This window comes from Atractosteus spatula, chromosome 11 (genome assembly GCF_055471065.1).
Source record: "Atractosteus spatula isolate fAtrSpa1 chromosome 11, fAtrSpa1.hap1, whole genome shotgun sequence".
Lineage (NCBI taxonomy): Eukaryota > Metazoa > Chordata > Actinopteri > Semionotiformes > Lepisosteidae > Atractosteus > Atractosteus spatula.
Genome location: NC_142716.1, coordinates 46327810 through 46389504, shown reverse-complemented (window position 1 = coordinate 46389504; position 61695 = coordinate 46327810). Strand labels below are relative to the sequence as shown.

At 38.6% G+C, this 61695-nt stretch overlaps 1 protein-coding gene across 1 annotated transcript; it reads left to right on the top strand.

The window, feature by feature from the left end:
- The first annotated feature begins 3791 nt into the window (after window positions 1–3791).
- Window positions 3792–28998, top strand: hs3st3b1b (heparan sulfate (glucosamine) 3-O-sulfotransferase 3B1b). The gene is made up of 2 exons (XM_088927313.1): window positions 3792–4677; window positions 25842–28998. Exons 1-2 carry the CDS (start codon window positions 4106–4108, stop codon window positions 26458–26460), a joined length of 1191 nt encoding a protein of 396 aa, XP_088783439.1. The 5' UTR covers window positions 3792–4105; the 3' UTR covers window positions 26461–28998.
- Window positions 28999–61695: the final 32697 nt, after the last annotated feature.

The following is a 61695-nucleotide window of genomic DNA, read 5'->3' as shown; positions in this document are numbered from 1 at the left end:
AATAATCGATCAACAGACGGATATCAGGAATTGTACTCCTAACCCGAATGCAAAAATCTCACAATTGTCTGAACAGCGTTGTCCCGTTGAAATAAACCGAAACAAATCTCAACATTGTTGTAGAAAATATATTAAAGAACTACTACAATCGTCCGATTTACGTTTTTGGCTATAAACATGTTGTGAAAATAAAATGAAACATCTTGATTTTGTTCGTGGTATTTATTCGTTCCGTTATGTTTGTTTTCCGGTTAAAACGTATTGGGTTTGTGAACAGGACTAAGATTGCGTTCATTTAGCAAGAGGGAGTGAATGTAGAACCTACAGGAAGACTTAAACGGGCTTTAGTAATTAACACTTAACGCGTGTAAAATATTATTTAAATAATAATATCCCAGTTCCTTGTATCTTATTTATTGGAGAAATAAGATTTGTCGTACTGGGTTGAATGCTTACTTGTACTGCAGGGCATTCCAAGATCTGTTTAGACTTAAACTTGATCAAATACAAAAAAAAAGTTTAAATTCCGTCAAGAACGATTGACTGTTAAGCCTGCCCGTGTGAGACAAACGTTACATTATTTGTATTTTTCATTCAGGTTGATTAATTCCTATACATTGTTAAATTGCTGGGCAGCTGTGGCTGTGACAGAAGCCGTACTTAATTGGTTGGTCTTGAAGGGGGAAAATTTGCACTGCTTAAAAAATAACGAGACAAATAAAGCTTCTTAAATCGCCAGCGAATAAAGTATTTGATGTCTTGCGCGATAGGATGAATAGCAAACATTGCAAATCACAGCGGTAATAATTAAATAACATCAGGAGCGATATTATGTAACACAAACCAGGACAGATTCCCGATGTGTTGTTTTGGAGCTTTTAGAAATAGGTTTCGAAATCTCATTGGAAATTAGGAGAGTAAAAAAAAAGACCGATAGTAATTAAAAAAAAACGGAGCTATAGGGGAGAAAACGCAGACTTCAACAAAACTTAAGTTTCCGTAAATAACACGGGCTGTCATTCCCATACAAAAGTCCCGGAGAGAGAATCATTTCTGAGCTCTGTTGAATCTCAGATCGCTTTAAGATCTGGTCATACTTAAGTATTTACATACATGCCGACCGACAGACGTCCAGCTTACGTTTGTGTGCGGAACGCTTAGTGCTTCAGAGATACAGGCTTCACTAATGGTATTTAAATGGTAATCAAAACTTTCATAGTTCTAGTTGAGAGTGAGCACTGATTATGTCCACCGTGCTCGTCTGCCTCACATCCTTTTCCCACGGATCTCGTTTATTTCAGGTTCAGGGGTGTCTCATAGGCTACACGGACTGCCTGTGCATCTTAAAATATTTGAATAAGATATTTGAAGAAATGTATCATACATATTACTCCAAACGCAATGGGGGCAATGTTCTGATTAAGGTTTTGGACCCTTAATAACAACAGCACTTTTGAAATATTTCGAAATCGCCCAGGTTGAATAAATGCCCGCGCTTCTAACCGGGATGAAAATAAAGCATTTGGTTATTCTTCGGTTGTTTCTTATTTTTTTCTTGTGAGCACAAGCATTTTCTAAGACAAAAAAAAAATGCAAACCTAATTAAATACAATTAGTTAGATATTTATTGATAAACACGCAAATGATCCGTCAGACTATTTGAGAATATCCGGGACATATAAATAATACAGCCTACCCGACGAGTAATTAATTCAAAACCTATAACCTCTTTTCTTCCCAATATGAAAAGTGAGCAAATTGGTTACCACAGGAGACCACTAATTAGCTACTAATGAATAGGGACTTTGTTTACAGAGAGTCTTCTTGGCACAATATCAACGAAATATCTAAATAAACTGTTTTGATTAACTGTCGTCCAGAAACAACGTAATGGTATTTTACACCGACGTCCTACGAAGTAAACTTTATTTTGTCAGATGAAGTCGAACGAAATCTTGAACGTTCCGGTCCCGCTTGCAGAAAAACAGGTAGCAGGTAGCAGGAAAACAAACGAGCTTATCGAGGTAGAGACCAATTAAGAGAAAATAGTTTTAATAACAGCGTCTTCCACCCTAGTTATCGGGTGTGACAGTTTTGAAACTTAAATTTTCTAATTAAACTAATTATAATTTTCAGCATTGACGTAAAAGTGTTGCGTTAGGTTATAGCGATAATATTGCATTGTGATTATTTTAAAAGAATAATACACATTATTTTTTGTTAATAACCGGTTATTCTTTCTCGACATACGTTTTTATTATTATAAATTATCTTATACACTGTGTTCTCGTTTAGTTTCTGTTTTTATGTCATTAGTATCATTAACTCTCTTTGCTTTTTTTAAACTAAGTACGTTGGTTAACTATTATCCTGGGGTAAACGAAGGGCGTGGCCGTTTATGTTTACAGCTTGTTAAAATAAGCGTGGCTGAAAAATAAATGCGAAACCGTTATAGTCTGTTTCCCAGTTATTTTCAGAGCGAGTTTTACTGTTCTCTGTACATATTTCCATGTGAGTGACCCCCCTCACAGAAACACTCAAAGCTATGATCTAGCAAATAAGAAGGTTGATTCGTCGTAAATGTCTTCCCTATTCCTTACTCAGTGAATGGTGATGGATTTAACCTTCGCAATAAACTTAAATGTCTCTCGTTATCACTTTTTTACAGGAAAAAAAATATTATAGTATTTCCCCCATAGGCTATATACACCCAGGACAGCCTATATACAGAAATACATTATAATGCATTGGTTTTGACTCTTAAAACCGTGTGCTATGCACGGGCTTTAACATTCAAATTTGACTCGCTAAACACAAAAGAAACTTTTTAGTAGCTATACATAGATTTCTTCTTCTCATAAATTCTAAGTATTATTTTTAAGGAACAAAAACTCAATACTAGTATTTTGAATGCGTTCACACCGTTAGATGTCACATTTTGAGTAGTAAACAACTTTATTATATACGGTTTAAATATACTCTGCACTATATTCTTCATCTGGGACAAAAGTAGAAATACCAAGTTTGGACTTTTTTAAAAGTGACCCTAAAATGCTACAAATATGCTACACACTTCTAACATTAAGAAAGAAAAGCTTGATTTCAACATCGGCGTTATTAATGTTTCGCTTTCTTAATCGATCAAGTTGACCATATTAATCAGAACATCTATTTACATACAGTAATATAGAGCATGAGACAAGTAACTTTAAAAAAGCATGTACATGAAAATGGGGTGTATATATCTCTGCCCAACGAAAGTGATTGTATCGATTATACAATATTTCATAGTTGTTTATATTCCTTTTATATGGTAATTGATCCGCAAACTCCTCGTCGAGTGACTGGATAAAAGCTGAAAGTTGCGCGTCTGCATTAGTAATGTATCGTCGTGAAAGATTGGGCTGGAAAGCGTCCCCTGAGATGCGTCGCCTGTGCGTTTGTATGTGCTAAATCATGCTTGAAAACAGAGAGGAAGAAATTCACACCGGGTGGACATTCTTGTCAGGTTTCCCACCAAAAGAAAGATTTGTAACACTTCAGAATCTCTGAATCTGGTTATAGAAGAAGAATCCGGTTTAATAGTTCTTTAGCCAATGGGAGCGTTCCATCCCCTCCACTATCCTAAGGTCCCACGCTAATCCCCGCCTCGCTTCTCTTTTCATAGGTCATTTTATATCAACAAATGGCTAATTATTTCTCTGGGCTTCTGTGATAGGGCGGCTGACTTGTCAGTCATGCGCACAGGGCTCTGTATAAGGATCAAGTATTCTGCAAGGGGCTTGGTTCTCGCAGTAGGTAGTAGGTCGGGAGAGCGAGATGCGCCGAGAGAAAGCACAGGTTGTGGCGCGACTTTGAGGTGCACCGCTTGCAAATTAAGAACTATGTCTTTTCTTACATGTGGCAATTATGTCGGAAAACTGGCACAACCCGTGTTGAGGTAGAACCTAAATATATGCTATTTATTTCAACCTAGTTTATTTTTTTTAATTTGTTGTTTTTGCCAGAGGTGTTGTCTGTTACGCGAGGATTTCGTTTTTAGTGCTACCTGGATTTAATTTTGCCAATATGCCTCTTCGGATTATGATTTACACACACAAGGCTTATGGAATATAGCCTGGTTTGTCACAATCTGTATGCGATTTCCTTCAGCCCAGTGAAAAAGAAACTCTTGCTGCTCTGCATCATGCTTTTGCTGTGGGTATATATGTTGTATTCCTGCGTGGGCTACTGTTCCACTATGCCAAGTTTGATGGTGGACTCTTACCGGGGGAAGGACATTCAGACCGCCGCCAAAAGGACAGACAGCGGGGGGACAGATCTCATGTCCAGACTGCTCCCTAGAACCCAGAGCTGGGTGGACTTGGAAACGGACTACGATGAACCTCCGGTCAGGACCGCTTCCAGAGACTTGCTAAATAACGAGATCGAAGTGGACAGAACTGACGACTGGGAAGAGATGAGAAGCGAGCAGAGGTCTCTGGAGCCCAGCGCCCTGTCGAGTTTCTCGAACGGGTCGGGCACCAAGAAGCTGCCCCAGGCGATCATCATCGGGGTGAAGAAGGGAGGCACCCGCGCCCTCCTCGAGTTTCTCCGGGTGCACCCCGACATCAGAGCCGTGGGAGCGGAGCCGCACTTCTTCGACAGGAACTATGACAACGGGCTGGACTGGTACAGGTGAGCGAAAGAATAATGTTTATCTCTCGGCATCGCTGTTCTTGCGTTAAGCGATGAACACATTACACGCATTTTTTTGAAAAAGTCTTTTTTGAAAACCGCGGGGTTCTCCGAGCAAAACTGTTAAAATGTTTTCTCATTTTTTAAAACTGTTTTCACGTCTGATATACATCAGCAGGGCGGTCACATCGTTTAACTTTAGTGCGAATATCCTTGTACAGCAGCATAGCTCTGCGCCGATTTTGTTTAATACTGCACAGCTTTTAATTTTACGAGCATCGACCGATTCATTATTGTCTACTTTCATGAATAAGTCCGCTCGGCGAGCGGCGCAGATGCCAGTACGGACACTAATCCTCGGGCGATATAAACAGGGAATAGGTTTGTTCAGTCCCAACTTGTCATTTTCATAAAGCGGCTCAGCAATCTTCAGGGATTCAGTCTTAAGAAGCTAATTCTAAGGTTTACATTTCCATACAGGACGCAGTCCAGTGCTTGCCACACACTTGGAATAATCAATTGGAGTGTATATTCTTTAATTCAGCTAAAACGCACCGAATATAATTCACAAAATTCCCTCGAGCGGGTCAGAGCCTTAAAAATACTTTAAAAGTCGTACAATAGGCTACATATTCATCATTACTTTTTTTAAATCTGGAAATATCTTCTGCCGTTCTTGCTTATTTTTAGGTGTTTAATACTGAGCCCCCATAAATTATATTTCTGTGGGTAGAAAATTACCCTAACTACGTGTACTCGCTCAAAGATTAGGTTTAATTACACATGGAATTGCATTAACTGTATAAAGGCACGTTCAATCGAATAGATCTTACGATGCTCCTTTGACGGAGAATCTAAAAAGTCTTACATTTTAATTACTTTCTTTCAGTGTTGACAACGCTATCCCCGGGAGTAAACAGCTTCGGCTTAATAAGACAGCGCTTGCATTTTATTTCAGGAAAAGTGCCCGAGGCCATCCTTACATGAATATTACATCATATTCTGCATATAGTGTAAATAATATATTGCCGTCAGAAGGCGAACCAGGCATTATCCTGGCTGTGATGTCTGTTATTATTATTTTAAATGTTGGTACTCCAGGTAGTCTGGTTTGCTGTGCTCCAGATTTACGGTTTGCCGTTGAGCAGTGATCTCTGTTGGATAAAAGCGAACACTGCAGGTGAAGTCGTTTGCTTTCATAAGTATTTTTAAATGTCAGTTACTGCCGCGTTAACAGTAAAAACAACCAAAACTTGTTTTACACATCTTGGCGTTTTTTTTTTGTTCAATAAGATTGAGATAGGCCTGTAAATAGAATTTCATCAGTTGCGCTTTTTTTGCGACTTAATGATTTCTTAAATTCAGCAGTGCCTTGCAAGCCGTAAATCAATGTAATTCTGAAGGTTTTCGTAATGATTAATATTAGCGAAAACGGCGAAAAAGTAAAAACAGAAATTCGACCGGGGCCCTATTGTGTTGCGTTATAATTTAGAGTTCGTCAATTTGACAGATCGAGCACTGTAAATACATTATTAAGTTAGAGAGAGTATGAAACAGTTTATTGTGGCATGGCGCTGTCAGCATATATAGATTATAATGATAATTCGCTATACTTCAATTTAAAAAGGACGTCATTTAAAAAAGTGGGAGACCGACTTGGGGCATCATTCTCATTTGCCTTTTAGAGCTGTAGAAATAACAGAGCCCCATTCTCGCTTGGAAAAAGAATCGTAAATAACATTTAACAGCAGTGAATCTACAAGACAATAGAATCAGAGTGTCTTAAAATGCACTTCTGAGAACTTTCTAAACTTTTGTCTGATAACCTTAAACAGCCCGATTCGCTTTTGTGATAGTATTTGCATTTTAATTAAACTGTAAATTTAGGAAAAAGGCGGAGAGTCTTAAGGTTAACTTACTATTAAAAACCTTCGAAGATTCTAACTGGACTGGAACGTCACAGAAACGTTTCTTTTTCCCTGAAATTTACGTAATTCAACATGGTTTGTTGAAAGGATCGATTGTTTCAAAAGACACGAATTTAATACGAATTTTAACCAAAACTGCGTAATTTGATACAAACTTGTGTATTTTGGTACGTTACAATGGATTAATATTTCTGAAATTATTCATTTCAGTATTCATTTGAAGACGCTTTAAAAAAAGATTAATAAGGAATCGCAGAAAGAACTATAAATTAAATTAATAACGGGGCTCAATACTAAGCTAAGCGATTGTAACGTTAAAAAACGCCAAATACATTACCCGTATCTGCAAATAAGCATCAAACTTTACAATTACGACTAAGGTGGGGATTATATTTTTTATTAAAAATATTTTGATATTTTTTAAAACTGCGTCTCAAATGTGTTTTTTTTTGTGTAACAGACCTAGAACTGACACGATTATTTAAAGGGATAGAACTATAGTTTTTTCTTTAAAGTAAAAGGAAAACTTTTGAAAATATACTTAAAATATACTTCTGCTCTCATACGTATAGGGATACAGAATTCATATACCGGAAAAGTAAGAAATACGTTTTCAAACCTGTCTTCACAGTGATATTGCTGCTTAATTTCAAAGGTTTACAAGAAACAGAAGACCCGATGCTACTTCACAGTGCAGAACAGCTTTCTTTCACGTTGATGAAAACCAGTACAGGGTTGTAGTATGTATTTTGCTGAATTAACGGGTTTCGCCTACTAGACGAAAAATAGAATTAGTGTGCAAGAAGTTCAGACAGAATATGTATACATTTTGAACAGACTGTGATTTTTACTTTTATAAAAAGTAAACTGTTTTGTCTATTTCCCTTTATTACAAAGAAAAAACGTTAGTTTTTTTCTCGGCGTAGAATTTTACAAGGTGCCACATATCCAAGACATGTAGCCATCTGTAATGCAGTTCGTAAATACTCCTTTCATTTTTAATTTACAGCATTACCAAAAATAAATGATTTTATAGGCAACACCTCTCAGGGTTTCTTTCATTGCTGAAAAAGCTGAACATATCAAATCAGCTAAGCAGGCTCATATCTCTCGCTATAATGACCCATTAGGTCCATTCGTTTTATCATTTAATTGATCGTTTTTAATCCGGTAATTTTCTTTATCGGTGTCGCGGATGGCCTGGTCGATAAATCAGAAAATCCGGTAGCGAAGGTCAACACAATACAGAAAATGTTACAGAAAAACAATAGAATGTGAACGATTGCTTGGGGTCCCATTAGTGCCTTTTAACCATGTTTACTGTGAAAACAGGGAGCGGCTGACAGAGTGTCGGTCCCATAGTTTAAGAGGCAAATGAAGGAAACAAGCTCGTATCTGCAAGCTATTTGGAGGTATCTGGACCTGGGATCAGGGGCTGAATCTTTATTTAGGATGCTTCAGTGTGTGCTCAGATCTCTTTATCCACCCAAATCCCGACTACACCCCCCTTCTCGTTATCTAATAAAAGATAATGGAAACGATGTTAATGCCAATAAAATGCGCCTTTGTGGAGGCATTTCTTCAAAGCTAAGCGAACTACCGATCACTCTCTATGGAAATTTAAAGTTGAAGTTCTTCGAAACGGAGTAGAAATGTACGGGGTTTTACACGACCCCTAGAGCAGCACAGAATAGACTAATTACATTTGGGGATTTATCAGACTTTAGAGATAAGTGTATCTTTTACATGGGAGCCAGCAGGAGTAATAACATATGGACATTTGTGTTTAGCAGCAAATATGGCCTTAATTTTGACTTAATCTGAGCCAGGTTAAACTGTAAGTACTAGCTCTTAAAATTAGTTGTAGCCTGTTAGCTCTCCAGTGAAATTTTACTTGGCATGTTTTAATGTACACAAGGTAGCCAGAACCTAAAATTAAAACGTGTCATAAAATCAGCAACTTGGAAAATTTGGTACCCTGCTTCAAACTTTATAGCTTTAAGAATACCACTGTACTAGGGTATGGTGGGTTTAATGATGTGCCTATAGCTGACTGACGGTTTCAGACAGATGGTGTAGCTTGTATGTGTGGATGCCACAGGGGTGCTGAGATGTAGGTGGCGTTTTCTTGGAGGGGGGGTGTGGGTGAAGAGAGTGGGTGGAGGGATGACGAAATGTGGCCAGCGTGCGGGAGGAAAAAGTATTTTAATATCATGCACTTGGTGACCCCCCCCACACAACACATCGTAGACTAGCCATATTCTGTATACCAACAGATCTGGTTTCATCGCCTCACCTGTTTTCCAACTGTGACTGGGCCGCCCCCTTTATTTCGAAGTCAAGTGAGCCACATTGCACAGACTGATATTACTAGGAGTATTAGCGGTCTCATCCTTTTGGGTAATGGCCCTGTGTTCTCTGCTAAGACGAGACGGACTAGTGGCATCCCAGTTGCCAGTCTTGCAGAGCAGTATCAGTCACGGTCTGGTCATGCAGGGAGTAATGGAAATTAAAGTGTCTTGTTTTTGGAAGGACAGCTGTGCTTAGGGAATAATAAGTTTAATTAATGGCCAACTAGTGCACCCTTAGGCGCAGAAGATATTAACGGTTCTTTTCTGAACTTTGTTCACTTATTTTACGTTTGATAATGGACAAACATACTTCAGTGTTTTTGAAATTCAGCTTTCGGTCAAGTTGCAAGACAAACACAGACCTTCAGTCTGGATAATCATTTACGTATTTTGGCAACATTTTACTTAAGCTACAGTTGTATTTACAGTGGGTTTTTGATGTTTAGTGTTTATCAAAGCTAGGTATGAAGTGGGTTGTTACTGAAAAAATGTGAATGTGTGTTGTATGCAAACGTGGTCAAAATATTTTCTCAGTTGTTTTTTTTACGTGCAAATTAAATTATCCTGTTTGGAGGATAATTCCACTTTGAATTTTGCAAAGCAAATAAAATAATGTAAATAAAAATATTTTTTTACTCGCACTGAGATCTAAAAGATCAGCTGTTTGTTTTTTTAAAAGCTTGCAAGCTCTCCAAAGTGTCATGAAAGTAAACGCAGGACAATGAACTGTGAAATGCAGCTGTCTGTAAGGAATGTTTGCGTAGTGGAAAGTTTTGATATATTAAAAAAATAAGAGGAGGAACAGCAGGCTTTCTTCATGAGAGAGGAAGCCATAATTTACCATTAATGCTCCTAACCGTCTTATTAGTGTCAGAACCTTGACCAAGGACAATTCAAGCTGTTTCATAGGACAGGATTATGGAGGACAGTGAACAGATACAGAAATTTTAATTGTGGTTAAAACCAAATAGTTCATTTAAGAGACACTGGAGCACAAATTAAAAGCATTATTCTGCTCTCTGAAAACCTAAAATGCAGTATAAGCATAACTTACTAAAACCCACTTTTCCTCTTTCTGTTGTTTTATTGCACAAGAAAGTTTTCAGCTGTACTGCTTCACATGCCATTATTATTACTGTAGGTACACACACGCAAGGAAATTTCCCCATTCAACAAAGTCATTAACATTCGTCCTTGGAATCTCACCAGCTTTATTTCATGAAACTATACCCAGCAATGGTAACAGATGCATTTCACACCCTTATTATAGTCTGACAGGATTTATTTGTACTAAAAAGCAGGAAGACGATTAATTCAGGCCTATAGACATTTTCAGAGTGTAACTAGCAAGTAGTATTTCTCTGTAGACTGCTGGGTGATTTATTGTTGAAGAAGAAGGAATAAAGAAACTATGAGAAAAGGCCATTTTTTTCTCTAGTTTCTATTGTATCACATTTCAGTATTATCTCCTCCCTGTAGCTATGTCCCTTTAGCAATGCATACTGTATCTTTTTTTCCTCATTAAAAGACTAGGTTTGAGTAAAATCTTCATTTCTACACTTAATGGTTGTAATTAAGAATAACTAGATTTCATTAAGTGGTTAATTTAACCTAAACTATCTGCCTGCAGTTTCTGCTTCAAAAGTACTTTGATATTCAACTTTTGACCTCATGTTTTGCCGTTATGGCCTTCAGCAGCAGGTCTGTTGAACCTGTGCTGTACATAGCTCAGATGTATTCTGGACCTGTTTTCCCACTGTTAATATACAGTTTTCAGAATTTTATTTTACGCCATTGACTTGCCTCCACTTTGCTAGTTGATGTCAGAATGTAGATTTCAGAACCCGAAAAATGGATCTCCTCATGTCTGTCATTGATTTTGACTGTTTTTCCATGGTGACTGCAATCAAATCAAAACATATACAGTCATTAGAAGTATACCCTATAGATTTGCTAACCCACATTCAAAGCTTATACTTTGATATACACTTATTACAGATGTACCCCACATACAGTAAGTAACATAAAGCTCTTCTATAAAAAATCTTCATTGAAAATTGTTTTATCTGGTCATTTGAAGGTTACATTGTTTCCACGACAGAACAGTATTTGAAATAGGAATTTAAGCTATTTGGTTTGGCTTTTGTTCAGATGTATTTTTTATCAGTTGTTGTAATTCAGCATACATGTCAGCTTCTTAATATTCAAATATTAAAATGAAACAGTCCTGAAAGAAAATACAAGAACTTGTTTACACACAGACATTCACACAATAATGTGTTATAATGAATATTCATGTGTACTGTGTTATACTGAATAATACTGTTCAGTAACAAAGAGGAAAAATAGTTTTGGTGCTAGATTGTATGTTTAAGTGTCTGAAGTTGATGGGTGCAACAAAATGGCCATTATTATGCAATACTTATTACTTATGAGTAATTCCTTTCTTGAGGTAGTAGTTATGTAATAGTATATCCTACGTTTACGGTTTGCTGCATTATAATTAGTGTTTAAGTAGGTGTTACAGCACTAATGTTTAATTTGAAGGTGCTAGGACGCTTCACATACAGAGCTCTGTGTGAAGGTCATTTCATTGCCAGTTTAATCAGAGTACGATTGAAGACACAGTTGCATCAGTGTTTTGTAAGCACAAGTTTAAGACTTGCAGTATTTAAGGGTGTCCCCTTTCTGTTTCTTCATTGTGCAACTCAGAGCTTTGCAAACATCCTTTTACTTTTCTAAAAAAGAACAAACAACACTGTTCTGCAAAATTACCTCTGGGTGTGCCACAGTGAGATGCTCTTTATATCTGATTGAAGCAATAGGATTTTTCTTAGGCAAAAATAGCAGCTATTTGACTTAAAATGCAGGATAGTTAAAAAATGCTGCTCAACCAAAAAGGGATAAACTGTGAATTTCCCAGATTGTGAGAAAGTAAAACAAGTTTGGAAAATAAGATTAGGCTTTTAAAATGAAATTAATTTGTCTCTTGAACTGTAGGCTGTGATACTGACTGACATCCATTTACAAGTTCTTATCTTATTGTTCCAGAACTCCAGATGGGATCAAGGATAGAACTAGATGGGGTGATCCTGTTTTTTGACTCTGTCCTGGATAATTGCTCTCTGTATTTCATGACAACTGTCTCTATCCCGTCCATTTCTCCTCCACTGGGAAGACACTCCTTACACCCTGATAAGCAACAGCCTTAGCCATCAGCTTGCACCTCTGTGTAAACAGTAGTATCTAGAGAATGACTGATAACTGGGGACAACTGTTCTGTTGAATCTAATGGGTGGCCAACACTATTCCTGGTGAGCCACAGTCCTGCAGGTCTCTGTAGGTACTGTATCACAGAATCATCAGTCACAGGTTAACTGGAACGAATGTTAACTGTGAACAGTTAAGCCCATTAATTGATCTGCATAATTTAATGGCTTGTGTAGAACACTGGCCAACCCCAGTCACTGAGATTGCCTGGTCTATCTTACAGTACAATTGCAGAAAATGAGGTGCCACTATTAAACTATTCCTCGGTCATCAGACTTTTGCTGTTTTAGTTTTAGCTAGGTCTTTAACAGCCCTGCCTTGAAAGGTCATGGCAGGAGGTACTGTAGGTGACATATAGAGAAGTAAGGGTTCTGTTGGGGTTGACTTGTGTGCCACCTGAAATACAAGTATAACGTTAGTCTTTTGTTGGTCTGTAGCCTATCCATAAATCTATATGTCTTCCTGATAATAGATGAAATTTGCAGTGTTAAGGCACGCCAGAGGAAGCTTTTTGACCTTGAACCTGTAGCCAAAAAGATGGGAGATGGAGACTAATATGGTGAGCTAAATGAGCTGGTTAATGAATATTGGAATATAGCAAATGTGACAGTAAAAGAAGTACAAACATCCTCTCAAGGCAAAACCATAAGAACACAGAAAGGTGACAAAGAAGAGTCATTCAGCCCAGCCTGCCTCATCCATGCTTTAACACTGGATGCAATGAAACCTTGCAAATCATTAACATGGGAGTAAAAAAAAAACTAAACTTAAGAATCAGAGGTTAAAAAACAAATGTAGCCTTTTTTGTAATATACAGTATGCATTTGCTCTGGTGACTCTTACAACTAGGTAGATAAACATATTTTAAAATGCTCTACTAATAAGATTTAACAGCAAGAGGGTTTTACATAGTGATTCCAGTGATTCTCTTTCTTTTGAGCTTTGTAGGTTTTCAAAATTCCAGCATCTGGTGTCCAGTGACAGCATAGGTACAGTTCTGTTGTGCTCACTGTAAAACTCTGGAATGAATTTCTTCCTCGTGTCAAATCTTTAACTGGCGGTGAGAATGCCCATAATGTGTCCATTGATTCACACCTCCCTTGTGCAGCAGGAGAGGCTGCCAAGCATGCTGTCTTCCTCATGTTAGGGTAAACTCTGAGGAACTGGCACCTCTGTTACACACTGTAGCATTTCATCACCCAGGACCACTCGTTTCTGCATCGCTGTGATACACTCGAGAGAGAAGTGGACAGTCTCTTCATTCTCCCTGGCCTTGGCAGCAGGGTGTTTGTGCTTGTTAAAAGTGGAGCTTGGGTGTTTGAATCCTGCATCTGCTCGAAAGACGCATTATGATCTGTGTGTCTGAAAGATGTCTTTGAGCCAGACTCGTTCTCGTAAATTTGAAATGCACCATGTTTGTTTTCTGGCTTCCTTATTACTTCCTTCTGATGTCCCCTCCCTCTCGTAAGAATTGAAGCTCATGTCTGAAATAAAATGGAGCCGGCGTTTGCATTTTGTTGTTTTTTTTCCCTCTGTAAGCAGTGGCAAGGGACTCTTGAATTCAGAGAGCTGGACTTTGTTAACGAAACATGATAGCCTTATTCTGATGCACCAGCTCATAATGAGCATGTCAAGATTTTTCAATAAGGCAAAAAAAAACATTCCAAAAAAGTACTCAATATGCAAATGACTATTTTCATGTCAGCACAACACCACTTTAAAATATAGTCTAACGTTTCAGAATTTGCAACCCTGTGGAGGAAACAGTATTATTTCTGTTTCCTGAATATATTGGAATGCACCACACACCAAGCCCACCTGCACAGGAAAGTGTTAGTCTCATGACAGTGAGTTTGTTCACCTCTTCTGACTCCATCACAGCAGAGAGCAAAGTGCTGTGATCGCCTCCCGTTGACTTCACACAAAAAAGAACTTTCAGAGAGCAGCCAGCCAATTAAAACATTTCTGTTTGAGCAGGAACCACCAGCCAACCAGCTGACCAGCAGCAACTTGACTTTTCTCCTTTGAAACGCAACACAAAACGAAAAAGAAAGACCAGCTTGAAGGCTGACCGGCAGTGTTGGCAAAATAAAAGTCGCCTGCGATCACAAATTAACAGATTATTTTCTCTGTGGTCATTCTTTTCCATGCCCCTACCTCCCCACCCCCTACCTATTCTTGCTTCTCACTGTGTGCCTTCCCCACCGGCAAGCAGAATAGGGTCACATGTCATCTTTCCTCCGTCCAATCACATCGCAAAGTTCTTTGCCAGCTACAAAGCCGAGCAAAACTTCTCACAGCAGGCCTGCCTGCTCGACTGAAGGAGAGACTCTCTCTTTCTGTGCCTAAACTGGCATGGAGGTTGGGGGAGAGGGAGGGGGGATAAGGGCCACTTTCATCACGAATTACTGCCAGCTAATTGTAAAGGGGAGCCTGGGGAGAGGGGAGTGGTCGGGCTACTGTGGTGGCCTGGCCCCCATGGATGGTCATTGAATGCTGGCCACAACAGTTGAGAAAACATGGCCGAGGCGGGCAGGAATCTCCTGCTGGAGATGGGAACAAAAGCGATTGAGCTCGACAGGAACTCGGTGTCAAACGCTCATGTTTCCAGAAAGGCTTTTGGCACACACAGAGAAACTCCAATGATTGTTCTTGGTCATTCATACAGCAACTGAAGAGCGCTTGCTCCTCTTTAATTTTTGTTCTTACTCTCTCCTTGGAGAAATAGATTACTATCCCCTGGCGAAAGTCGATATAGAACAGGGGAGGAAATGAAGAAAAAAATGTTAGAGAATGTAGTTTTGGGAAGTGAGCATGCTGTTTTTGTCACTCTTATCCACAATCCTCACCCCTCCTTCTCCTCCACCACCACTGATCATGGTGAATCAGCTTATTTTTAATGAGGTGATAATTTGGATGTTGGATCATGTCAGGAACAAGATTGAGCCCCTCCCTGCCAAGTTAATGGTCATTCCTTGGTACTGAATGAACACATATTGTCCATTTGAAATAAAATCCCCCTCCAATTTCCTGCAATCCAGCTCTGTCCTTAAAGTATTGTTAATGATTGGCTTTTTATATCAGGCACTAACTTGCAGGAACTACAAATGCCTCTTGGGTTTTATCTGAAAACATTTACACATCTTTAGAAAATGGTGGGGGGGGGGGTCGGCTGTTTCATTGAAGGTGAAATAAAAAATAGAAATGAGGAATTTCTATGGAAAATGTCCTCATTGTTTTTTTTAAAAAACACTAGAGGTTTATGCAGAGCAGATGATTGTGGGAAAAGCATTGTCTCCAGCTCTTTGTAAGGTAATGAGTTCAGATGAGCACAAACCACTTAAGTTCATTGCGGCTGAACTAAAGTACAAGCTAATTACTACAAATTAAGAGCTGATCTGTATTTTAATTTCTACAACGCCACGCTTATAGGTTAGCGGAATCTCTTTTTGGCTGCACTTGTGCCGTCTCAGAAATTCTCAGAAATGTGAAATGCTCAGCAAGCAAATGAGACCAACCTCTCCTTTCAAATGTTTTTTTTTAAAGATGAAACACTGGCTGGTGCACTAGACCTGCAGTTTCTCATTCCTCTTTCCCTAAGAAGAAAGAGTTCTACTATGAATTATGTTCATGAATTTCCAGATGTATCTGACAGGACTTGTCACAGAAGAATGAAAATTGTACAGAAAGGATGAACCAACTGGGAGGGAATTAGGAACACTCTGTAGCTCACACATGTTCACACTTTTAAGATGAAAGCAGTGTGTTTTGATCTCAAACTATGACTTCCTATCTTCTGTAAGAGCTTTACATATAAGCCGACAATCCTTCAGAACATACATAGTACATATATGTGTGTGTATATATATATACTTACCTGTTTGAAAAATATTTCTGCTAGACATTTGTCCAGTTTTCAATTTGAAATATGTAGTTTTCTAAAATGCAATAATACAGAGCTCAGATTATGGCCGACTTTACATTCTTTTCAGAAAACAAAATGGTTAATGCAGACCCCTCCACAACCCTGCTTCAGGATAATTTTCTAGGTCTCTAATATGTGATATCATAATAAGCAACATCTAGGCTATCATCCAAAACTCTGAAATTGCCCGGAGGTTCTAACATGACACGGCTGTCATTCTTCTTTTCCTAAATTAATAGCTTAATTGACATAATTTTTACAACATGGTTTATTGATTGTAATTTACCAGGATTCAAAAAGACAGCTTGTCTGTAGGAATTTGTAAACACATTAATTCCCCCCTAGCCCCAGTCTTACTGTGAATAATTTAGATGTAAAAGCACATTATTCTGAGGAAAAAGAATTCCTACCAAAGCTAGAGAGATGGAAGAAAGACTCTCTGTGCGCTCACATTCTCATCTGTCTTTGGGATTCTTTTAAAGCCTCTGTCATTTTAACAAAGTGGCCAGACTAAACAGGGTGTGAACGTGTATAAATGAGCTTTTGGGGTATAGAACTGGCAAGTGAGTTTACCTACTGTTACCCTGTTTTGGCAGTGAGAAAGAGTCTAATAAGGACAAAATAAAGTTTTATCGCCAATCCCAGGACATAAAAAGTCACGAGATGAGGGCATGTTTTTAGATGTTACACTATAAGTGGATTTCAGACACACTAATACTTCAGACAAAATAATATTAATAATTACACAGAGTGGAAATAAATAAATCCATGTATGTCTGGATTAGATTAAGATGCACATCCTGTAAGATTCATGCTTTTGTTTAATTATTTTTAATAGAAAATATGGAACAAGATCAAGAGTGTCCATATGCTGTTTACATTATCTGATCTTTGGCTTTGCACCTTCTGAGAAAAGCTTTTTGGTTTCCTTTGAGAAAAGCAATGAAGAAAATGTCTCAAACTGAAAAATACGGATTTGAGGGCATCTGCTCGTGTTTGACGACATTTCCAGATGCAGAGTGCTAGGCTGCACGTACCTGTCTGTTTGGAGGACTGCTACCTCTTCCATCAGACTGCTGTCTCTGATACCTGAGCCCTGCAGCCCAGTTGGCTGGGCAAACAACTTAATCCCTGGCAAGGACACAGAGAGTCAGATGGAACCCAAAAAACTTTGATTTGCTGAAAACCGATATTTGCTGATGGGGTTCCCGACACCATTATCTGTGGTGTCTTTGTCATGTTTGTTCTAGGTACCGTCACACACACAGCTGAGAAATGTTACCCACCAGTTCCAACCACACCAAATCACATACAATGAAGTTATTAGTAAGTATCTGTATCTGAAGCCATTGCTGTTACAGAGCACTATAAGGGCGAGACATGAGTGAAGTGGGATTAGCCCCTGACATTCTGGCTCTCTTCCTATTGACTGCTCATCGATAAGGTGGGTCACTAACAGGTTACTAACACCTACTGCAAACAAACTCTGGCTGACATTAATTACCTGGGATTACCAGCACTAGCAGTTTGATAGCATCGCTGTGATAAGGAGGCTGCCGGTTAAGGAGGTTGGACAGCTCCTGAAAGATATATGTGCTATGTTTTTTTAAACAGTCTTCAAGAACACTTAAAGTATTATGGCAAGACAGGTAGTGGAAGTGGATAAATAGGAGAATTAAGAGGAAGAAAGAAGGCAGGGGAAAGGAATGGGAAAGAAAGCAAAATAGAAGAATTATTTCAGCAACTTAGATGCCCAAATTCCAGCTCTTACCTCAAAATGGGCAGCCAAGTCTTAAAAAAGCCCTGTGATTTAATCACTCTTGGTGAATCCTCACAGCTGTTTACCCATTTGGAGGAGGTGTGTTTGAGGAGGCAAACGTTTACTTGTCTGAAATTTTCCTTTAGTTCTGCCAAATCGACTTAAATCGGGTGAAAATGACAGCACTCCCAGAGCCCCTGCAGATGCACAGGATGTAAAGTATTTGTCCCTTGAAACTGGCAACTCTGAAAATGGTTTCTTGCTTCAGCTTTATTTATACCACATGGCCAACCTCCAGTGCTGCCAGATTATTAACACTTGGTAATTTAATTCATCTGGCAATCAGCAAGTGTCTGTGGTCTGATGCAGAAAGCAGTAAGAACTTGTCTCTCCTAATGGGAAAGAACACTGTCAAATGCATAAATTAATTGACTGATCAACACGGATACATAGAGACTCCAGCTCTAAACAGCACATTCCAAAATGCCCTTTTAAGTATACTTAAAGTCTGTAATGCCTCGCCTATCTGAAAAAGCACTGCGTCTTCACACTTTTACAAAGAAGCTACTATTTAATTTTAATCCTTACTAACTGATGTACATGTGCCATAAAACAAAACAACCTTGGGGTAAAACCTGCACTTTTTTAATGGTCTGACACCATTGCTGTGCCCTACAGTAAACCAGAGGGCCTCACCTTATACAGTCTCCAATGAAATTTGCAACAGGAGAAACCACAAGCTTTTGCGCAGCGGTGGTTAATAAGAAGGTAAAAAACGCACTTAGCTGACATTTTGTTTTCTGCAGTCAAGGTTAACTGTAATCTTAGAGCCCCAGGTTCTTATAATTCATGGGTTTATCGTAGCAGACAGGAGTGAGAATTGCAGTGAATTCCTGGGAGTATGTTGGGCTGTGCTGCTGTAGTCAGAAGGGTCTGTTTCTCTGGGGCATAGGCTGTGAACACTTTCTGTTCTTTTTTTAATGATTCCCAAACCAAGACTCTTAGCTGCAGGTTAACATGCTGTGCCTCATCACAGATGAAATGTAGAGTTAACTCTAACTATCTCGTCAGTTCTAACCCCAAATAATGCTGTGACTGTACAGTGGAAGAGTCATTCTGGCCATGCAACTGGCATTGCTTTTTTAAAGCCATAAAACATTCATTTTTTATAGTGAGCCAAATCACAGCTCTTTTGTTAAATGTAATGTCCGCCTCTACTAAGTGGGTGTTTTTCAAAGTCTTGCTTCGATGTCTCAATTGTGTTTTAAAAATACTCATCAGCACTAGAAAGGATGTGACAGCCTGTCATAAGCAGCAATTATGTGCATGTAAGTGCATTAACCTAGCTGTAAATTTCCATTCGATCCCTTCTGGGTAATGGCAACTAGGTGTTGTATTCTGCAGTCTGCATAATTCATTTTGAGGGAAGAGGAATAATCATTTGATCATTTTTTGAAGATATGTACAAAGTGGGGCAAGCAGCCCTATAATGTTATTTGTGAATTTTCTTTAATCCTTTTTCCCCCCATTGGTCTAGATCTTAAAAAGTATATACAGAATGTTAGAGCACTTTAAATATACAAGTGCAGTTGTTTAGTGTTTATATATTAATATGCATATCGTGAACAGAAGTAAAATGTGAAATATGTCTTTTTTTAAAGAGATGAAAAGAGTAAATGGATATGAAACATGCCTTAAAAGGTATTCATGTTTTTTTGCAAGGAACTGCTTGTCTGTTTGTGTGTAATTACAATTATGGGGCCTGTTTCTATAACTCCTGACAGTTCTAGTGAGGAGGTGAGGTTCATAAAGACATGTCTGTCTTTCATGTTCTTTAAGAAACGTGTTGTTACGAACTGTTTCCTGAGTAATGTGGTTTGCCTCAAGGCGGTCATTGATCTGAAGCGTGATTAAGCCGCAATTATTGGAAGTAGGCCGAAGTATATGTGTGTGTGTGTTGAGAGGCAGAGAGGGAAACAGCTTTCATTCAGAGCAGCTATGAATGGTCAACACAGGCCATGTGTTACAGGAAGCTGTCGTGAATCTACTCTTGATGTCTCTTCAGTGGTTATTGAATGATTGCTCATATACGCAGACTTGTACTTTGAAGAAAATTGTGCCTTGGGTGTAATTTACCAACGTGTAAATGATAAAATTACAACCAAATTTCTTTGGAATTTTTCAGGTATTATTTGTTTCTCTTTTAATCTCACGCTATGGCCTGGATTAAATCAAAACTTCAGCAGCAAATTCCCTAACACACCACTTGATTGCAGCTTTCTGAGATCCAGAGGCTTCCCACTGGAAATCCACCTTTAATAATACATTCAGACTTTGATGTTAGAAAGCACGTTGAAGTTTTGCCATGATCTGGGTCTGTGACACAGCTTCATATAGTATGGCTTTGTTTCGCGGGACGCTCATTCTGCTTCACAGTCTGTTGTGTGAATTTTGTAGTATGTTTTTGTTTCTATGAGGTGCAAATGTTGTGTTTTAAAAACAAGCTTTGACGTGTGCTATTTCAGAAGGAGGAAGTAGGAGTTTCGGGGCATGTCTTTGTGCTTGTGCTAAACTTCCCTATCTTTCATGCTTAGAGCTCAGGAGTGGCAAATTAAGAAGTAAAAAAGCTACAATGACAAAAAGAAAAACTAATCCAGCAGGATTTCCGAACATTGGCATCACACAGAGGTTCGAAGAGTTTCAGATGCACGCACTTCAAGAGCACTTTTGCACGTTTGAAGGTGCCCTGTGAGATGCAGACTCTTTGTATCTTATCGTCTTTGTTTTGGCATCTCTTTCAACTTGGGAAATACTTACACGGTAGGCTGCCTTTCCTTGAAACAAGAAGACACGTTTCCTCTCAAATCTCTCTCTGCTGGATAAGGCTACTACAAACAGGGCCTGAAGAAACCACTAATAATATTTAGAGAACGAAGACCTGTCACTTAAAAGGCACTAGGCGAACCGCTTTCAAACCATAACATCTTTAAAGTCTTCACCATAGGATCACAGGAAAAAAAACAAAAGACTTCTGTGAATGTACCTACACTTCAGTCTTCAAAGACAAATGGATCTGTTAGTTAATACATTCCTTTTTCAACGTCTAGAATATGATTGCACAAATGTGAAGTTGCATAATACAGAGATATACTAAGAGAATCTTAATTTGTTATTTTAAAACTGTTTTTCTTATTCTTCTGTAGAGGCAATGTAAACTTAAATGTTATAGTGACTCAATTTGCAATTTTCTTTAATATTTTTCTCCCTCTTGGTCCAGATCTTAAAAATTCTATATGGAATCTTTAAACACTTTAAAGGTACAAGTCGTTCAGTTTAGTGTTCATGTCTTGATATGCATATTGTGAACAGAAATAGATATTGGAATACATCTTATTTCAAAGAGCTGAAAAGGGTAAATATATATATATATATGAAACATGCCTGAAAAGGTGTACATGTTTTTTTGCCAGGAACTCCTTGTCTGTTTGTGTTTTATGCAACTCTTTTCATTTTTCTGGTGTGACACTGTATTTCAAAGATAAAACAATACTTCACCCAGACTTACAGTATGTTTGTGGAGAAACAAAGGTTTGGCCATCTTTAAGGTTTTCTTTTTAAAGGGTGTTCAGCGGGGCTGCTTCACAACAGTGACATTCCTGATTCCCTCTGCAGACACATGGCATAGAACAAACGTGAAGAACTGAAGGAGAACCGACTAGGAAACAGCTGTGATCCTGGCATTAACAGCACACTTTTCTCAAGAGTGCTCTTGATAACTCTCCAGGAATCTGTTTTGCCTGGGAATGTCAAGAAAGTGTTGTACTCAGCTTCAACGAGCACCCTTCATTAGCCTAAACCAGCTATTCGCCCATCAGCCGCAAGACAATGGGTTCAGGAAAGGTCTGTGCAGAGAATGGCAGTTTGCTGATGGAATCCTTTAAATGGGTACCTCATAAATCATACGGGCTTAATAGCCATTGTGTCCTAGGGAGGTACCCCCATTTCTAACACTAGCTGAGGCTTTTTTCGGCTTTAGGGTCTTTATATGCCTTCCCTCTCCTGCAATTAGAACGAATGGATAAAGTCCAAAGGCTGACTTTAACCGAAGAGATCTCAGCGCATGGTGTGTCTGCCACTTGGCCAGTCTCCTGTTGTGGGAGGACAGTTTTTTCAGCCCCCTAGTAAAGCACTTCGCATCAAAGGCAGGAAAGGTGTTTGGAAATTCATCCCATTTTATGGAATTTGGTGTCCCGCTGCCCTGCGTCACCGGATGACTCAGCATTTTTAAAACAAACATGTAACAGAGGCACCTTTCACTGTGCTGCAGCACAGTGAAACTTTAAGGGGGAAAAAAACAAAGAACGGGAATTTAATCATCTCTAATTTTGCATTCGCTTACAGGAATATATATCTAAATGTTCTCCATTCTTTCCCCGGAGTCATAGCCATACTGACTCTGTGATGCTATTCTCTTAATTGGAGTAAATGAATAATTAATGTTGTTTTTCATGCAGGTTTATTAGGCACAAAGAATAAGTGCCAAGTCTACACAACAGCAGCTTTCGTGAGAAGGTCCAACAGGAAAAACATAGAAATGTTTTTTTCCCTTCTCATATACAATAGGATTCTTTCATGCAGTAGTACTGGTTTGACCTTTAAAGCAAAGCTGTTCTAGGCTTGAGTGGGAGATGAGGCTTTCTTAACTCGGACCTTGCCTGCCTGATTCCTGTGCTCCTTTTGATGCAGCAATTAAGGGTGCAATATTGTCATAATTAGACGACTGGCTCTGTCTTGCAAAAGCTGTTGATCTGGAGTTATCTGCCAACGAATTTCCATTAAGCTTATCATTAATTACCTTGGACCGCCTTGGGTATTTTGAACTCGAACCTTGTTGTCAAAAGGGGTTTTCCACAAGGTCTGTGTGGTGCTTGGATGTGCAGCCTGCCCGTTTACAATGTCAGCAGAGGTAATTTGTTAGAAAGAAATCAAACAATTTTATTGATATGAAAGACCAGCAAAACATCGTAAATCATTTCTTGGCATGGATTCACAGTTCAACTAAGTCTTTTTCCAGCACATCGTTCTCAGACTAGTGTTCTTACTGTACAGGGCCTTTCCATTGTTAGGAACTCAGAACTCCAATGGGTGTTGGGAAAAGTGAGTGGAAGCTGCAATAATGTTATCAAATTGCTTTTTTGCTGGCCTTGTAATTTTCATGCATTTTTGTGAAAGAAAATGCATCCTTGTGCTGATTGTTAAATAGGGTCTGATGGCTGTAGAAAGTGGAAGCAGAGTGCATATGAGTAACACAACTGACTTTTGCACTCCATTCTCCTTTATTCATATGATCTTAACTTGGAAAATTAAGTTAACCAATATATGCATACCATGAGGTTTTAAAAGTCAAAGGTGTGAAGTGATAAAGAAATGCAATGCTATTTACAAACACAGCACTAGCTTGTCTTAGATCCAATTCTACAAAGGAACAGAGTTTAACAAATCTAGAATTCATTTTTACATTTTAACCTTAAAGAGCTATTATAATTAGCAGTAGTAATGATTATAATAATATTTGTATATAATGTCCATTTGGTTACAAATCATATATCTGTTATTCAGCTCCAGGGCCCTGGGTTCAGTTCTGGGGTGGAGTGTTTGTTGAGATGGAGTTTTGCACTTTCTTTCAGAGTGCTTCTAATCCACTGTGTGGTTTCTTCCTGCGGACGTGCTGCCTAGGTTTGATTAGCTATTCTAAGCGGTCTCTTCCTCCTTGGCCCTGAAATAAACTAGTATTCTGTCCAGGGTGGACGGACGTCTGTGTACCTACATGCCTTACAGGAGTAAATGATCTACAGTAAAAGCATGAAAAAGGATGGATATTTATGTAGAATACGAACTGAATTGTGAGAAACGGATCTATTATTTTGGCCAATACTAAAACAATACTTTGGTTCTGGCACAGTTGCATTAGTGGCACATAGAGCTACATTAGCATTTCAGTTGCATAGCACAGAGCCTGGCGGTACAGGCCTTGAGGGGCTGGTGACAACAGAATGACAAAGTGTGCTATCTGTTTGCATACTCCACTCTTTCCCCCTGACAAAGCCTGCCGATCGCTCTCACAGAGAAGTGTCAACAGATTAACCAGGCCCAGACAAAAAGCTCTCCTAAAGGCGTAAGGCCGAGAGATTGGATTAGAAAACAGCAGCCACCTGTCATGTGTAGCTTGTCAGAGCAGAATGGCCTCCGTCATTTTCAGTCGGTGTGAACTGAGGGCTTGTTATCTCTGTGCAGAATCTGACCCTGCCATTCTTGGACCAGAAGCAATTGTGTTAATATATATCCTAGAAAGGGTTCAGACCCACATTCATTTGTCATATTAGAGGAATATGACATACAGTCCATGTTCAGGTTCTTTACTGCAGTGTTGCAATTATAATTAATTTAATACAACTGGACCTACAACTGTATTTTGTCATATAAATTAAATATCAATGCTTCTTGACTTTCTTTATTATTTTGAATTATTATTCACATCCCCCCTTCAATTAAACAACAGTTATTTTGTGGGTCTTTACCCATATATTAGGGGTGATGCATGTAACATGTTACACACTAGAGCAGACTGTTAGGCTGTTTGTCCTTAACAGGCTTTACAAAATAGTTGGTTCAATTCAGAGAATTTCCACCTAAATGTGTACCCATTACTTCATTTGAAACAGTTATCAATTACCTACTAGAGTGAAACAATGATCTATTCAGTGAAAACACACATTTGACAATGAATGCTTTTACTTATTTGCATCTCTAGCAAGAAGACTTATTGAGCTTCTGATATATCACAAAGGAGGTTCAGTGTGTGCATTTCTCTGACTGGCTTTTCCTGCTAACAACACAGCTTGCTGAGTCAGCTGGACTTTCCTAAAAGGCACATAAGCCTTTACTGTGCCTTAAGTGGTTAATGGCTGAAGTAGGCCAAGATGGATTTAGGATAAGCCAGCAACTTTCTAGCACTAGAGACAAAACTGTTGTCAGGAGGGAGTCCAACTGGGAGCCCGGGAGGACACAGACAGTGTTCTTTGTGCAGCTTGCATAGTGCATTGCGCTGTAGGTCAGTGTGAACAGCCCCTTGATGGTTCACAGTTATTTTGAGAAGTGACATGATATAATTCCCGTATTTCTTATAGGTAGTTAACTCACATTGAATTAACACAATTTCCGTATACCCTGTATATACATATGTACTATATGTGGTGAAGAAGGCTCCACGGCCGAAACGTTGTGTTCTCTTTCTTCTTTTTTTCAGCATGGAATAAACCTATTACTTGTTCCTTTGCAGCCTACGCATGCTGACGCAGCTACCCACCTGAACTAATTATAATATATACGCTGATTAACTTATCATCAAATCATGTTTTTTAAGTGCTTAAGTTCACGGCTCTGGAATACAAATGTATGCCAAGAATAGCAAAAGGAGATGCTACTCACAATTAGACATTTAGATCCTTTTAAAACATTTTCCAATCTATATTAAATATTAACATTTAAAGTGCTATACGTATGTTTTTATCTCAATTCTCTTGCAGGGTGTGAATCACTGTAATTCCCACAATGTCTGATTTCCCTCTGTCAACAACAGAATAAAGACAAAATATTGCATTTTTTTTCTTCAGATTTACTCCTCAAACCATCTCAATCTCAATTTGCATTATATTGTATTTTGGGGTAATGCAATATGTTAGGTATTATTGTATTGCCACAAATGGAATCCATCTGTTTTTCTGCTGGTGCATTTTGCATTTCAGTATTGAAAAGGGCTTTGAAATGCTAATAACCTGACTCACAACCTGTTTGGTGTTTCTTATCAAAGCCCAATATCCCTAATGCCCTCCCCTTTACACCCTTTCCATCTCTTCTTTCCTCCCCCTCAGGGACCTGATGCCTAAGACCCTGGAGGGCCAGATCACCATGGAGAAGACCCCCAGCTACTTTGTGACCCGGGAGGCTCCGGCTCGGATCTACGCAATGTCCCGGGACACCAAGCTGATCGTGGTGGTGCGGGACCCCGTCACCAGGGCCATCTCCGACTACACCCAGACTTTATCCAAGAAGCCCGACATTCCCACCTTCGAGAGCCTGACCTTTAAAAACAGGACTACGGGTCTGATCGACACCTCCTGGAGTGCCATCCAGATTGGCATCTATGCCAAGCACCTGGAGAACTGGCTGCAGTACTTCCCCATGGGCCAGATCCTCTTCGTGAGCGGGGAGCGGCTGATCAGCGACCCGGCCGGAGAGCTGGGCCGAGTCCAGGACTTCCTGGGCCTCAAGAGGATCATCACGGACAAACACTTCTACTTCAACCAGACCAAGGGCTTCCCCTGCCTGAAGAAGGCTGAAGGCAGCAGCAAACCCCACTGCCTGGGCAAAACGAAAGGCAGGACCCACCCCAATATTGACCCAGAGGTGGTGCAGAGACTTCGGGACTTTTACAGGCCCTTCAACATGAAGTTCTATCAGATGACTGGCCATAACTTTGGATGGGATTGAAAACAACACATCATTTTAATTTGTTTTATATTCTGGCAAAAGATTTGTGGAGATATTGCTATATATATGTAAAATGTACAGAAATCTATTTTATAATAATTTATTTTTAATTTCTAAGCAATTAATTCACTAAGCTGCCTAACCATATTATATATAACATCCAGCCCACTTTCCATGTTGCTCCTACAACATTCCACAATATTTTTCTTTTTCTTCCTTCACAATCCTGATAAACTCCTTTGAGTTAACAGTGCTTCCAAGTGCAGAAGATCTTTAGCGGCTGAAGGAAAAAAAACACACAAAATCAAAGGAGAAGAAAAGCACAATGTATTGTGTTACGGGTATTCAGCATTCACAGACAGTGAAAATCATTTTTGAATGCATTTGCATTTTTTATCATGATGGTACTTAGTTTTTTGATGAAAATTACCCAGATCTTTTTTTGCAGTTTTAAACACTCTTATTTTACCATTTAAGGATGTTGTGTTAATGCTAAAACAAGGTGGTATATTTTAATTGGGTTTGTTCTAGATGCATTTGTAGTGTTTGGGTTCTGTTTGGGTAGTACTGTATGTCAGTCATTTTCATTGGCCCGACCCCAAACGATAGAGAGCACACCTAGCTAAGCCAAAGGGGTCTCAGCTAATGCATAAGCTGATGCATAATATGCATTTTTAGTTAATAAGTAGGTCAATAGACCAATTGCTACTTATAGCGAAATTTCAGTTTGAAGAATAATATTCCCCCCTGTGCTGAACTTCAGGGCCTTTTGCAATCAAACTGTGATTTATCAAAGGGTAAATTGCATTTTGGTGACAGAGCAGCACATGCTGGCATTATGCTAATTGTATAATGCAACTTAACCAGTTGATCCATGCTTTTAGGCTCTTGTCCTAGACACAGCTGAAGCAAGGAAGACCCCCCACCTCCCGTAAACTAGCACCCTTCTAGAAGAACAGTGGGGCACAACTGCGTGTCAGCAAGGCACTTGCACAGAGCTGGTATTCCAGGTCGTGAATCTGCGAGACTGCAACATTAGCATTGTCTCTCCCCCCCCCCCCCCCCCCCAACCGGAGGGTTAAAAACAGATAAATGGAGAAGCAGATTGCAGTCTCCGGATCCTATTGATCAAACGCCCTCTTGCTCCTGAAAACATCTTTGGAGCCTTGTGTATACACTGACTTGGAGGCAGCTTTACAGTCACTGGTGGATTCATATGAGGCCACACAGTAACGAGTGTCATGAAATCAGTGGTGTTCTATGGGAAAGTGGTTGAAGTGATCAGTGGAGAAATTTAGATTTGCAATCATAGGTAATGGATTTTAAAAAAGAAATAGCAAGACAAAAAAGGATAGGGCAAGTGGATTTTTTCCAGAAGCCTCCACTGCTGATTCTGCTGGATTATTTTAGAGTCGAGTTCAGTTTTAGAGCCAGAACAATTTACGGTGCAGGCTTTGTGTTGCTTATCTATTTTCAGACATGTAATGGGGTTTTCTGGTGAAAAGGATAATGTGCTTGTTGCCAAATTTGGAATATTTTGGTCTAAAGAGCTCGGCTCTCCAGTTACGCAAAGCTTGAATTGTTCTGCGTTATGTTTGCCTTTCTACTTGAATACTGTATATGCAAGTGGCAAAAATATTTTGTTATGATACATTCTGCACGCTTAACCTTTTCCATTTGGAGCAGCTGCTGCTAAAGAATTAGTGAAACAACAATCTGCTTCTGTCATGTGTGACACTGTTTTGATAGTATTTGGGAAAATAATTTCACTGCATTCACTTTGAAAAAAGACATCATTTGTATTGCCCAGAATGAATGTAAGTATCATTATTTAGAAAGGACTCTGGATTATTTCACACTGAGGGACAAGCATCACTAAAGCACTGGCAGTTTTGTCATTTTCAAAGGGTATTTTGTTATTTTATGTCTTTCAGTGGACAAATGTGTGCCTCTTTGTGGTCCAGCAGTAAGTGATCCCTTACCTTAAGCTAGGAGGCAGCCCATTTGAGGAAACGATAAAATATTTTCACAGCTGTTTGTAGATTAACGTAAAACCAGTGGGTAGCAACTAAAAAAAACCTCTTTAGTGCAATGGATTTCCTTGTGTTGGAGAGCATGGGTAATTCTCAAGGAAACGGCACAAGGATTTTGCGGTTTAACATACAAATAAGTGCTTTCACTTTACAATAAATGATTGTCGAAGCATCATATTAACACTTTGGAAAAGTGGAATTTCTGAACTCAAGATTGTGAATTGCATTTTGTGTTAAGAGGAAACCTCATGAGACCTCGGGCTTGTGGGTAATGTGTTTACTTTGTTGCATTAATTTATGGTTGAGTTTTATTCAGCCTTTTAGAGTTACAATGTTAGCGATCCCTTTTTTCTGTCTTTCCCATGTAATATGGTATTTAGGATAGCAAATCTGTACATATAAAAAATGAAAAATAAATGTAAATCAAGTATTTTGTGGTATGTACATCAAAAATTAATTTTACACTGTGGAAAACAAAAATAAAGGTTTCTAGAGAATTAAATACTGAACATTCATACTATTTCTTTGTATGATAAATAAAATATATATTTTACCAAAACGTTACTGAGAAGTGCGTTTGTTTATTCATTGTATTTAAAAAATGTTCATGTTATGGCTTCACCTGACATTTCCCAGGATTAATATGTGATGGCTCGCTGAAATCAAACATTTATTCAATCAGTTTCTGATACGTTTTTTGCCTTTTAGTCCTTTTAGTGCACATGGGTAAGTTTGGCTAAGTCTAACAGGATGAAAGTGCTTCACGTTCTGCAGGGGAGACTTTTACATTTCTGTCCAGCAGTAGCATTGACAGCTCACAATACAATACCTGCGTTTGATGTAGCCATCTTTGCTATACTGGCAATAAGTAGCCAAAATGGACCTCATGTTCTGCAACAGAATGTACTGTAGCTTTTTATGGAGAAACAATGGTTTCTGCATACAGTACAGCTTGAATGTCCCATTGTTCTAAAACATGACCCTAACAATACAAAAGAAAGTTATAAGAGAGAGAGATAAGATCTCTAAAACAGATAAGATGTTCTAAAACATGACCCTAACAATACAAAAGAAAGTTGCAGCTTTCACAGAATTTGCTCATTAACTCCTGGAGTGTTTTTATCTCATCTACGCGATATTGTTGTCTTCATTGTAAGACTTACAGTACCTGGAACACGTTTACTGTATTTGATCATAATCTGCTTTTTGGGTGTTGTGATCATTAGAAGGTTAACAAACGATTAGTAGGAATAGTATTGCGCCAGTCATAGTGTGAGTGGCTGGAAAAGTAAAGCAAATAAAGGCGCCACTTGAAACAATTTTTCAAAATCTACTATAAAAACATATGATTTTTGAAAATAAATATTACATAAAAAGAGATGTTAAAAATGTACAGGAACATCAAACCTCAAGCACCAGTAGTTTACACTGAAACGAGACCTTATGACTTTCTGAAAAATACAAAAACCCTATTTTAATGTATTTTTTTTACCTTCCCTGCAGTAGTTTAAGAACAGGTTGCACACTCAACAGCAATTTATGTTGAATGGATTCCAAAAATCCCCACATTTTTTCAAAAGCATCATTGACAGGGCTGTCATATTTGTAGCCTTTTTTGAACTCGCCTAGCAGGTAAAGCTGTCTCATGCTTTGGTTAGTTCTGGTTAATGGATGTATCTGGTTATTTCGCTTAGAGTGAGCAGGTGCCAACTTGGATATTTGCTATTCAGTGAATGAAAATGAGACTTGATTTTAGACAAGTAGAGTATTCCTGGTTAAATATGTTAACCACTCAATGGGGCAGTTTCACTGAAAGCAAGCACGGAAGATACCTCCATGCTGATATCTCAGATTAATGTGTTTCTTGTGCACCTTTCTTTAGAGGTTTAATGCTTATGTTCTGAAAACCAACCATAGTAACTATATCATAATACAATTTTTTATTTTGAATTCATTTAAGTTTTCAATTGAATGGTATTTAATTGGTAACATATAATATTATATTTTGAATGTATACAATTTCTTTTTTGATTCAGAGAAAAAAAGGTGCTCCAGGTAGTTGCCATGATAGTGTGGGAGATAAGGTTGTGGGATTAGCACTGGAAAATAGACTGGGAGGCAGCTTGCTTGAACTGGAAAGAACATGCTGTATTTATATGTACCTCACGCATGTTCTGGAATATATACCTCTTATGCAGAGTACAAAGGGCATAATGATGGACATAAAGTGATAACTGCCCATCCTAGTTCACATATGAGATATTGCAGTCCTTAGAATTTCACCTCTTTTTTTTTGCAGCACTGTATGATACAGTAAATGTGGAAATCAAGTAAGTCGCTTAATGTCACTTTTTAGTTAAAACATTCTGATTAATCTATTTATAAAAATGGAAGAGTAGTTCTAACAACAGTACAGTATATCAAACATTTAAACCAATGAGTGACTTGTGTAATACAAGCAGGTTCTGCAGAGAAAGGCAGTCGAGAAAAGAAAAGCTCTAAACAGTTGTGCTCTATTGCTATGGCCACAGACACATGTAGCTGCACAGACTGAAGTTTTCCACTTGGGCTCCTTGCTATATTTCTGCAGAAGAGACAGGTGCTGAAAACAGTGAAATCCCACCGAGACAGAGGATGTGAAGTGCTTCTTACACCGATATATGCAGCTACACCAGTGGGACTAGGTGATTGTGCCTCCCTCTGGGAGTGAGCAATGGTGTTTTTATTTTCAAGATTTGCTTCGAATGTGATGACTAGCAACAAATATGGGGGACCATATGTTTCGAAAGAAAATTCTGTTTTTTTAAAGACCTTTGATAAATTATAGTATTCTTCCTGTTGCATAAAATTATATTTCAATATATGTATAATTCCATTGAATTTTGTCAAACACACCCTGTATTTTCTGCATTGTGCTTACGTGCACTGTATATTGGCATACTGTATGCTGTTGCTTCTGTTGCTTAACATGTTAGATACTTAGCAATGTCAGTCAAATCAGATCCTGTATCAACAAGCCTGTGTAATTGCTTCTTGGAGAAATTATACTTAAAAAGTGAATAATTAAGCTGTGAAACCTGTGGTCTGGTGCACATATTTAAATCATGTGGGGAAGTTCATTTGACTTATTCTGCTTTCTTTACATTGTGACAGAATATAATAGCTCATAGTACACCTCAATTTCTGAACAAATAGCTTGATTGGATTGCTGTGATGAGTCAAACCAGAACTGCGTGCTAGCACCCTGCTCTAAGTGGGCGGATCAGCAGCAATTAACCAAGAAGGTGGAATGACAATAATTATTGCGTTTTCAGCCAGTGACTTGTTACAATCGCTCTTAGCCTGAGGCTGTTTTGTGCAGTGCTCCTGTTGTTTGCATGGTTTGAGGGAAAAAACACCTGGTGATCGGAGGCACGCAAGTCTCCCTCATTCTCCAGCCCGTTATTATGTGGCAAATTTGATCTTATTAGTTTCACCCAGCAGAGCAAATGCACGATATCCAAAACAGACTTGTCACAATGGATAGAAACATGGCTGACAGACAAGGGGCTTGCATTAATAATGTAGGCAGCACCTACAGCAGCTACTCGCTGCTCTCAAGGCAGAAACCAACACTTGGGGTTCACTCTTGCATTATAACACGCTAGCTGACCACAGATGCCTTAAATAAAGCAGACTGTATGTTTGGAAATGGGTTTCCACAGATAGGCAGTCTGCATTTTTAATCCTTTCTGACCCAGATTTTAAAAACTCGTGATCGTGTGTGGAGTTTGTTCCTCTTTCTCTCGTAAAAGGAGTCAACGGTTCCAGTTTTTATACAACAAACCAATGCTTTCTGGGTTTTATTAAAGAAATAAATGCAGAATGCGTGCTGTTTGGCTCGGTTCACTATGCCCTTTTCCTTGATACTTCATTGCTTGTAAGCAGGAAAAAGACAGATGAAAATGGCGGACTGCTGATTTCCTTCTGGCTTTGAGAATCAAAATAAAATAGAAGAATTCTGTTAATTCAATGTTTATGTGATCTAAACCAACTTTAACTGATGTTCCTGCTCCAGCAACAACAACTTTAATGATTAAATTAATAATTGATGGTTTGAATGTTTTTTAGAGGCTCCAAAGGCAGTTCTAGGCATGTAAGAGGTAAGGAGGGGATTAAGCTCCTCTTACTTTTTCCAGCTACCCACAGGAATGACATTTGCTTTTAGAACAGACACAAGTGTAGACCAGACAAGCATTTAATCAGTGACAATCCTAGGGCAGATTTTGGTTGGAGCCATCTTTTTATAAGCTTGTAATTCATGAATCAAGCAATATTGTCTGACCCCTCCCAGATGTTCACCTGGCCTGGACACAGGCATAAGATCCTTCTCGTGATCATTTCTCAAGATTATGCTAACAGACACAGAAACAGAGAAAAAATCAAAAGAGGGAAATAGTCCTCAGACGTTGAAGCTTAATTACGTAAACCTGAGATTGTATTCTCCTGGTATCTACTACTAGATAATTACTGATCAGGCTTGTGCTAAAACCTGGAGAAGGCTGGCATCATTATTCACTGGGTACCTGTTCTGCAGTCCTTCGAGGGCCCTGTGTTTCTCTTTCTTCAGGCTTCAGTTTTAATTGTCAGTTTATCACATCAATGTGTGTGCCGCACTGCTCAATCGCTCTTTATTTCTGCTGTGGCGTGGAGAGACCTAGCCCCATCGTTTTCTGTCGTTCTGTCGTTTTATAGCTTGTGGCTGTAAGAAATAAAACTGTCCTCCTCCACAAGAATCCAAGAACAAATTCTTAAAGTGTTAATACAATGAGGTCTATTCAGAGATGGGTCTAGAAACAGCATGCATTTAACAAATTAAAATACCTTGGTGTAATGATGTTATTACAATCAGCAACGCTATTAGTATGTGAGGGTCTCTGCAGCATATTTGTGTATAAAAGGATGGAAAACACCTTGAGTGGCCTTATTATAGTGTTCTCAATTTCAGCTGAATTTCAAATCACTACTGCAATTTGGCTAAATATTTGACGTGCCCCAGAAATAACACACAAAACAGAAACCACAGCCTGCTCCAATAGAAGCAGCTATATAACTCTCATAAATTACTAAATTTAATCCCATTTATCTTAAACAAGCAAAGAAAACATAAACCAATATTTTTTTGCAGTGTTTATTGAAGATTAACCCAGGCTTAGTCTGGGAGTTTGAACTCCACACGTTTTTAAAGGAATGGAAATGTTTAAACAAACATGGTGTCTGTTAGTCAAAGAGCCAGTTGCAAATAAACTTACCATGTCAGTATTTCTTTGAAATCATAGTCACTGCTCTCACCACTGTAGCTACATCTGAAAGCACAGAACGCAAATTGAAACAAACTCTGTGGGCCAGTTTTCCCCTCAAATCTCATTACCAAAGCTGTGACTAACAGCTCTTATTTTGTTGAAAGCAAATAAGGATGTTTATTTCCAAAATCTAACACACCAAAACCTTAGAACGGTATCTATGATGGTCGTATAAACAGATGTATACTGTGCATTTATGTTAAATAATGTGTGTTAATCTGGCTTTACCTTACAATAGGGGTTCTCTAAATGTGTTGGACTACTTATAATGATGCAAAAAGGCCTGTTTCTAGACATGTATAGAAACCCGTATGTATAGAATTATAATATTCCTGACCAAAAATAACAAAAAGTCAGTGTATGAACATGAAAGGGATTGCGTATTGATAAAGTACTGAGTTACCCTGATGCCAGGCATAAATTCTTGAAAGCCTTTTGGAAAAAGGTTTTCCATCCGCTTTATGTGTCACTTACCTGTATGACCTTTAATGTCTGCTATCCATTATTTACACACCTGCCTGCGTTGTCCTCAGCAAGCCGGTCTGTCTTTGTGTGTGTACGTGCGGCCTTGCTCTAATTAACTCGTCCCTGCACAGATGCTTAGGAGGGCAAGGTGGAAATGCTGATTATCCGGCTCAGTGGATTAACGGTTAGGGTTATCTGGAGCAGGAAAAATACAGTGTTGCTCATTCAACAGGTCTTGCAATAGCAATATGGATTTTGGCATAAAAGAAAATGAACCGAAAATGTGCAGAACAGATGTAGCAATTTAAGAAAAAGGTCTTGTTGGTATAGGTACCCGTTCAGTCAAGAAGTTTAAAAAATAACACACTTTCAGGTTTCTATAATCATTCTTGGAGCAATCTGATCATCAGTTTTGGGTATAGGGTGAAAGATGGCCAGAGTAATCAAGGGTAAAAAATAATTTGGACTAGTTTTGTAAGTAGTGTAATTTGAACACTTTGTGCTGTGTAGTTTCTAGAATTTTGCAGCCTGTTTTATGAAGGTGTGGGGTCTCTCTGGTAGGGGCTAGACATTTTAACTTTTTGCCATCTTAACCTTCAGTGCAACTCTCTGTGTGAGGAAAATCCTTTTCAATCTGTGAATTACAGTAGTATTTAAATGTAGTGAAAACAGTGGATGTTACAAATAAAGCTTCTCTCTATGTATAAATTTCATTCAGACAAAAATAAATATGAAAGGAATTGACAGTTTCCAAAGCAGGTTGTGCAAAGGCTGAAGAATAACTGCTCAAAGGTTTAGCTCTCTGTACTGTACTGTTTGGCTGGCACAAACAAAGGCTCCCAATTGGCCAGCACAGTGTGCCCACTGAGCACCAGCTTGCAGAGAGAATTGGTGAAAGCCCTTTTCCTGTGATTGCATGCTTCAATGTGTTTGCTACAGAGTCTCCTGCAAAGCCCGTTAACTGTGGTCAGGCAGACACTGATGCAATCAATAATTTAGACTACAGCAAGTCACATATTTCTTTGGCGTGTACCTAAGCAATAAAGGCTCTCATTCAGAGAACAGCCTTATAGTCAATTCATTTTCAGTTTGAACCAGGGTTAGCCCATTATGACTGGTATGACTCGATAGGTAAGCTTCAATAGGCTGAGCTATCCTCAGGTTGTAGTACAATGGTCACACCTTTGTTTCGCCTGGTGCCTGTGAGCTTTCCGGACTGTCAGAGAGAGCCTTGCCTCTCTGTTCAAAAGATGCTAACTCTCCTGTAGACAATGCTCTAATAGCAGTGGGAAAAATGGTGGACTGGTCTGATGGCAAAGAGGGGACATCCAACATCCTTATTCCTCAGTTTGGATCTGAGGGGTCATAGCAGTGAAACCAATTTGGTTAAAAATCTGTGATTTCAAATTGCTGGAATAAAAAAAGAAATTGCACCTTACAAATTTAAAATAATAATTAAACTTCAATTCAATTAATTCAGGGACAGGGGATTGGCTAAATTCTGCTTGAGTTCACTACAGTAGATGCGCCAAATCTAGCTATATAATATTTATATCACTTCTGTATACTTACTGTATATTATGGTACAATATTGAATTACAGCCAATCAACAGTTTTATTTGGCCTCACAAGTACTATTAAAGGTAAAGGTTTTCATTATGGTTTAAGTAAGTAAGTTACTTAAGTAAGTTTCTCTGTATCTGCCTTGATATTCTTACATTCTTCTACTACTGTGCGCCATGTTTTGGAAAGGCTATAAAATGGGCAAGATTCTAAAGGGTTTAAAGTATGCAAGGACAGTAATGTCTTGAAATCATTTTAAGTGTTAAATGCAGGGTGTGCATTGCACACGGTGTGGTCTGGTGATGTTTTGGCAGCCCTAACTGGAACTCTAAGCTCCTCAATGCTCTGGTTATATGAAGCCCCAATGAATGAAGTTTTTCAGTTGTGTTTATGTAATTCGAGATTTGGGGTTACACCGAGAACATAAATAAAAGTCACACTACCCGTGTTATTAAAGCGAGCTCACTGGCTGGTCTTCATTTGAGCTCAAGTCTGGAAACCATCTAGTGTATTACCACTTCCCGGGTCAGAGCTATGGGGGTCTAATGCCTTTTTACTCACATTTACTGAAAAGAGCTCTGATTCTAATTAGGGTTGATTAATCCATCCAATTATGCAGCACATGAATTAGAGCCTGTTTGAGGTGGTTTTCTTGGAGGAGCTCCTCATATCATCTAGTAAGAAACTGAGCTGGGGGTGACAGTTCTCTCTTCCTAGATTTGATGCATCTTGTCAGTCAGTGTGTTAGTGTAATAGATTTATTCTTTGCAGATTTCAGCCCTAGAGTGGATACCATCTTTCCGGTCTGCAGGGATGGTTCCTAGAATATGTTTGAGAATGATCAGGGAGCACAAATTGTTTACTCCAAGATCAGGTCTAGAAGAACAGCATCACCACACACCATAATCCAGGGTGGCATAGAAAGTATTGCAGGCAATCTTTAATTTTTATAGAATTAATTGTCTTACCAACAGTATATATCAGTATGTATGTGGATTGGCATAAAACACATTTTTCTTTGCAAAATGGTAGCAGACAGGAAACTATCTCATCTTAAATGTAACATGAAATCTTCCTAAGTCCTCCCCAAGCAGACATTTTCAATTATAAGCCTCTAGATCTTTCTAAATCTGCTCTTTCCTGTGTTGTTACCACCCACAGCAGGAGCTGCTAAAATTCTGAGCATCATTATGGACGCTACGCTCTGGAAGGACAATTCTTGACATCGACATATTATATAAACTTCGACTTAACATGTTTACGACCTGTTTGCTGGGAAAATGCTTCAGGTTTGCTCTGTGTTTTGGTTACTTAGTGATAGCTGTTTTTTTATGTAGCCATATGGTGACATCTTAAGGGCATTTTAATGTTTCAAGGGGATGTGATAGAGCATGAGGTGAACCTCTGATCTCATAACTGACAGGTTGTGGGTTGAAATCACTGCTGGGGTACCCTCGGATGAAGTACCCCATTTCTACTGGTTGGGGACCAGCAACGCAAGGCAGTAATCGCTGTGATGGACCAGTGTCCCATCCATAAGGAAGTCACTTGCTCTCAGTCTTCTCAGTACTGTGATAACCAAGCCACTGTGTTCTAGTATGGATTCTGCCATTAATGCTTCAATAGGGTTTCATTATTTTCCATCTGGATTCAAAATACCAACTTGAACAAGGGAGCTTGTTTGCACAAAAACATTTATACGAATAACACACTTTAGATTTGGCTCTCCAAAGTATTTATGAGTGATGTCACAATATTTAAAATAACACATACTTCCGTATTTCTACCAATGACAGAATTTCTTAATGAAACTTTTTGCATGGGAGCCTGTGTAACATTTTTATTTCTAGTAGAGTCTGCAAAAACATGATTAGAATATTTTTTGGTGAAAAAGTGTTTTTTAGCTGTTTGGTGCATGACATACTGATCCTAAATTCTTACACGGGGATAAAAGTTTTTAAATAACATTCCTTTCATGTTAGTCATCATCAGCTGGAGTTTCAATAACATTAGAAGGGAAGACAGGTAATTAGTCATCCTTCATATCATAAAGTAATACATTACATGATGACATTATATCTCAAACTATTTTCCCCTTTGAAATATGGATAATAAAAAAATCCACTTCACACCTTTGGCACTTGTTCAGATGTCCATTTGATTATTTTAAGGTACTACATTTTTCTTGCTTTGCTTCTCTGCCAGCTTTTTAACAGGGTGTTAAATTAATGATAAAATCAATGAGATTTAAGTCTGCCTGTCTTTGAGAGCAAATCTTCTATAATCTGCACTAGCAGCTCACTGTTTTAGAGGAACAGAGGCCTCCGTGGGGAGGAACGTTGATATCAGAAGGAAAAAGGCAGCTCTGAAAGACCAATCCATTCATTTTTTAAGCAGCCTGTGGAATTGCGTTGTTGAAGGACTTGGAATTTCCATAATCATGTGCGTGCAGCCTGCACAAACAGAATGTGGTTCTGAGTATTTATTATTCTTATTAGAACTGGAAAATTGTATTTTGTTTTCGGGACATAGCCTCGAACCTTTGATGTTTGGGTTAAAAAAAACCCTATAGTTCCAGTACTTTACAATAGAAAATGATTTACCTTTAAGGGGGAGACTGAGAAAAATTTAGCACCATTGTTAAACTTCCTAGGATAGTTACAGAAAGAGTGCTCTGTGAATGTGGATGATAAATGCGGTTGTAAAAGATGAGGATGATTACTGACCAAGCATATTTTTACAGGACAAAAATTTCTCAAATTCAGGAAGTGTAGAAAAAATTATATTTAATCACTAGGCTGAGTGTGGAGTATTTTATTAATGTGAAGCAGGCCTCCGTCTATGAAACTTGGCTACCATAACATGTATTTAATGTCTAGCCACAATACATTTTAATTGCATAAGAAAAGGGATTCAAGAGATAACTGAGGCTGTAAAGGAGTTGAAGGACAACACACATACGTTTCTAAGAAAGTCAAGGAATGCAATTTTTTACTGTCCATTTTTCACATAGTTGGAAAAGAAGTTTTAAAGCAAACAAGGGCCTAAGTCACTGTTGGATACATGCTGAGGGCCCTGCCCGTGCTGGAGCTAACAGAGATCAGAAAAATAGACAGGAATACAATCAGGAAAGGTAGACAGCACCTTGACATTCCATTACTGTTAGTAGTTGTTTCACCTCGGTTCTAATCATGCTGAATGTGACATTTTGTGTTGTGATGTGTCAGAGAAACACAGAGCCATGCATTTCATCATACTAGTAAGTTAACTAATCCTAAGGGCCTCTATCTCTGTCATATTGTAAGTGTTTAAAAACAATTTAATTAACTATTCTGTCACTGTTTTCTGTATTAATGAGTGCCAGATCTTCTAGAACATTTCAAGAGGTGAAACAACCTCCAATTTGTGTGTATTTCAGGGGGGTGACTGGATGGAATTAGATGAGCACAGGCTGGTTAGATGCTACTCAATCTGGTCTGGATATCATCTGGATATTAGTTTCAAAATGGTTAATTACCCTACTGAGTAAACACAATTGTATAGAAAGACAGAACAGTCATGAGTTAAAAAATATTCAAATGAATGGTATGGTTATAAACAGGAAATGTACAAATCCAGCTGTTTTGAAGTCCCATGGGACGTTATGGTAACTCTTTTATGCCATTAAATGCAAATAAAGCAATTAAGGATCTTTTTGGTAAAAACATTTTGTGATTTTGTGTTTGTATTATAAGTTGGTTTTCTGGTTTGTACTGAAATGTTCACTGTGTTTAAATTTGAATATATGAAGCTAAATATGCTTTGCACCACCAGTGAATCTGTATTTATCATGATAAACTGTAACCTTTTTTTTCTTAAATATTGATACATTTTTTTAAAGGGAATTTATTGTTATACCTTAGCTTATTATTCATCAGCGTTTCCTGGGCAACTTCATTAATTTCTACAGCTTCGTGTTCAGAGGAAAGAAGGGTAAATGATTGAAAGGTTTGAACTGAGATCTTGGCATTTTCCATCAAAGAAGTTTATTTCTTTTAATGATTTCCTACAAGTTTTACTTCAGTTAAAAATTAATACCTTCAACTGCATGTAATACCTAGTGTAGATAAAATGTCTTTGAGTGTTAGCTGGCTAGAAGCAGTAAAAACCACTTTACAGCTTCATATCAGTACTGAAAAATGTCTAAAAAGTGAAATTCCTATATCTTCTATGTGATTGCTTCTCAAAAATGTCTTTTTGCATTTTGCATGTTCAGTTACTGTGTATACTGACAAAGAAATGAAAATAATTCACTGTTTTCCAAATGGTGTAGCACACAGAGGGTAATTAAAACACACGTTCTCAGTGTTTTTTTTTCATTGTTTTTAAAGCAGTGAGTTGCCCATATGACAAAATTGACAGCAGGATGAAAAGGGTTTGTGTGCTTAGTGAAGTAATAGCTCATGCTGGGTCTGGTGAAGGACTGCTCTACAATCCAAAACCTGCGATGATACAACTGAATTCAGTTGAAATAAACCTGAAACATGCATCCATGGTACACTGACAGTAAACCACATTTGAAGTAGTCAGAAATAAAAATCAATCTTGAGTATGAATGGATAGATATATCTGTAAAACTGTATTTTGTTCGTTGTTACTGTATTGCTTTATTGCAACTTTGCCTGACAATCAATACATCCATGTGTAAAGACCAGGAGTGAAGCCATGAAATGTCCCTGAATCTAGACTAGCACCATGGTCTGTAAAGCCCATGATACAGAGCTCATCCTGCTGGGCTCTATATAGCCCAAACCCTGAGGTATTTCCACAGTCCTTGTCTTACAGAGACGCTCTGGGGTGTGGTGTGTGAGATCGCTGTCCCAGACCATGACACGATGGGAATTGTAGGAGTTTTGCCACTCTTCATTCCCAGTCATCGATCTTGTGAGGGGATTCTGCAGCATTTAAAGCAGAGCTTGGCAGGAAGGAGTTGCGGTTTAGCAGCAGGATGAAATTTTTATGATGCTAAATCTAGACAGACTTTTAGTGTCAGTCAGGATTAACCCAGAGTATGAGCACACATAAATAATTGAGCTGGGAGAAATCACCAGACCCCAAGCTAACGAGTGAAAAGGTAAGAGTGCGATAGGGAGAGAAACCATGGAAATGCTTATTTTTTTAAAAATCAACTGATTAAAACTTGTGGAGTCAAGACTGAATGAAAAAAGGACCCAAATGTTATTTGGAGCTTGCATTTATCAACATTACTGAGGAACGTACACATTATATTCATTGCATAGCAGAATTTGTGAATGTGCTTGTTAAAATTTAAAGTTGCCTACCTAGAAAAAAAAAGGTACCTAGTGTTTTTTCTCCTCAAGCATTCATTAGGGGAAATTGAAAAAGTTTATTTTAAGACAAAGAAAGTGCAGTATTTTTTTGTCCAAGAGTGAAAACTGAAAGTTATACTGGCGGTGTCTTGCATATATTTAATTTCCCGTGTCACATAATAGCCAGCAAATCTCTGAATTTGAATGAAAAATGATTTTACAAGCAGGGTTTAATTTTAAGAATCTTCTCCTCCTGCTCCTAAAAAATATGTTACTAGTATGACTATGTTTAATACAAGTAATAGGAAACAGTACAGTACATTACAGATTTCAGAACACTTTGTTTTATGTCAAAATTAAGAGAGCAACAGCAACAATAAAACTTCTATCATTTGGTTTTTACTGTTTCAAATGTTCTAATCATATAGAAAATGTTTTTGTCTAAGCTGTGCCCTCTGTTGGAGATCCCTTGCAGCTCCTGCTGTACTGATCCCAGCAGGCCTGCTGTATCGCCGCATATCTTTTCAGAAGCTAGGCTAGGTGAGTCATGCTCGTGTGTAAAAACTGCTCTGTTGTTTCAGACTCAGCTGTCAGTCTGAGTGGGATATTGTTTCAAGAGGGACAGTACGCCTCTCTCACTGTTAGACAGTGTTAACACGGAGCTTGCATGCCACAGAGCAGAGCCCCAGCGGTGAGCTGGGACAGGTGCAGACGTCTGGAAGTGCTCAGACTTTCAAAGCATTCTTCTTCTTGTGGAGCACCGCTTTATAACTGTGCCGGAAGATCCAGGAAATCTATTAGGTGGTAGTAGTTCAGGTGGGTAGCTGCGTCAGCATGCGTAGGCTGCAAAGGAACAAGTAATAGGTTTATTCCATGCTGAAAAAAAGAAGAAAGAGAACACAACGTTTCGGCCGTGGAGCCTTCTTCAGGTGTGAGAGAGACAGGGCAGTAAGCAAAGGTAAAGTAGTGGGAGAACAAAGGTTGGGAGGGAGGAGGAGTGAGAGGCGGGAGCAGGGGACAGAAAGAGAGGCCAATCAAGAGGTGTGAAGTCAGAATGGGTGCAGAGAGGTGTGAAATGAAACTTCCAATGAATTGAGAACATTTAAAAGAACAGTAGTCTGTCGTTAAGAGAAGGGAGAATGTGTGATCCTAGCTGCAGAATAATTTTGGTTTCGGTGGTCTTTCTGATGTATGAGTCCGGAAAACCGTCTTTGAGAACACAGATAGAGAGATTAGAGTGGTCGTGGCCGTCAGAGGTGAAATGAGAAACAATGGGCTTGGAGAGATCTTTAATCTTCACAGTCCTGACGTGTTCTCTGAAGCGGTCTCCCAGTCTCCTTCCTGTTTCTCCAATGTAGATGGCTGGGCATTTACTGCAAGAGATACAGTAAATAAGGTTGCTGGAGGTACAAGATGCTGTCTGGGTGATCCGGAATTGTCCAGAGGGGCCTTGAATGAGTGTGGTGGTGGATGTGTACTTACAGGTGATACAGCGAGCTCTGTTGCAAGGGAAGAACTCATTCCATCTATTAGGTGGAATGAGTTTCCCACATCGAACTGGATAGCAACAAAAATGGTACATATCTTCACAGGTCTTTTTCAAAGCTTTTGACATTTATAATGTTAAAGATTCCTTTGCATTTTATTTTTCATATCCCCAAACCAACATATTGCATCACATTCGGAAGTGTGTGATCAGGTGTAATAAACCAGTAATGAATACACACACGTCTCTTTTATTGTGATGCCACGTGGGGCGGCTCCCACTAGGGACACAGGCTCTCGGTGGGGCCCTGATCGCAGACACGTCCCATACACAAGTCTTAAAGTCATACTTTTATTTATTGTCCTTACTGGAACTTTGTAAAACTATGGTTTCTGTCCAACACAGCAATAGAGGTGGTAGATGTCCTGTCCGAGGCAGGCAAGAATGTAGCAGATACATGTATAGGTGCTGTAGCCCCGAGACTGCAATCTGAATCATAATTTTGAAATCAGTAAGAAGTAGGGAAAATTGCTTTGAGGAGATAATGAACTACTTATACTGTATATGCTGAATTACCTAGGGGCGGCTTAGCATAGTGGATAAGTCTCTGGGCTCATGACTGGTAAAGTTATTACCCTTTTAACTATAATATGTTACTTTTTAAAAGAAACATTCTCCAAAACTGACAATTAGCAGTTCCAGCAGCAATTCTATCTTAAAAGATAAAAAAATCTGAAGCTCAGAAGAACAGTTTAGCACACATGGGCAGAGGAGGGTCAGCTGGCTTCACTCATTTGCATTGTGATAACTTATATATTAATATTGCTCCCTTTGTATTATCATTCCCTGTGTGCTGTGAGCTCAGATGATACATTTTCGTTTGTTTAGACCTCAGTGAGAGAATAACGTTCTTAGCAGTGTCCAGAGGTACCGAAATGTTATACACTTCCTCTGACTGGTGTAATTTTGGATGAAGAGGTACCACATAATCTTACACACCTGAGTCAACAAACAAAGAAATACAAATATGTGTTTTAAAACAACATTATGAAAATCTAAAAGCCACATCAATTGTAAAACAAATTAACAATGTAATTATCTAAGTAGTATACCATACATCTTGTGGGGGAAAAATGGTTAAAGCCTTTTCTTTTTTAGACTTCATTTTTTTAACATTTTCAACAAGCTACATTCATTTCGGAATTTTTTTGTTTGTTTGAGATACGTGTGCCTCTGGTGGCCTTTAGGTGAAATATAGAGAAGTCAGAATACAGAGAAATTAAAGACAACACAGATGCGCAAAGCAAGGGACTTTATTGTAAGTTACAGGTTTGTATTTTCAAAATGGCACCCATTTATCAAGGCTGAAAGCTTCAAGACTTCCATGGGCTGCACTATTTTTTGTGCATGGCTTATAAATTTGTCACTAGCTAACCCTACAATCTGTTGTTAGTTTTGCAGACCCTTTTGTACAGGAAAAAAAAAAACACATCACAAATGCGGTTGGGTGCCACACTTTAAAGTTGCTGTTTCTTAATTCTTATTCTGAGAAGTTTTAAATATGTTTGCGGTTATTTTCTTGTGGAGTCACGCTACTGTTAATAGTGATTTAGAAAAGAATTTGAAAAACATCTAAGAATATGAGTCCTTTGCAAAGTTAACGATCTTAGCTAGTGGTTGTTTTCATAGCATTATGCTGCTTTAGATTGAGCAATGCAGGGGTCGACATTTCTGGTCCTGGAGAGCTGGGAAAGCTGTGAGAAAGTGTTAAAATGAAGCCAATGTCTTGCTGATTCAGGCTGTTAAGGGTCCAGATGAGTTGCAAACCTATAGATAAGACTTGTATGTCTGTACTGTAAAACTGCACTAGGCATGTCTGGTGTAAGGGATCATCTAATGTTGGCTTTTGCAGGGTAATTTATGATACCATCCTTTTGAAAGTAGAAGTTCATAAGTATAAGTGACAGAGGTATCAATAACTGTGGAACCAATAAATGCAAAGAGCACACAAGATAATAAAGCAAAGCATTTGTGTCCTTGCATGGGGGCACCTTAACTCTCTTATTAAAATCCTCACATCATTACAAGAGAAAGATTGTTTAATGAAGTCACTTGAATACCTTACGGTACATCAGCTGTAGTGTCTGGCTCTGTACGAAATGATTTAGGATATTTTGGATGGCCAGAGCTTGAAATCCCATTGAGATTCACAGTAGGATTTGAAAAGACCCCTGAATGGGAAATTCCCATCTTTCATTGCTGTATTAATTCAACAGTAGCATTGCAAGGCTGATCATCTTCTACTTTCGGTCCCACATGTTATGCCAAGGGAAAAGAAGACAGGGGACATGTGAGCCCAACATTGTGGTATTTAGGCAATTTATATTACACATGTGTATGTGTTTTGATGTGCTTATAAAAAGGTCTTCATCATAATAGAAAAAATAACACATGCAAGATTATGAGAGTCTAACAGGAAATAAGCGTGCTTTTTGCCTTATTTATGTGGTTGGCTGTTTATAATTTTTTCATTGGTATAGACATTACATTTTCAGTTGCAATTTGCAATGAAAAACTGCCTGCCTCTGGGTGTGAAACTTTTGTTGGTTATAGATTTTTATAGATTTTATACTTTTACAGATTTGTAAAACATTTTCTAGATTTTAAAACTTTTATAGATTTTTTGAAACAGTGAGGATAGTCCGTGTTTCAGAAATGTAGAATAGGTAAAGTCCTATGCTGATAAATGACCCCTGGATTGACTAGGCAAAAATGGCTAACAAGTTTTTAGGATATGAATTGCAAAAAAATATATTTGTTTTATTTGAAGGCTCAGATTCTAAATTTAAATGCAATGTTTTGTCACAGGGCTCTCTGAAGAATGTTTATCAGAAATCCTAGGTATTTTAAAGATGGAAAAAAGCTCCAAAATACATTCAGCGTTTAAAAGCTTGGATTCATAATATTATTCCTTTCGAAAGATAACTCCGAAACAAAATGACAACGCCGGCATTCCTATTTAAAATAACCACTGCCTTGTCATTGATTTTTGCCTCAGGCCAGAGTAGTAAAACACTGTAAGGCCACTCACTATTGCCAGACACATAATGGTTCATAAATATGGCCCCATGTGCCTTAATCTAGGCATAATAGCTTAAATAGAGATCCAGTCTATGATAATAATACAGTTTTAAGCAATGAAATTGTTTTTAAATTCAAGAGAGAGATGCTGTTCCAGGCACCAACAGCTTGAAAGACAAATGACTACTCAATAGATTATCAAATTTGCATAATTTAAAAAATGTTTTTGCGGAGCCTGGAGAGTGCAAAATTTGCATTGTGATCCTGCCAGCTCAGTGGGTATTCGGAGTGCTGCTTGACAAACAAAAGAAGAAGAGTATTAATTTTATATAATCTTTCCAAGGAGGAGTGTCCAGTCTCCAGGCACGTTGATCAGAGTCCGGGCTTACAAAGAAGAGACCAGTTCAAGGTGAAAGCTATAAAGTTTACAGGCCAACTGTTGATTTGATATGGTAGCATTTTGAATGTACTCATCAATAAATCATTTTCACTGCCTATACTCCAATCAGCATGTGTGTATTGATAGTGTGATTAGACAACAAAGATAAGAGACTGGAGACATTCTCCACATATAGAGTTACCTGTAATTATTGCAGTTGTTTCTGTAAAAGCCACCTGTGGCACACAGTTACGTCTTACAATAACAAGTACATTCACTTCTCCATTTGGATGTTTCTCTTTTTCTGTTTTGACATTAGGTTGCTATAATTGCTATTCCTCCGTTTCTATTCAGGAAGTAAATTGCACCTCCAAAGTGATTTTAAAACTCCAAGGGGCTTTAAAGGTAAAGGCTGACTCCATGAAAGGTCTCCCTTTGATATTTTGTTGCTTACGTGGTAAATTAGTAAATGTCAAACCATAAAAAAATGAAGAATATTTGTAATGAAATGAAATTCAGCACACCTGATTATGACATCACATTGCTGTCAATAAAACTACCCTAGAAAAGGAAAAATGAGATTGGATTGAGAAATGAATAAAGTTGCCGCAGTATATGAAGTGCCTGCTTCTGCTGTCATTGCAGTATGTGTTTGTACTTTAAGCGCTACCAACATGTAGCTCAATTTCATCAGATTTCAGAAGCAAAGCAGGAGTAGGGAAGGTCAGTACTGAGGTGGAATGCCTCTAAGGAGAATCATTTGGATGCTGTAAATCAAATCAGTTGGTGGACCAGTAGGTGGTAGGTGGCAGAATGTCAAATCTGATGCCCCACTATGGTGACAGCGGACACTGAGCTGTAGGAAATGTTGTTCTGTGGGTGAAATGTTAAACTTCTGTTAGATCAGGAAAGATCCCATGGCACTCTTTCTTAGAGTGGGTTGTTTACCTCCTGCACACTGACTACATTCCATTCTGGATGTGCTTAATCTGGTCTTTCTAAATTTCCCCTTTAATTCAATTGGTAGATTTATTCAAAGAATCTCCCCATTTGTAACAGTTCCAGTTTACTAGGTCCCTTGCCAGGTAACTCTCAAAGATCATTTTATTACTTAGAAATCCTTTAAGCCTTTAGAGGAGTTTTGTTGGCTTTATGGGAGATATGGAAAAATTTTATTATTTTTTAAACACAGCACTCTTTAAGGCTTTGATGAAACATGGATGTGAATTTATAGGTAATGACAGATTGGGGATAGCCCAGGACTTAGAAAGGAACTTATCAGGTTCCCCCTGGTACGGCATACACCTTAGTGGTAGAAAAGCCATGCTCTAGATATGGCTAGTTAATTCTGATTAGTAGTAGCCCGGACGGGTCAGAGTGTTGATATGTGGCTACTGTGAAGTCAAGGCAGAATCAATCACATTCCTTGCGCACAGAACAACAGGGGCAGAATAGCAGCAGTCAGTCCCATGTGTCACTCTGGGGTTACACCTCTTGAAAGGGCACTGATCAGGAAGACCTGCATATGTTATGTCTGATTTGTTCCATGGTACATACAGTACCTCACAGTTACAACTCCATGAACCTGAAATAGTGTGCTTCCTTTAAATCCAGCTACATAGATTGATGTTTCAAGAGATTATAATAGCACCATACACCAGATGAATTTCTTATGAGTCAGACTAATTAGAAATAAAATAATGTAAAATAGAATATTTGTGTATTCCTTTTTAGACTAAATTATAGGAATTGCAGAAAATATTTAGTGACAATAGGTGTTATTTTCTAGGTTTTAGAATTATTACAGTATATGGCCTTAAATGTATACATACAGTGATGGTACAGCAGGTTCAGACAAGATGGAAGCCTTGTCTGAACCACATTCCCCAGAAAGCTATGGGGAATGAGCTGCTGCTTTAGTCACCTGATCAGTTGCTGGAAGACAATTGGTCAGATGGCAGCTTAAAAACTTTGTTTATAAATTTAAACTCTGCAAAACACTTTTAAATTCTGGGTTAGCTTGATTTGTTTTTACAGGGACAGAGAGCATAGCCACTGTGTGCAGCATCACCAAAGGGGGAAGGAGAGACACGCTATGAAACTGTGAGTGTTTTTGATGCCAGTAAGCATTTTTTCTGCCTGCTTTGTTAGGGACTTGAAGAAGTGCAGGTAGCAGCTCAAAAATGAGCCAGATTTTTGTTTTGGTGGGTAGCTGCGTCAGCATGTGTAGGCTGCAAAGGAACAAGTAATAGGTTTATTCCATGCTGAAAAAAAGAAGAAAGAGAACACAACGTTTCGGCCGTGGAGCCTTCTTCAGGTGTGAGCCTGAAGAACCCTCACACATGAAGAAGGCTCCACGGCCAAAACGTTGTGTTCTCTTTCTTCTTTTTTTCAGCATGGAATAAACCTATTACTTGTTCCTTTGCAGATTTTTGTTTTGTTTGTCTTTATTCAAAATTTAAATAGAGAGCACTTGCTTATACCTTATGGCTGTGTTTATGTCTGCTTTCCTAGGCCCCTACTTTTCTTTAAAATAGATATTTTAAACATCCTGTTATAACACTCCCAGCCTTGGGGTGTCTTATATAGTGGAGGATGTCGGTATAGTTTGTGGTCTTGGGAAATAACACTCACTTTTGCCATTTTGGTGTTAGTGTGAGGGATAAGATAAGATCACTTTATTGGCCATATACAATTTCTTGCATTAGGTATTTGTCTTTTTGCAGACCCCAGCTTGCTCTCCATGAGACACACAGACAGGGAGAGAAGTTTGGGGTCAGAGCGCAGGGTCAGCGATTTATACTGCGCCACTGGAGTAGGAGTATACTGCGCCCAACGGAGTAGAATTCCTCTGCCGGCCGCAGGATATGAACCGGCAACCTTCAAGCCACAGGCGCAAATCCGTAATGGCCAAGATGTGAATAATCCTAGAACTCCATTATGGTTAGAGGAAGGAAAATGCCTTTACCAAGACTCAGTGAAAATAATCCTGGACTTCCTGAAAATAGATGGTCTTCAGATGAAAGCCTTAAAGCAGTCTTCCTATCTGATGAGATACCTCAATTCTCTTGCAAGTGTCGTCTTAAATAAACCATAGCAGATCTGAAGGCCACCAGCCTCTGACCCAAAAGAAATAAAGGGTCAAAAACGGCAAGAGCATGTTTGAAGGGTGGATAAAACTAAGAAGGACAATCCTTTTTTTGGAGAGACGCTGGTTTAAGAAAAAGGGTGTCACTCAGTGGAATTAGATGAAGCCTGCATGTCAAGAGACCCTGGAAGTGAAATGGGATATGTGTCTTGGTGTCATGTGTCACAGGGGAGTTAGGGAAGAAGCAGCTCCTAGTCCCAGAAGCAGATAATGACTTGACAGTTTGAACCTCCAGAAGAAGAGGGCGATGACAGGTTCCACGTGCCACTGTGGACGCTCTCATGACAAGAGAAGATTTGCCAAAAAGCCTGGTGAAGGACATCCCAAGTAAGAGTGCTCTAGAACCCTGGCCATGAAAGAGGGAGACTGGCCACCTTGCCACCTTACCCAGAATTGGCCAAATCTGTCTACACAATCAAGTGATGTCTACTCCTTTCCACAACCAATAATGAAACAGGGAGCACGCCAGACACTCATACTCTGGAAGAAGAGTCAGAGAGTCTGACTGACTATTCCATCATGGAAAACATCTGTTGCTACATTCAGAAAGAAAGGGATTGAAGATTTTTTGAGGCCCTCAGGAAGGAGCCGAAGGAGAGCTACTAAGAGAGATGATCACCGCTAGAGGGACAAGACTTGGACATCTCATGGGCACATGATCCAGGTGATGAATCTTTTTGTCCCACCCACTCCCCTCTCTTTTCTGAACCCAGAGAGGAGGTGGGGTTTGAATGGCAGTTATTCAGACTCACCCATGGGAGGGGCTGATAAGTGATAGCACAGTAGGTACAGAGAAGATGGCAGCAGTGCCTGAACCACCAGAAAGCCCTGGAGAATGAACTGCTGCCTTAGTCACCTGACCAGTGGCTGGAGGATAATTGATAAGTGACCAATTTATTTACTTCTAGTTATTTAAAAACCAGAAGACAAAGCTTTCTGTGTCAGTTTGATCTGCTATGTGATACACAGAGAGTGAAGCTGTCTTCAGTGAGAGAGCGATCAACCTAGCAACTGAATTTTTTGAAGAGTCTCAGTGAGAGACTGTTTTTGAAGCTGGTAAACAGTTTAGTTGCTTGGTATGTTGGTGACTTGGACCCTATATAGCAGCTTAAAAGGGAGCTAGGTTTCATCTTATTCTCACACTGTACATAAAGAGCTCTTGTTTGTCTGTTTTAGAGATCAAATTATTACCCTCTCAATCCTGGGGTGTTGCAATATGTAGTTAAGAAAAGGCTTTAATGGCTCTTTGTGTATGTGATATAGAAGAAAGAGCACTTGTCTGAACAGCATACTTTTATCCATATGAAACTGTGTTTAGGGAATATGGATGGAGAAATAACAAAGTCCCATAAGCCAGTTTACAAAAGTAAACTCATGCTGAGCAAGCCATGCAAATAAAAGCTGAAAAGATTAGAGAGCCAGGAGTTTTCCAAGCAATATGTCAGTGCAAGGAGTAGGTACAGGATTCAGAAGTGCATCTTAGTCACAGTAAGTAAAATCACCTCCTACACAGCAGCATTTGCAACACCCCTCTCTGACAACCATCACTTCTCATGTTCTGTATTCATTTGCCACTTTCTATGTTGATTATTAAAGTGCACTTTGGTGCAGTTGGAAGAGGTTTTAAAAGGTTTTTGTTCCTCGAGAAGTATTTTGTGCCATGCATTTACATATTTAAGGAATGAATTCCAGTTAATGCAATGAAAATTGAAAACAGATGTGAATGAACACCACAATCCACAAATTCATATGTTGAGATCTACCAAACATTAAACTTTGATTTTTTGTAATAACTGATCAAAAACAAAAAGACAGTGAATTGCTTCATACATTTGCATTGATTTTATAGCATTTTCTATTTATAGCACAGGATGAGCCCTGATTCTCTGCCACAGAATCCTGGTCAAATGACAATTTTGGGAAATGAATGGGAGAACTTGTGCCTGTGTTGCTACAGGCTATGGTGAAAAAAACATTTTGTCTCCCACCCTCATAGTCCCTTTGCAATGAAGATGCTAAAATCAGAATTTCATTCCCTAATCTGAATTCTTTTGGCTGAGAGTTCACGTGTGGTAATCCATGAAGCACAGTGAAATGAAAAATAAATAACACGTCTGAAATTGGGAAGTAAGATAGGAAGAATAATATTCTTTTCAAAGCTGCTACAGTTATTAGCTTGTAGTTATTAATGGAGGGAAACAGGTGAAGGCATACAGGTAAAAAATAACCTAAGCTTGCAATTCAGACAACTCCAAAGGTTAGAGTGAGAACTGGACTATGATTCAAATTATTCTGTCATATCATTTGTTGTAGCAAGTGTTTTGAAAACATTTATTGCAGTTTCATAAGGGGACTCTATGATGTTGATGTAGTCCTTGTCTGTCTTTGTTCTTATTTTGCCTGTGCAAAACAGCAGTCATTCAGTCTATCAGCTGAAGAGTAGTAGTAAATGCTGGTCAACAGTCAGTTTGGTTTTATTTTTTATAATCAAGGTGGACATGGGGTGGAGGAGTGCTTGAGTCGAATGCAAAGGGAGGTGTTTGGGATGATTGTGCTTAGGAACAGCTGTGTGAGACTGATGTTGTTATCCCCTTCTGAACTTCTGTTATTAACTTCCATATAGTAGGCCAGGCATCAAAGGGTGATAATGTAGTTTTCCTTCACACATTGGTCCATATTAGCAGTCAGCCCTTGAGCTGTTTGAGTTCTCCTAGAGCAACAGTATTTTCGTAAAGGCTCTTGTTATGTGTTTAATCAACAATGGGAGGACTGAAGCTCTGGAGATCATAAGAAAACAGGGCTGAGAACCGATGCTTTCTGCTCAATTGAAATGCAAATATTTGAAACGCATCCCCCTTTGTTATGATTTCCTGAAATATTTGTATTCCTGCGGATGGGCGCATCCTGCCTGCACCTCCTCTGATGGAAAAAACAACTCTGGAGTCATGGTTTGATTCACGAAGATAAAACCTACGCCTTTGCCTATAATGATTAAAACAACTGTGCTGACCCTTTCAGGGAGATTGAGTTCCATGTTTTGGGAAGCATTCCTAATGGTTATGGTGCAGATCTGCTGTGCTATGCATCTTTATGTCAGAGCACTCAATATAACAGCGTGGAAGGACTCTGGTTCTGGATGAGCAATAGTTAGATATCACAGATCTCATAGTGTATGGTTTCAGAGCTGCAAGTTAAATTTTGGGTTTCTTTATAATTGCAATAAATTTTATGATCTCTGATACCTACTGTATATGGGCTACACATTTTGCCAGGTGTGTGTGCTATATGCACAATTAATGCATTATATTATAATATGTTTTATTAGGTACAGGCAAAGTCGGTTCGTTACCTACTTTATCTTATCTACAACTTGCTAGGCAAGGATGAATGACTAGTCGTTCAGTAAAGTCAGGTAAGGTATACTTCATTAAACAAAACGAGTTGCACTTAATACTGTACATTAACAAATGACATTGTTGGAATTTGGTGGATCCAATTTGTACATCAACAACTAGATAATACATAGATAATACATCTATATTTTCAATTGTTTTTCCAAGGAATTGAAGCAGCCAGATTCAGGGTTTTCTTTAATTTTCTTATGAAGTGTTCCAGCGCGTTAATAACTGATTGCTTCCTCGTCAGCATAAATCCCTGTCCTTGCATCATTCCAGACTAAATCCTAATCTGAGAGGAAAGGTAAGCGTTAATCTGAACATGATTCCGAGTGTGAAACATCTGCTGAGAGCAGTAATCTTTCAGTTCCAGCTGGTGGGTCCTATCATAGCTGTCTGGGACATGCTGAGCGATAATTCACTGGGGCGCAGGAAAAGACAGAGACTCTGTATTTGTTTTATTTTTCTACAGGGCTGATAACCCCATCCAATGGGGGATGAGTGTGTTATGCCAAACTCCTTCTCTCAACATTACACTCTTCAATTAATGATCATTTAAAAACTTGTCAGATCCTACTTCTATTGACGTTGTAGAAAGGATTGTTTATTCTTTTTCTTGGAGCTTAATCAAACATGATCTCCTGTCTTGTTACTGAGGAGTAATGAAAACTCAAATCAGTGTTAAAAACAATTTTCCAAATTGTTATATAAACGAGACATTGGTATGTTCACCTTAGATGTTTTCGCTCTTTTTTTTGCTTCTCTGTGTTGTATGTTGCTTGGTAACACTTTAAAGCTAGAGGCCTGAGTATTCCTCATTATTTTCCCATAACCAGTCCAGTCTTCTTTTGATAACCTAAGGCAGTGTAAAATGAATTAGTGTCCTGCATGAGTGACTGACAATGACTGTTTATGACTTCTCTTATTTCTTCCTTTGCATAAATACTGATACTTGATCCCACACAACCACCTCCATTCAAAACCTGTTCCATCGTTCCATCATTTTCTCTGCTACTCACTTAAGTGTTGTTACCTTAACGCCTCATATGGAATTATCTGCAGTGTCAGCATTCACAAATCCTTTGTAATGTGGTTACAATTTGCCTGAAAGCAGTTGAACAGTTTTCAGATCTTTACAGCATACCATCAGATTTTCTTCTCTGGGGTTCCAACTCAGAATTATTCTGCCGAGTTAATTTAATTTGAATCTCAATGCTTTATCCCATAATAATGTAACAGTTCAGCTGAAGGTTCCCACACCCCTGTGTGGCTGGTCTGCAAAACGCATATGTTGAGCTTTTTCTTAAAAAACTGATTATCCTCAGCTCTGTAATTAAAAAAAGACATTGTTTTTTCTTGTTATTTTTCTTTTTCCATTTTGGGGTGTTTCTTTTGTGCTGTATTTCTTTCTCACAACATACGTAACTACCTAAAGAGTTTAGCGTGTCTCTGCTTAGTGAGGGTTGTGCTATCATATTAACACATTTGGGGCTGACGCTTAATTTGGGGAGCTGCTTAGACTTGTTTTGATGCAATTTTTATGTGTGTGCGGTTTTCAGCTAATCTTGGGTGGAACTGAAGAAATCTGGTTTGAATTAGTTGGATTTATTCCCTTCTTGTGCCAAAGTGCCATGTAAATCTGAAAAAAAAGGATTTTTTATTTGTTTGCTTTTAAGACTTGCTGTGATTTTTTTATGCTTCTTTTAAGTTTGTTAGTACATGCAAGGGATCCACAGATTTTTCTGTGGATGAGTTCTCTATCAAATGTAGTTTTCTGTGGATGTGATGTTTTTTTCTCTCAGAATGGCTACCTTTGCATCAGAAATGGATTGTGCTGTTATGTTGTATGCAATTATATGCTCATCAGAGTAATTAAAGCATGAGCAGTGAACTACCTTAAAACATCTTGTGAGAGTACTTTCAATATACAGAGCACAGCAGGGCAGAGTTTGCTACCTGATAACACACATCAGCTCAAATGTGCGGACACAGATTTCAGCATTAGTCACAAAAATATAAATGTAGTTCCACCTGAATAATGCATTCATTGGCAATTCACTACATTTATGTGCTGCATCCGTGACAATAAAAGCACCGCTAACAAAATTGAGAAGAAAAACTTTGACAGCTCTAAATCTGAAATGCTGAGGCTATTAATCTGTATGCTGAACACATCTTTTAATGTCTCCCTAGGCCTTTGTGGGGGGAAATGTGATAATCTGGAAGCATGTTGAAAGAATTTGTTGTGTCAAACAGAACTTTCAGCAATAAGCTTTAGTTATGTCTTGTTTGCTTTTTTTTTAGAAGAAATGGAATTGGCAGTGATATGTATGCCCCTGATTGCAGATTCTTAATTAAGTTTACCCCTCTGCCTCCCTTGTACCAACACAGGTGTTCCAGGGTAGTGCATGTTATTCTCTGAAAGGTGCCCTTATCAGAGCCATCTGTCATTTTTCTGCTGACAGTTCCAAAATAAATGCATGTCATTATCTTCAATAGGAGGAAGGATGCAGCTCTCACTTACTGCCCTAGCCAGTCACATGGGTTGCTGTTGTATTGCACACCCTGAATGCTCCAGAGCTCGGTCCACACTTCCCAGTCCTGCCTAGCTCTAGTGGTTTGCCACAGCTTGGGGCGTCCCGGCTCATGACTTTAGCCAGACTCGAACCGATGATACCCTGGGTATGTGGCACAGCCTTCGCTCCTAACCAGCACTTCTGTAAATCATAACCTGTAACATTTTTAATAAAAAAATGTTTATCTTTTAAAAAAAATATTACTGTATGTGTTGAAAAGATTGATGCTGTAATGCAAATAAGAGAGTAGTGCAAAATAAGAAAGCAATGCAAAATATGAGAGGTGGAGGTGTAAGAAAAAAGCTTTGCAAGATCACATTACACAGGATCTTGCACAATAACAAGTGGTTATTAAATCACGAGCAGCCTTTTAAGGAGGGTCAGATTTTTTTTTTATTTTTCCTACACAAATTAAAAAGTGTACATTTTAGCCAAAAAATTTGACCCTGCTACCCTTGAGGACAGGAGCTGCCCATCCCTACTACTACTATGGATTCTTATATAAATTGTTACATATACTATACATTCCTTGTACTTTACAGTATGAACTTCATATATAAGGCAAGACGAGTGCAAAAGGCACATGTAAGCTATTAGTCCCAGGAAGGAACTGGAGAAAGGAGCTTAAACATACACCCCCTGAGTGCTTTAAAACTGGCGCAGGTGGTAGCCACACTGATGCCCTGTCATTGCCTGTAATCAAATCCATTTCACAGGAAGTTGGATTTCGCTTGTCTACTTGTGCTTATGCCACATCACCTCCTCTAAACAGCCCTTTTCAATACGTCTTGAGAAAGAGTTATGCTTAATCTTCCTTTAGTGCCATCCCAGATTGGGGTCCAGTGTTGCGTCATGTGTGCTGTAAAGGAATAAAACCTACAGTAGGTTAGTTGTGTGGCGGAGCGGTGGCTCTGCGCCTGTGGCTGGAAGGTTGCCGTTTCAAATCCCGTGGCCGGCAGAGGAATCCTACTTCCTTGGGAACCCTGAGCAAGGCCCTTAACCCCAACTGCTCCAGGGGCACTGAATAAATTGCTGACCCTGCGCTCTGACCCCCAGCTTCTCTCCCCGTCTGTGTCTCATGGAGAGCAAGCTGGGGTATGGGAAAAGAAAAATTGCTAATGCAAGAAATTGTATATGGCCAATAAAGTGATCTTATCTTATTGCTTGTTCTCTGCTACAACTCACTGTATCCTGCTATGTGTCCTAGACTTCCTTTAGTCTCACGGTGGTAGATGCTTTCGGTTTCATGCAGTGGTTCAAACAACGTTTATTTCCGAATACATTCAAGAATGAAAATCCATGGAGCAGATATTGCGTATTGCCTTTATTTGTTTAAATAAATCAATGTATATAGATAGGAAAGTGATATATAGAGTATATACAAAGTGAGCAAATTCATAGATACATTTTGCAGTGTAATATAAAAAAATAAATGATAAATGAATCATGATAAATTAGATTAATGTAGAATATTGAAATGCATGGTGAGCTCTATGCAGGTACAAAGGTTCCCTTATATACTGCATTCATTTGTAGAAGTGTGAGAATTTGTCTAACCAGTACATACAAACAACAACAAAAACAACTTTTCATGTTAATGTAGATGTGCATTGTTGTTTTGTGTTTTGCTTAGTTTTTTTTAAACCAGGTCACTTTGCACCAAAACAGGCTTTACAGAAAGGTGGCAATGAGAGACACTCGGTGATCTTCCTTGCTTTCCATTGTCCTTCGTTTATGACACAGAAAGTGTTGCTTATTGATGACAGCCACAGAAGAGCAGTGCTGACAGAAACTCAGATTTGACTGCAGGCTACAGCTTCCCAGTAGCAGAGAGGCTCAACTGGAAGAGCAATTAGCGCAGGCTGTGGGCCAGAGCCGGGCACCTCCCTCGGAGAGAGGAGACAAATATATTAGTGGGAAGCTTCATACAGAGTGCTGTAGCCCCCATGCCTGCAGCCCATCTCATTCCTATTAGAAGTGGTACATCGGATGGTCTGAACAATTTAAGGGAAATGCCACTGGGTATTTAAAGGAAGCAATCTATTTGGGTTTCCAGCTTCTTTGTTTGTGCTAGGGGCAATGCTTAAAAGCTTATAAGTGCTTGAAGTACTTGCCAGAAGTGAGCAGTGTGCGGCTGGAAGCCATTCTCCCCTGGTTGGTTTTTAAAGATATGGATTCACTGGCTGCCCTAGCCGTTTCACCAAATTCGCAACATTTGTCATATTTTATTTTATTTTTTGCTTTATTTTTCTGCAGCGTAACATTTAACATATACAAAAAAGGGGAAGAAGCCATGATTAATCGACTATTTCCAATTCCTTTGTGCTGATGCAAAAGATTTTTCTTGCTCCTTGTATGTTATAATGTGATTCCCTGATAAAATAGTGAATTAATATGAATCGTGAAATGACATGAGTACATTATACATGATGGAGTTTTTCATGCTCTCTTTTTTTTACAAATAGAAGCTTTTGCAACTGATGGCATATTTTCATAACCATGAAACTTTGATCAATCAGCATTTTAGTGCCTGAAAGACCTGTTCATATACAATATATTACGCATGGCAGGACATTCTGGGAGAGCAAATCCATAGAAAACAGATGAACAAGACAGAGCAATTGTACTTTTAAATGGGTTTGAGGAAAACAATGCATTTTAACTGCAAAGATTTTGCATTTCCTATCTTTCTGGAATAATAAGACATAAACATCACATAGAGCAATCCCATTTACAACACAAAAAGGCAAATATAGTATGTAATACCAGACCAGCATGTTCAATGATCCAATACATAAAACATTGCTTTAGAAATCTAATACGTTCTAAAAAAAACAGAGCATCAGTATATACCTTAGACTATATAATGAAAATAGCAATAGGTTTGCAACAATAAGGAGGGAGTCTCATACAATTTCAGTCGGCATGAAAATAAATTTAGTCACACACATAACATGAAGCAATTATATACACTGATGGGTCTACTGGTCACACAAAGTACTGTGTGCTTCTGTGTTTCCAATAAAATAGAAAGATTCTGTGTGTTACTGATTTTGTGCTGTGTGGATTTCATGGAAGACATATACTGTACATCTATCCTTATAGACATTATCTTTCAGAGTAGCATGATACAAGCCTTCACACAATGTATTAAAATAAAAATAACTTAGAATATGGGTAAGAAAGACATCTAAAATGTAACAAATGAAATTCGATCATGTAAAATTCAGATTTACAAGTTGTGGTGAGCTAATTGTGGAAGCAGTTTTATGTCTATACTGTCTTAACTTAGTTTTATATTACACAGTGACTGAATTTCCATTACAGTATCTAGGGGATCGTGTAGATGATAGTTAGAAGAGAACTTAAAAAATGAGCTGTGCTGAAACAAAGATCCATCAAAAAAGCCTACAAGGAATGTTTTACAATTAAAAATGGTCACACCAGAGCACCATTCATTTTAAATCTGAATTTAGGTGAACCAGAAAGGCATTAACTATTGCACCAGATGGAAAGTGATCACAAACCATTGAGCTAGGAAATGACAGCACATATTTTCTGCGTGAAAGTTTTCTATAACACTCCTGAAATGACTTTTTCTAAGGATTTACGTTGTCATACATGACCGTTATTAGAAAACCTGTTACAAGGGCCTTTATATTGAAGACGCCCCAGCATGTATTAAATTTTAAAAACCAAAATAAACCCAGGTCAAAGTCAGACAGGGTGAATATCTTTATTTATTCAACAGGACTTGATTAAAAATCAAATGTATTGTTTTAGAAGATGGATGAAAAGATGTACATGTGGGTCAAGAGTTGGCTTCATATGGTGGTAAATTATGGTTAGAAGACTTAGGTAATTGTTACCTGATAAATATAATCAACGACTTTCACAATTGGTGGCTCTCTAGTGCTGTAGATATGCAATTATTTATGACATAAGTAATATTTTGCTAAGAAACAGGACAACGAGAAACAAGTGTAAAAGTAACAGACTTCATTATTGACAGAGCTTCAAAATACATGTGATTTGTTTAAACACAGTGTATCTAGGGGATTTGGGGAGTAGGATAACAGAAGAATAAATACCCAGAAGTAAAGAATAATTTACTCATAATAAGTGTCTCCTCATAAAAGCCTGGTGGATTTGTCACCCTGTTGTGAAAAGTGAGCTCGGAGCCTGTGCTGCATCTTCACCTGGCTTACAGCACTCTGCCTTCCTGTTAATATAATCTGGGTGGCCTTCCTCTCTCTGTCACTCTGCTGTCTGCTCTGTCTGCTGTCTCCTGGTAAAAACTTATCTTATCTGTGATCATCACCTCCGCTGACCTCTGCACTGAGGTCTCTCTGATAGCCAACAGACCTTTCTTTAACTGTGTGATATAACTGTCTGTTGCTGTTCTTGCTGTTCTGTTGTGTAAATGAATGCTCCTGTACTTGCTGTGCTATCTTTATGCCTCATTGTAATGAAGTGCTAAATAACACACTCTTTTGCTGTGTGTGCATTGCACAATTAAGCAATTAAACAGTACTTAAATTAAGTACAGTACAGTAATTAAGCATTAAACAGCAGTATTTCTGCCATGCTTACCTGCATTAATTTATACCAAAGTACAGTAGGTTAACCTATATTGATAACTATGTGTTGCCATGCAAAATGTATCCCAGAGATTTAGTGCAATATATTAATTGGAAGGTTATTGGTCCCAAGCCCGATTTGGCTATTCTTATCGTTGTAGACTTTATTCATCCCAGTTTACACAGTCAGTTTCTGACATGAGTGTTTGGATTCTGAAGGCGAGAGAACATCCTCCTTCTGTCTTGAGTGGGGCAGGATCTGTCACTCACGAAGCAGACAGCAGCAGGAATGTGGGGAATCCCTTCAGTGCGGGCTGTTGTCTTGATTCTTGACAGGGAAGAGGAGAGCTCCTGAAGGGTGCAGATGAGCCCACAAACAGAACATCTCTCACTGCACCTTAGCCAGAGGGTAGAGAAAGCAACATGAATATTCTGGGATGATCTCTGCCTAAACAACAGTCCTGCCTAGACACAATCATCTGCTTTATTTTATTTAAAGAAGACAAAGCCCATCAGATTTAGCCTACAGGAGTATCTCACTGGAGAAAAAGACAAATCAAAGGCATTCTAGCCCTTCCATGTCACTGGATATAAATCTGTAGAGTATGATATACATGTATAATATTTTTATTATAACAGACTGAACAGGAAAAGTACATACATTTTATTGTTGGGTTATGTTCTTCAGAAGAAAAACATCAACTTTAGTGAAGCACTTGCTTCAAAAGCAATCTGCAATTCATGAATTGTAATGGCAATGTTGTTTTTGACAATGTTTCAAAGATGCATTTTTTCCCATTCTGTAGGGTTTTTGAATTTTAATGAGCACAATATTCATAAATGAATGTAGGGCCGTGATGTCTCCATTCACAGTAAAATAAATTGAACATTGTAAAAAAAAGCTGTCAAGTGTTGCTGACTTTATATATATATCATCACAGTATTTGAAACAAATTAGTTTGGAATTTTAATTATAGGTGACCATGAAATTAAATGTGCTGCTGTTTTAATATTTAAATAGAAAGCAGCATTGTAGTTTATATTTAAAATTCAAATCGGGGATGTGAAAAAGTAAAATAAATAATTATTCATTTAATTTGTAGCAACCAATTAATTATGTTTTTCATGTATTGCATGCTGATCATTGGTTATCCTTTGGGAAATTCCTACTTTTCCTTAGGGACAGCATGGTGGATTAGGAGGCTAATAAAGTATTCATGTCGAAGTTTGTTGTCTGTCAGTCAGTGCATGCTGAGCCCTTCAGACCAACCCAATAGATGAGGTCTACCACTTTCGCAAGTGACAATAAGTCACTTATTGTATGTATGTGGGGGAAAAAAAGCTATAAACTGATTCTTGCTTTTTCTCTCCAAAGCATGTCTCTTGTATCTGTCTGAGATTTTTAACAACCTTTCATCTAGCATGAGCATTCTACTTTGCCTATAAATTCCTCAAGTGCTTTGCACTGTTTTACCTCTGTGTGCTGTCCTAATAAAATAATAATTTATCTATTTTTTCCTGTAAACTGCCTACCTGCTTCAATGAGCAATGTTGTGGGGTGTTACATCCTAAAGCCATTATACAGTGATGTCCTTTTCAAACCCAGATGTTAGTTTTGTAAGGAAAGTTAGAAGATGCCTTCACAAGATTGGCACTGATCGTTAAGCATGTAAACGTACCCCTTATCTTTCCTGAGTTTCAGGGAGTGTTTTTTGACAGCTCTGGCCTACAGCCTAAACGGAAGATGACGAACCAGTCTCATGATTTAATTTTTTGTCTCTCTTTGTTGTTGCTGCTTTTCTTTCTGTTCGGTGTGCTGGTTTGGTTCAGCATGGTGGCGCATCTCTGCGCGGGCCAGGGCTCGACGCAATTATAAAT

Coding starts and splice junctions, on each gene's coding strand:
- hs3st3b1b (XM_088927313.1), top strand. CDS start 4,106: ATGGAATATAGCCTGGTTTGTCACAATCTGTATGCGATTTCCTTCAGC. Junction 4,678..25,841: donor AACGGGCTGGACTGGTACAG/GTGAGCGAAAGA, acceptor CCTCCCCCTCAG/GGACCTGATGCCTAAGACCC.